At 43.0% G+C, this 70,070-nt stretch overlaps 7 protein-coding genes across 11 annotated transcripts; 4 read left to right on the top strand and 3 right to left on the bottom strand.

The window, feature by feature from the left end:
• LOC8056197 lies at positions 549-1,921 on the bottom strand. Its single transcript, XM_002462267.2, has 2 exons — positions 1,889-1,921; positions 549-1,058 (listed from the first exon to the last, which is right to left on the bottom strand). Exons 1-2 carry the CDS (start codon positions 1,919-1,921, stop codon positions 549-551), a joined length of 543 nt encoding a protein of 180 aa, XP_002462312.2.
• On the bottom strand, positions 9,532-12,100 carry LOC8056198 (putative endo-1,3(4)-beta-glucanase 2). Its single transcript, XM_021454204.1, has one exon. The coding sequence runs from the start codon at positions 11,988-11,990 to the stop codon at positions 9,690-9,692; it is 2,301 nt and encodes a 766-aa protein (XP_021309879.1). The 5' UTR covers positions 11,991-12,100; the 3' UTR covers positions 9,532-9,689.
• Positions 26,486-28,883, top strand: LOC8056199. Its single transcript, XM_002460116.2, has 3 exons — positions 26,486-28,193; positions 28,290-28,408; positions 28,491-28,883. The coding sequence occupies exons 1-3, from the start codon at positions 26,486-26,488 to the stop codon at positions 28,881-28,883; spliced, it is 2,220 nt and encodes a 739-aa protein (XP_002460161.2).
• Positions 33,841-38,393, bottom strand: LOC8055772 (isoflavone 2'-hydroxylase). Of its 2 annotated transcripts, XM_002462269.2 has the most exons (3): positions 37,236-38,352; positions 34,363-34,724; positions 33,841-34,251 (listed from the first exon to the last, which is right to left on the bottom strand). In XM_002462269.2, the coding sequence occupies exons 1-3, from the start codon at positions 38,178-38,180 to the stop codon at positions 33,978-33,980; spliced, it is 1,581 nt and encodes a 526-aa protein (XP_002462314.2). In that variant the 5' UTR covers positions 38,181-38,352; the 3' UTR covers positions 33,841-33,977. The 2 variants fall into 2 exon arrangements, with proteins under 2 accessions (XP_002462314.2, XP_021308484.1); XM_021452809.1 differs by lacking the exons at positions 33,841-34,251; positions 34,363-34,724 and adding an exon at positions 34,731-35,099 and having other exon boundaries at positions 37,236-38,393.
• LOC8056201 (probable acyl-activating enzyme 17, peroxisomal) lies at positions 41,238-46,117 on the top strand. 3 transcript variants are annotated; one of them, XM_021454312.1, is made up of 15 exons: positions 41,238-41,381; positions 41,485-41,768; positions 41,865-41,994; positions 42,097-42,347; positions 42,460-42,664; positions 42,790-42,830; positions 42,913-43,038; positions 43,473-43,546; positions 43,729-43,949; positions 44,331-44,425; positions 44,533-44,749; positions 45,075-45,200; positions 45,270-45,368; positions 45,456-45,665; positions 45,759-46,117. In XM_021454312.1, the coding sequence occupies exons 2-15, from the start codon at positions 41,512-41,514 to the stop codon at positions 45,873-45,875; spliced, it is 2,169 nt and encodes a 722-aa protein (XP_021309987.1). In that variant the 5' UTR covers positions 41,238-41,381; positions 41,485-41,511; the 3' UTR covers positions 45,876-46,117. The 3 variants fall into 3 exon arrangements, with proteins under 3 accessions (XP_021309987.1, XP_021309988.1, XP_021309989.1); XM_021454313.1 differs by having other exon boundaries at positions 41,294-41,381; positions 41,482-41,768; XM_021454314.1 differs by having other exon boundaries at positions 41,349-41,381; positions 41,482-41,768; positions 42,072-42,347.
• On the top strand, positions 50,412-51,309 carry LOC8055773. The gene is made up of 2 exons (XM_002460118.2): positions 50,412-50,556; positions 50,700-51,309. Exon 2 carries the CDS (start codon positions 50,749-50,751, stop codon positions 51,016-51,018), a length of 270 nt encoding a protein of 89 aa, XP_002460163.1. The 5' UTR covers positions 50,412-50,556; positions 50,700-50,748; the 3' UTR covers positions 51,019-51,309.
• Positions 54,198-56,704, top strand: LOC8055774 (protein CHAPERONE-LIKE PROTEIN OF POR1, chloroplastic). Of its 2 annotated transcripts, none has more exons than XM_021452358.1 (5): positions 54,198-54,356; positions 54,478-54,620; positions 55,361-55,746; positions 56,137-56,213; positions 56,294-56,704. In XM_021452358.1, the coding sequence occupies exons 1-5, from the start codon at positions 54,304-54,306 to the stop codon at positions 56,442-56,444; spliced, it is 810 nt and encodes a 269-aa protein (XP_021308033.1). In that variant the 5' UTR covers positions 54,198-54,303; the 3' UTR covers positions 56,445-56,704. The 2 variants fall into 2 exon arrangements, with proteins under 2 accessions (XP_021308033.1, XP_002460164.1); XM_002460119.2 differs by having other exon boundaries at positions 55,364-55,746.

Raw genomic sequence — 70,070 nt, forward strand, 5'->3', positions numbered from 1 at the left:
TTTTACCTGTATGCCATTATAAAAGATTGACCAAACCACCATGCCACTAAAAAGTTGTTTCGCACCGCTGTGCCCAACTTCATCTTCGCCTATACCTGTGTGCCATTCTGTCCATTTTGAAGCCTAACGGCAGGTCTCACAATAGACTTGAATGCCCCTAGGCCACTTGGTCTCCATAATAAATTTTTTTTGTCCCCAGTGCCACTGACGGCCAAATATAAAAAAATAATAATATTACACTTTATACTACATAAACATAAAAAAAATATAGAACATCATAAAGATAATCAGAAAAAAATAAAAGAAAGGTAAAATGTATATAATAATAATAATAATAATAATAATAATAATAATAATAATAATAATAATAATAATAATATAATAATAATAATAATAATAATAATAATAATAATAATAATAATAATAATAATAATAATAATAATAATAATAATAATAATAATAATAATAATAATTATTATTATTATTATTATTATTATTATTATTATTATTATTATTATTATAATCATAATCTCTTTTCCGCCGCCGCACTAGGCTAATGGCGAGCATGCCTGCACTGGTCTGCAAGCAAGACGGAAAAATCTCTCCCTCACGAACACGTCGCTGTCGCTGTCGGAGTTCCAGCTCATCTCCCTCACGAACCCCTGCGTCGGGACGGCCACGACGGACGCCGGCGCCTTGTCGAAGCCCAGCGCTCCTACGCTGCCGGACTCAAGAGCCGAGGCCTTGGCCGCGCAGGAGCCCTGCGCGCCGAGGGCGGGCACAGCGTCGGGCTCGGCGGCGGCTCCGGTGTCGCGGCCGCAGGCGTCGTCGTCGTCGTTAGGGGAGGCGGGCGCCTGGTCGACGAGCTCGGCGGAGAGCTTGGCTCCGACGAGGAGGAAGCGGGTGTGCTTGGCGGTGAGGTCGTTGGCGCTGTGGATGGGGTCGTCGCAGTCGGGGCACAGGATGGCGCGGTCCTCCACGCAGAACACGAGGCGGAGGAGGAGGAGCAGACACGGCGGTGGACAGATGCGGCCTGTCGCTTGCGGGCGCTCCTGTGACTACAAGGGCAAAAGGGACATTTTCCTATCCAGGACCCACGTGCTAGACATCTTTAACGTCACAAAACGAACGGAATGAGGATGGAATGGCACACGGGTATAGTCGAAGATTAAGTTGGGCACAGCGGTGCGAAACAACTTTTTAGTGGCATGGTGGTTTGGTCAATCTTTCATAATGGCATGCAGGTAAAAAGCTCAGTATAAGATAAGGTCTCCGACTCCGATGTGGATGGTGTTGATGGACCCTTGGTGTAGCCCACACACTGCATGATCAGCACCTCGCCTCGCTTGGAAGTTGGTACTCGGGAAAGGCTCTGAGCCGCTAACCGCCTGCTCCGCCATGGCAGCACCGGTTTAACAGAAGGTGCTTGGGAGGCTCACTAATTAGCAGAGAGTCCCTCTTACATGTCACTTTGTTGATGAAGCTATTGAGGTAGTGTTTGACGGAGTCATCATTGTCCATAGTCTCGAAGGTATCCACTAGCGACGAACTGGGAGGGCCAACATCTACCATGGGGTCGACTGATCCGAAGCCTAGCGGGTAGCTGTGCTTCGTGAGTCTTTGGCGAGTCCCCTGCCCACAGAATAGGGCACAAGTGAGGAGAGAGAGAGGACGACTGCGCACGGTGGAACACAGAAAAAAGGCCTTTGGGGAGGATTGGTGGCTCACCATAGGACACGACGCAGGTAGAGGTCGCTCGATGCACGGAGAGTCGCTGTCGTGCAGATAACTCGTGGTGATGCAGTTGATCACTTGTTCCTCAGTTGGTGCGATCGTGAACCTAGAAGGGGAGAGGTTAGGCCTCCAGTGTCCAGTGGTGGTGGCTCACCATCGACGCCGGGCACAGCCTGGGGGCTTCCATTGTCGCCTGGCTGCGGAGATCGTTGCTGATGGGACACGGCGATGGCACAGAGGCGGTAGGTATCGAGAAGGCGACAGGGATCTTGGTCAGTGGAGACGCTTGGGATGGGGTGGATTCGGGAGTTTACTTTTTCACCGATCGCACGAGCGGGGCGGATCGACGTAACCAAACAACTGTCGCACCATTTTGTGGTCTTACTTTTGTTCTTTTTAGTTGTAGGAGATATTTTCATTTTTTAAAATAATGCCCATTTTCTAAAGATTGCAACAAGGAATAAGATAAAAAGTTGAAAGCCAAGTTAGGTTCATGATGTCAGAAAAAGAGTGGAGGTTACATAACTTAACGTAAGGCTTTAATATGTAAATACATATTGAAACCCACATAGGTGAAATGCAAATAATAAAAACATATATGGAGCAATTGGTAAATTTATCACAAATGTGTAGGGATTATATTGTGATAGGAAAGAATAGAGAGATATAGTAAACATACTTAATTTGATTCATTCTATATACTTTATTACTATATTTATCCATCAAATTTTGATATTCATATAATATGAGATTTTTGGTGCAGCTTATTGGAGGCCTAAGCATCAACTAGCTAGAACCTTATAAGAAATAAGCAATAGAAGTTTATGTTTAGTACCAACAACTAATATTAGACTACTTGTATTAATTTGCACACATTTTCTCTTTTGTTGTTTTTTAACAGAATATGCATATAGATATTTTTTAATCTTCATCCACTAAACTTATCATTTACCAATATCTATGATTTTATCTATATCTTTTCGGCTTATATGTAGCACCTTCAATATGCATTTGGTGGAACTTAACTTCAGTTATGATTGTAGCCACCTTTGGTTGCACTGCCGTCCACATTTTCCAAAGTGTTGAATTTTCTAAAGAATTAGGAGGATTCCTTGCGCACGTGTTGCCGCGGGTATGACGAAGGAATATAAAAATGTTAGAATATGTATTGTCTAGTTGGACAGTTTGCATGTCTAGAGAAATATGTGAGGCCTTGTTTAGTTCCCAAAAAATTTCTGGACTCTCCGTCACATTGAATCTTGCGATACATGCATGGAGTATTAAATTTAGACGAAAATAAAAACTAATTACACAGTTTGCCTGTAAATTACAAGATGAATCTTTTGACCCTAATTAGTTTATGATTGGACAATATTTGCCACAAACAAACGAAAGTGCTAAAGTACCCAAAATCCAAAATTTTTGCCAACTAAACAAGGCCTGACTTGCTGACGTGGACATGACAATAGCATGAGCTAATGGATTTTAATTGTATGTGATAGTGATTGCCTAGTCCGATAGCTTATATGTTGAGAAAAATATATAGTGGAGTTTTGCTTTATAAAAGTATAAGATTAGTAGTATTGTCTTATCATGAAAAATAGTGTGGTTACAATTATATACTATTTTTTCTCAAGGTTAAACTGCCGGTCTATATATTAATAAAAAAAGAGTAAACAAGTATATATACAAAAGTAAAACAAAACTTTCTACACCAACACCACCGACAACCAACACTCGGTGAAAGCAAAGGCAGACCACCGCAAATAAAGCTGCCCCCCCCAAACCACAAACCATTGAGCCCAACGCAGTAACAAACCACTAGGGGATTTAAAAAACAATGCCTCCAAGGAGAAAAACGACATCCACAGATGGCATCAACGCCAGCCAAAAAATTAGCACTGGTTTTACAACCAAAAAAGAGCCAAAGGTAGAAGTAGGGAAGAATGAGGGTACATGACAATACCTCCAACAAAATAAACAATGCCCGCAGGCAACGTAATTATCGAGCAAGGATTTCTCCCAATGCCACCATCCCCTAAACGATACACTTCGTCAGCCCTTTTCCTTTCCTGTAACCTCTAGAGTCTAGAGGAAGGCGGCTTTCGTTTTTCCTGTAACCATATATAATTTTTGTTAGGAACGAAGGCACGCTAATTCGTCGTTTTCCACCAATCAATCATTCATTTTCATTCTAATGAAGGATCTAGGAAGCTTAGCTCTGCTGCCGCCTGCCGGGAAAGAGAAGATCCACCAAGTGGAAACCCAGCAGCCACACACCGGTAGCTTTTCGACCTCCGCCCAACCCGTGGTAACCCTTTCCTTTCCTCCCTCCAACCGACTCCCACTACCTACGAACGAAACGAACGAGAGGTCACGCTAGGTCGCTAGCTCATACATGCTCCGCATGAGTGTGACTTTGCCACGCACGCACGCTCGATCTTCTTCTTCCCCTTCCCCCCATGTGAGGAACAAGGCAGAGTGGGGTTGGCGCGTCCTGGTGGTGGACACGCGGCCGATCGATTAAACCCGACATCGATCATTCCCTCGGATGGAGCCGGAGGTTCAGTCATCAATCAGTCATTCTTCAGTTTATTGCAATCAATCAGAGAAGAGAAAACATAGCAAATCAAGATATGCTCCAAAGTCCAAAGTGCTTAGCGTTTATTGCAATCGCCGATGGTCGACGCACAAAGGAACGGCACAGCGTCGTGGTTTCCACTCGCAATGGCAACTCGACAGCAGCGTATGTAAAGGAAAAGGCACATGTATGCAGCGCAACAGCTGCAGTTGAGCTTGTCATCATGAGCAAAGGAGAGAATTGCTTTAGACTAGGAATTGACGCAGAGTTGGGCAGGGATCGAGGCTGAAAAGGAAGATACTCCTAGATAGAAAGAAAGAGCTGTGATTTGGTAGTGCCAAGATCATGATCTGGACGATTGAGTTGAGTACGTAGTGTGCGACGACGACCTGCAGAGAAAAAAGGATGGCACCGCGCTAATGAACATGACATGTGCGTCGGCAGCTCAGCTGTAGTACTAACTGTACATGGGACTGGACAAGACACTAGACAGACAAACCAGCTGAATCTCGCAGGTGCTTATGATTGATTCACTGGGCCCGAGGTCCGGTGTCGGGATCACATAGGAGTTGCTCCAGTTGGGAGCGAGTGGGAGCTTTTGTGATGAGCATCCATGTATGGAGAAGATTAATGGCTGGCCGTTGGTCAGTTGGTGGTACAGGATGCCAATGTATTGGACAATATTTGTTAAATACAAACGAAAGTGCTACAGTGTCGATTTTTAAAAAAAATTAGAACTAAATAAGGCCTTGTTTAGTTCCAAAAAATTATAGGAAATCGACACGGTAGCACTTTCGTTTCTATTTAACAAATATTGTCCAATTATGGACTAAGTGACTAACTAGAGTCAAAAGATTCGTCTCGTCAATTTTGACTAAACTGTGTAATTAATTTTTATTTTTGTCTATATTTAATACTCAATGCATACATCTAAAGATTCGATGGGATGAGGAATCTGAAAAATTTTGCAAAAATTTTTGGAACTAAACAAGGCCTAAGGAAAAGACTTTTCTACAGTAGTTCTTTCAGAGACGAGAATGTCATCAGTCACATCTGATCACGCAGGCAATGCAGTTCTCTCACTCTAACTGTCTAACATCACATGAGTTGTGTATGTTTGTATTGTAGTAGTTTATTACTAGCATTAAAAGATCCTTTCTATGATCTTATGTATATGAAGATTGTGAAACTTGTAGTTGAGGAAGAGCCAAAAGATGAGCAACTCTGAATGATGAGTCGAGCCTCGAGCGAGTGGTAGGGTAGGGCCGTGTTTTAGTGGCATACAAATGCCATAAACTTGCTTGGGTTGATTAAGGACCAATGCGTTCTTGCTTTCACATTTAAGCACTTTTTTCATACAAACTCCAACAGACTTAGCAGAATCCTCCTCCTCACTCCTCACAGCTCGTGCTGCGACTAGTACAGGGAAGGGCTTTAGCCTCGGACCGTAAGCGTCTTTAGTCCCGGCTACGAAACCGGGGCTAAGGTTTCAGGACTAAATGTCCCACCTTTAGTCCCGGTTCCCCAGACCGGGACTAAAGGTCCACCTTTAGTCCCGGTTGGTAACAGCAACCGGGACTAAAAGGTGCGCCAGGGTGTGCCACCTGGCCTCCACTTTTAGTCCCGGTTGTTGGTACCAACCGGGACTAAAGACTTTTTTCTTTTTTCTTTTTTCTTTTTCTTTTCATTTGGTTTTCTATTTAGGGTTTACAATTATGTTATTGTTATTTTCGAATGCGTATTGTTTGCTGGTAGTTTATGGAACGCGCACCTATAATTTATATAATTTAAAGGATTACATATAAATATACTATAAAACACAATATATATATATAAATAATATGTATCTATAGATCCATAATAAAATATTTACACATATGCTTCATGGACAAAATATTTACAACACAATTTATCTCCACCACTTAAGCATCGTACAAATTTAGTCCCGGTTGGTGAGGCCAACCGGGACTAAAGGTCCCCTCTGCAGATGCCTAACACAATAGCCGTTGGGCAGGGACTTTTAGTCCCGGTTAGTCTCACCAACCGGGACTAAATATGTTTTTGTCTCGGACGCTGTTTTGGCCGAGATTATTGTTCATTTTGGACAAGTGACCAAAGGCCTCTCCCAAAAGAGACGAGGGACAGGCCAGGGCGCTGCGCTGCATTACCGAGCTGATTAATGCATGGGATCGACCATCGGAGCCGTCGAAATGGATGACGGAAGATTGAAGATGCGATCGAGGCAGTGAAGAACATCAGTGGACGACGCGAAGAAATTTGCTGGAAGGCGAAAGCGGGGAACCACGCCGCATCGGATGATAGCAACATGGCATGGCCCGACCGGCGTTCTTCCGTGGCGTTCGTGGAGGAGAACTGAAGAAACAACCGTGCCACTGATCCTTATTAATTTAGCATGCAGTGAGTGCTTGGGCATGATGCACGTACAGGTACAGGGGTCAACACTCACAACACAGGAGTTTGCTGGCGCCGCACAGCTAGACCTGGGAGATTTTTAAGTGCATTTCTGTTGCAGAGGGAGAAAGGCTTTTCCTAAAGCACATCTGACTAAAGAGTTCGATGGAATCACATGAATGTGCGTGGTCAGGAACATGCTGGGGCCTCGACTTTTATTTGTGAGTTCAAGTTTCTGCAGTACTGTTAGGTCCATCAATGTTGCCGTCCAGGCAATAGCACAAAAATGTTTCAAATTGTATTAACTTAGTTATAGATTTATTTAGATTTAACAAGCACAAACCCTAAAATAATTCTATAATTAAGTTATACATAATCCAATAAGTATGAAATTTTTATTACAATCAAGCATATAATAATTGAGCCATAATAAAAAAAATTACCATAATTAGACTAAGCAACTGCAGTTATGAATTATTCTAATTAATTACAGAAAATAATAGATCAAAATCTATAGCAAAAAAATTATACTAAAGCATACCATATTATGTATTTATTATATATGTCTACTCATATGGAGTCCAACAACATTGGATTTTTTATTTTAAATTTTTTTTCTATGAGTTACTATGATTTTTAAAAATTCAGCCAAAATAAATTAAAAAGAATTAAAAAACCGCCATCAAAACCGCTTATAGCTGAACCAGTGAGATAAAATGTACGGTTTCAAAAGTTAAAAAAGGTGATTTGTCTAATTTTGGAGTTCATGGAGAAAAACAGACTTTCATAAAAGTTAAGGTAGAAAAAAAAGGTAGTACAAAAGTACTTCATAGCCCAAAACTGCACGAAGCCCTCACGCGCTTGAGTAACTTAGGACGTCGAGCCCATCTCCATCTCGTGGGCAGCCCAGCTCTCCGCAGTCCGCACGCACCCGAGGGCCGAGGCCTCGATAAGCGATAAGGCCGCGTCGGCTTGGCGAAGCCCACGACGAGAACAGCGCCCGCGCCGGTCCGCGGTTCCCGCGTCGCGCTCGCTGGCCGGTCGCTTCGACCCGAAGCCTTTGCTGGCGGGCTTTTTTTTTCTATCGAGTTCGGCGACACGACTGCGTGTACTGCCTGCCACTTGCATGTCAACGATGGGGATGGGCAACCAGCCAACCACTCCTTGGAGTCTTCGGAACGGACCACCACGACACGCTTGCAATGTCATCAGCTACGAGTACATAATTGGCATCCTGTTCTGACGGCTATCACCAGAGCAGTTAGAAATATACAGATATCTCCCTATCGGGCCACCGGGCTCGACTTTGCTGGCCCCGCTCGCTCATGCCACCGTGCGCCGCCCCGCGCTCGACTATGCTTGCGAGGGCTACATAGGGTAGTTGTTTGATGTCGTGGCCTTATTTAGATGCGAAAAGTGGCGGAGGAAAGGGGGGCCTGGCATCCCCCAAGCTTCCCATAACTCCCTTAATACACCTCATATATTAGATGTTTAATTATATAATTAGCTAGTTAATAATATTATCTGTACTAAGATTTTTATTCTTATTTTATATTAATTTCTAATAGTTTCTTATACAAATTGATATTTCTAATATTTTCTTCATATCTTTTATTTTTATTATTGCCTATCAAACATCAGTTTGTCCCCTATCACACACTCTAATTAGCTAGTTAATTGAAAATCAGCGTTTTTCTTGTTTAATCCTTCTGAATTGATCTCCAACAATAGGATCTATATTATTTAGCATTAGTCTTCCTATTATCTTTCTTATCTCCTATGTTTCTATCATTATTCGTCTAAACTCTAAACAATCATTTAGCCAAACACTAACAGTGGTATGGTGTTTCTGTTTAACCTTCTATTTAAATGACCATTTTTACCTGTTTAAGTGATCGTTTTGTCTAAGACTAAACGATATGTAACTGATTGTTTGTCATTTGATGTTAGGATATAGTACTAATTAATTTTGCCCCCATTTAACTACTTGATTTTATTGTGATTCTTTTCCTGGGCAAAGAAATAGAATGATCAAGTGAAGGTTAGAGGCCTGAGACTAGTTAAATTTCTCTTTTATTTTTTTTCTGCTTTTTTTCATCACAACGCAAACGTTTATTTTGGTGCTATGTACACATTTATCATATAATATTTTGATACATATGATTGTTTTTGGTTTGCACGCCCTTCTATGTTTAAATCTTGGCTCCGCCCCTATCGCTACGGTAGCACTTTCGTTTGTTTGTGGCAAATATTGTCCAATTATGGACTAACTATGATCAAAAGATTTGTCTCACGATTTACAGGTAAACTGTGCAATTAGTTTTTATTTTTATCTATATTTAATGCTTCATGCATGTGTCGAAAGATTCGATGTGATAGAGAATCTTGAAAATTTTTTAGTTTTGGGGTGAACTAAACAAGGCCGTAGTTACTATGGAAACCACATCTCATTTCAACTATTGAAATTGCTCTTAAGACACTCACAACGTAGAAACCATTATAATTTCTATATAATTTCTATATGCATTATTTATTCTGTTTGCAAGCATTTTGCCTTTAGGCCGTGGCCGTAACATTACGAATCGGTGTTGTCCTTCGTGCCACCTGCCTCGTTATTCATCGGGACAGCCCCAACAAAAGATGCAAACTAGCTCATACAGATATGGTACTCAGTACTCATATAGCATCGTGATCCATCGACCAGATAGCGTTTTATAAAATAGTAAAACAGTTGTTTTAACACCTCATCCGAGCCAGAATTTTATAATAATCCATGATCCATCTAGTACCAGATAGCGTCATCAAGCTCACGTAAAGAAGTAAACTTTATTCAACTGTATAAAAGTGCGTAGCATGAGACACTCGTAAACATTCACAATCACAACCCAACGAAGAACAACCACTACGACTTTTCAACATATCAACTCCACTCTGATCTCTTCACTGAAAGCCGATCGCCTGCTCAGTGGCAGTACTGGCGGTACCAGCAGCAGCGGGTGAACCCGGCGTCCCCGTCCCCGACGACGACGCTGCCGCGGCTGTGGAGCCACCACAGCAGGTTGGTCAGCGAGTTTCCATCATCGTGGCCATTGAGCGCGCGGGTCTTGGTGAGCGCCGCCTCCTTGTCGTAGATCCCCTCCAGCGCGTACACGAAGCCCTTCCAGCCTTCTCCCACGCCGTCCCTCTCCAGCGCCGGGAGCGTCCACGCCACCAGGTCCTTGACGAACGCCACGTCCGGGAACAGCGCCTCGCTGATGGGCAGCACGGGCAGCAGCTGGATCCCGAGCCGGCACTCCTTCCACTCGGGCGGCGCGAACCACAGCCCGCTGTCGCGCTTGTTCGCCCACAGCACCCCGACGACGCGGTTGTCCCCGCTGAAGTCGTCCTCGTAGATGCTGCCTTCCCCTTGGCCTTCCCGGACGTGCCACCACGTCTGCGCCGCCAGCATCTCCAGCGCCGTCAGCGTGGCGCCCACGGACACCAGGTGCGCGTCCCCGTAGCTGAGCCCCACCAGCGCCGCCGAGTAGTAGGCGTTCACGGCCTCGCTCGTGCTCTCCTGGTTGCGCCCGTCGGCGAACTCCGTCAGCCCGCCCGCCCACGAGTGCAGCTTCCAGAGGTCGAACATCCGCAGCCTGGTGAAGCTGCCGCCGGCCTTGTTCCGCGACAGCGTCATGAAGTCCGCCACCATGGAGTAGGCCTGCGGCATGTACTTGCGGCCCCAGGACGTGTCCAGCTTGGCCAGCACCGCCATGGCGTACAGGAAGTAGCCCAGGTGGTAGTGGTGGTCGTTGTAGATGCCGAACCCGAAGTCGGCGCCGGTGTCCTTGAGCCCCTGCAGCGTCACCAGCCCGCCCCACTTGGCGTCGTAGAAGAAGCCGTTCCCCTGGAAGCTGCCGTCCAGCCACGGCGTCACGGCGGCCTTGAGGAACTGCTGCACCGCCGGGATCACGTCGGGGCACCCGACCTCCTCCGCGATCAGCGCCAGCCGCGCGGCCCGCGCGACGGCCTTCCCGTAGAAGTAGGACGAGGTGGTGGTGATCGCCGCGGACGCGAGGCCGGCCACGTCGGCGCGCAGCGCGGCCACCACCTCGGCGACGCCGTCCTCGCTGACGCCGCGGGTGGAGTGCCACGTCGGGGACACCGGGTCGGTGCGCAGCACCCAGGCGTCTCCGACCACGCCGACCATGTCGCCGTCGATGCTCCGGTAGCGGAAGTCGTCCAGCACCCGCGCCGCGCAGCAGTCGTCGGCGAGCAGGCGGAGGTGGAGCGGGTGCGCGAGCATGAGCAGCTCCCCGGGCCCCTCCTTGCGCCAGGCGTAGTCGACGCAGAAGGGGCGGTTGAGCGCGGCGTGCCCCGCGGTCGGGAAGCAGCGGCTGTAGCGGTCGAGCACGGGCTCCATGGACGCGTCGGGGAGGTAGGCGACTCTGATGGCGCCGGCGAAGGCGGGCGCCGTGAGCTGCGTGGTGGTGGCCTGCGCGAGGCGGATCGGGGCCGACGCGTACAGGAGGAAGGTCTGGCCGCTGTTCATCCGGAGGCGCCACTTGGTTCCCTGGTCGTCGCAGGAGGCGACTTCGAGGAAGGCGTGGACGGAGGCGACGGAGATGTCGACGGGTCCCGCCGTGGTGGTGACAGTGACGTAGGGGCATCCGCGGACGAGGTGCGCGCGGAGGGACGGGGAGACGTCGAGCGTGACGGAGAGGTCGTCGAAGGCCGAGACGTGGTGGCGCTGCGCCGCGGTCCCGGCGGCGTCGGAGACGGTGAGGTCCGGAACGAACGTCTGGATGACGAAGGACGGCGAGTGGTTCCGCGTCGGGTAGCAGACGTCGAGCGCGGCGCCGCCGGGGGAGCGGACGGAGTAGGGGTGCATGTACTCCGGCTGGTCCCCGTTCTTGAGCACGAAGTTCTGGAAGAAGGAGTTGGTGGGGAGCGGCGCGGCGAGGAGCGGCGGCGCGAAGAAGCGGGACGGGTCGGGCACCACCGTGGACGTGGCGCGCGGGAACACGGGGCCACCCGGGGCATGCGCCGGCGGGCGGTGGCTGCCGTGGTGCGGCATGGTGGTGGTGGTGGTGGGGGCGAAGCCGAAGCCGAAGGGGGGAGGAAGCTCCTCCTCCGGCGGCTGCGGCGGGATCGAGACGGGCGGCGGAGGAGGAGGGGGAGGCGGACCGACGGGAGGGGTGGGCCTGGGCCGGGAGAAGGCGAAGGGCGGCTTGGAGGTGATGATGCGGGAGAAGGTGTGGCCCAGCTTCTTGGTCCACTTCCGCATCTCGCCGCCTGCTCGGGCTGGCGCTTTATACTGCTTGCGTGGTTATCGGTTGGGCTGGGCTTTGACTGGGCCAACGCGGTGAGATGATATCTGACAACAAACAACCCTCGGGATCCGACGCGACAGGTCGGCGTGTTCCTGCAATCCTGCGTGTCACACGGTGCAAACAAATTATTAAAACGTTGGAAATGGTATGAAGTTGGATGGACGGATATGATTAGAGTCACTGGATTTTGTAACATAAGCAGCGGAACCACGAGGACCACGAGAGTGAGTGAGAGCGACGGCAACATCAATCAAAGCAAGTAATAAGCACGACGATTTACATACAGAGTGTAGTATGTATGATATATGGTGTTTAGCTTTGATTATTGGGTGGGCAGAGATGATTAGCGGCTAAGCATTGAAAACGTGAAAACACATTTGAAGCGAAGGATTGTTTTTATTTTTACTATAGTATAGTATATTTTCTTAGCACGCGAGGGCGAGGATGATGATTGTATGTACTGGCATTAGTGGTTGAGTTAAAGCAAAGCGGCCGCGAGGAAACGACGACGATGAACAGAAACCACGGATCTGAAAAGGGGGAGAAAAAAAGAAAAGACACGGCCGGAGCGCTTCCGGCTGCCTACCTCGTTGACGAGATGAGATCAGGGACGTCGCCGGCCGGCCTTCTTGGGTTGGAGTGGTTGCGAATTGCGATGGAGCTGGGGGTGATTAGCTAGGAAGAAGAGACGCATGCAGCGAAGCAGCCCAGACGAGCTGAGAGAGCGGGCAGGGACTACTAGCTAGGAAGGAAGCCGCCGGCCGGGCGGGCGCGTGTGTGTCCCACTGTCCCGCGTCGTAAGATTTTGCTTAGCACAGGCACCGGCGGGCGGGCGAGGGAAGCAAGGGATGATGGGCTTGCCGTGCCGGCGAATGCTTGCCCGCGAAGCCAGCCAAGACGGCCGGCAACGGCAACCGCAACCGGAAAGGGTTGTTTCCTTGGTCGTTGCTTCCTTGGTTCCGGGGCGACACGACGACGTTTTTTTTTGTCTCAGGTTGGAGAGTTGGACGCGCGCGGCGGCAAGGCAAGGAAGAAACCCGTCACGTACCCAATCCAAGTACGTTGCTTGCTGCTTGCTCGTTTCAGCAGACACGCGCGCCTGTGTGTTCCAACTTCCAACCCCTGCTGTCCAGTGTGCACGACTTTCGCGGGTTTGCGACTTGCGAGTTTGCTGCGACTTGTAGTCAAGTAATGTATCACTACGGGAAACTGCTGATTTGCCGGGTGTAAAATAATTTGCCGGGAGCTTTTTATCGGGCACCCGGCAAAGGCATTCTTTGCCGGGAGCCGGACAGAGAGGCTCCCGGCAAATAGAAACACCCGGCAAAGCAGCCTTTGCCGGGAGCCAGGCACCCGGCAAAGTTCAGCCGTCGGCAAAATTAATTCTTTACCGGGAGCCGGCACCCGGCAAAATATGACCGTCGGCAGAGCCGACCGACGGGAAGGCAGCCACCTGCCGTCAGCCTTTGCCGGGTGCCACGCCGTTAGGCACCCGGCAAAGATTTTCTATTTTTTTTAAAAAAGAGTCTTTGCCGGGTGCCATCTTGGCACCCGGCAAATTAATTTGGGTTTTTTTAGTTTTTTGGCCCCATTTTTTTGGGGGGGGGCCTTGATACAGTAATTGAATCCAAATTTCAAAATTTGGGACAATTTTGAATTTTTTAACTATATTTCCTTAATTATATTCCTTTGGTTAAATTTTTCCTACTACTCCAAATTTAAACTGTAGGTACATAAAATATTAGAATTCAGTCTTTCCAAAAATGATATTCATGATTGTTATCGTATGTTGATACCATATCGTGGACCTAGCATAAAATTTCGTGCATCATGATGTTGTAACATGAGAAGGTAATCATAGAAAAAGTGTATTTTAATTATATAAAATCCAAACGAAGTCCAAAAATCACGAAACTTGTTAATATATCTTGTTATGGTGTGTGGAGGCCATGGTAAAAAATTGAGAAAGTTTCGAGCAAGTTGTGACGTCACATGTCTGAAACCCAGGCATCTCCACATGTGATGACTTAAAGATCACATTTGGAGATGTTCAGGTTTTAGACATCCAACGTCAAAACTTGCTCGAAACTTTCTCAATTTTTTATCAAGACCTCGACACATGATAACAAGACACTCCAACAAGTTTTCTGATTTTCGAACTTCGTTTGGATTTTTTATAATTTAAATACACTTTCCACGCAAATACTCCGTCATCTTACGTCAACAAGATGCGCAAAATTTCATGCTAGTTCATGGATACGGTTTCAACATAGGCTAAAGATCATGAATACTATTTTTTGAATGACCAAATACTATTATTTTATATACCTACTGTTTAAATTTGAAATATTCAAAAAAATTGAATAAAATAAAAATAATTAAAGAAATTTAGTAAAAGAACTCCAAATTATCCCAAATTTTGAAATGGAGTTTTAATTACTGTTGAAAAGCTCCAGAAAAAAAATGAGGCCAAAAATAAGAAAGAAAAGAAATTAATTTGCCGGGTGCCATATGTGGCTCGCGGCAAAGAAGCCTTTGCCGGCGGTCTTTCCACTGTGCGCTCGACAAATCTGATTTTTATTAAAAAAATAAAAAAATCTTTGCCGGGTGTCTTTTCTGGAGCACTCGGCAAAGGCGGCCTAGCCGACCAGGCCTAATTAGGCCCAGCCAGCCCATCTGCCCCCACCCCGAACCCTATTCCTCTGCGTGCGCCCAACCCCGCCCCCGCCCAGCTGCGCTGCCGCCGCCGCCAAGCACCGCCCGCGCCAGGCCGCCCGCTCGCGCGCCTGTGGCAGCGCCCCGCCGTGCCGGCCCCGCTCGCCCGCCCGCGCACCGTGGTCTGCGCACGCCGCTGCCCGCGCCACGCCACCCGCTCGCGCGCCTGCGACAGCGCTCCGCCGCGTCGGCCCCGCTCTCCCGCCCGCGTGCACCGCCGTCTGCGCGCCGCTGCCCGCGCGGCCCGCCGCCGTCCGCGCTGCCCTTCCCTCCCCCTCTCAACAGCAGCAACCCGGCCACAGCTCTCGACAGCGAGGTCACCACTGCCCCACCTCCGCCCCTCTTCCCTCTCCTCCCTAGCCTCCACACAGCGGACACTCGAGCATGGAAGTCGCATGACCTCTGCAGCACGGGGGAGCACATGGATCTATGAGATTCGGTGGCGCGTGGATTGGTCGGGATCTTATCGGTCCCCACAGCAGCCATGGTCGGTGGAGGCGGAAGCGATAGCGCTCCGTGCCCTCTCTCCATGCATCGCTTCTATGCCGGCACGAGTGCCATTGTAGCAGGGCATGGGAAGACGCATGGACTTTGCAGCGCGAGGGAATATGTGGAGCCGGGCGGGATTCGGCGATGCAGATCCGGCATCGTACGAGATCTGGTGGAGAAAGTTGTGGAAGTTTTGGCACACGTCTGCATCACCATCCTCCTTGCATCCCTGAAGAGCCTCATAGTGAGATATTAGCATTTGATTGATCTCATGTCCTTGCTTAGGCCTTCTGTGCGTCACTGTCCTCCTTGCATCCCCGAAGATACTCAAGGTGAGCAATTCACATTTGACTGATCTCATGTCCTTGTTTAGACCTTCTGCTTTCGTGTATGTCAATTTTCACTGCTATATTTTGGTATACAAAATTTGATTAGGGTTGCGACTGGTGTGGAATTGTGTTCTCAACCTGCGCACCACTAAGAGCTGGGATTTAATGTGAGTGAACATGTCACTCTCAAAAGGAATACTCTTGGAGAGTAGTTGTTGAGAATATTTCTGATCAACTTCACCTATCTGAATTACATGTCATCTAAGCTCTTTGGTTGTAGAATATTGCATTATGTTGGGTTAATCTTTGGACTACTGACTACCATTAAACATTGCGTTTTTACAGTGGCTCTGTTGGGGAAACTTTGCATCTTTCTAATGGTTCTGGTCCAAATATGAATGCTGGTTTTACCTCTTTAGTGGTCAGATGCTTCTACTGATAATTTTTTCATATGCATATGCATGTATAGCTTTGTCTAGGTAATATTTGATCTCGAACGTGTACCATGTTGCCACCATAGACTAAAATCATTCTTCTTCATTTGTTACAATAGAGATGGACTTATTGAAGGGCCGGGCGGTGCTGCGGATGGTCAGTCTGCCTTGTCGAAACAGAAGCTGAGCCCCTCTCTCACTGCTTGCATCTGGTGCCCCCCACATTTTTGTATGTCTTGTCCATTTTTTGATTGATGTGCTCATGTCCTGCGCTTGTGAGTTATTACCACTCCAGCATGTGTCGATGCTTGAAGTGATCTCCATGAGCTGAGCGCAAGAAAATTGTCAGGCTATTTGATTGCTCTTGCTACTGAATCCAGTATTTGTGGTTTGTGATAAATCTGAATTCTTACAATTATAAAACATAGTTTCCGTTTTTTTGTGCCGGGAGATTGATTAGTAGCTTACTGAATATGGACATATTTTGTTTAGGGGCAGCAAATAGTATTTTATATGAACGTATTGTTTGGTTAGTAGCTTACTGAGTATGTTGGTTGTCAAAAAAGGTATAGCTGTAGGTTCTCAAAAGTATAGCTTACGGACCCAAATATGCTAGAAAATTAAGCAAGCTGATACCCAAAGGTATCCCCTCTTTGTATGTATGCGCATGGATCCTGTTGATCTTTTTCTTGTCCTGCTGTACAGTTTGTTGAGTTGTAGTTTGCTGGCCCATCTTGGACCCCCCCCCCCGCGCGCTTTGTATAGTTGTGGAGTTTCTCATTGGGGCCTTTCTCTGCTGTATTTATGGTTTAAAAAAATGTATGCACATAAATCATGTGTTTACATAAATGCCCTGTCACACCCGGTTTTAAAGAACAAAACCAGGCTAGTCATATGTGTGCCCAGGAAGTCCACACATATAACAACAGAAGCAATAATATCAAAAACAGTGTTATATGCGGAAACATACTTATAATTAACACTTACATAAGAGAATCGTAACACAATAACTAATCTTCAGGCTCAATCTTCACAGGGACGGCTGACTGGGGGTAACATATGCCTAGCACTTCTTGTATTCTGAGAACATCCTTCATGATTCCATCGCTGTCCTCATCAACTCTTACTAGTAAACTGGAGTGGTGGGAAATAGCAAGAGTGAGCACATATCGTACTCAACAAGTATAACCAGGGGTTCATGAGGCTCAAATGACTGACACTGGTTTAACTGCATTTCGCTTTTAATAGTGGAGAGCATGTTCATAATTTAATAGCAATTGTCAAGGTAGCAGTAATAATCCATTAATCACATGATCAAGTGTAAGCATAATTAATTCTTAGCATAAACGATAATCAAATGAACACAACAACTTAACAAGCTCATCGTCGTCGCAGCAAGAACCCCCAAGGCCGCTCTTAACCGTGAGCACGGCTAGTATACTAGTTTTAACACTCTGCAGAGGTTGTACATCTTTACCCATGAGTCATGATTTACCCTTTCGCCCGAGGTGATCAGCCTCTTAACCCACTCCCAAGGAAGGTCGGCAGGGATCACTATGAAGCCTTTCAAAAGTTCGTCTAACATGTTAGGGCCACAAGGTTTCCTTTGCGAGCAGATATAGATACCCCCCTTCCGAATGGCACAATGACGCGCAGCCTATACACATAGGGACAGGGGCTCGCACTATACCCATGTCTGTTCAGCCCCTCCGCCCTTTCGGGTAACCTCTAACAAGCTAGAAAAGGTCTTCATACTGAGCTAAAGCCAGAGCCATTATAGCCCTCATGGTTGCACTGTTGTCCCGGTGATCACTTACAGACAAGATCTCATATAGTTATTTGTCATCTTTTAACGTTCATTGCATAGCTATTAATCATCTTACAAGATCATAGATTATATCAAGCACTAGCACATCTACACCAAATGCATAACAAGTAGGTAGCAAGGAATCCAGGTAACAATCATCTATGATTTTGCTAAGGTCGACAAGGTGATAGCATGCATATGACATATATGTGTAGTTATAAGTGAATAGGTAACAAGGATGATCCCAAGTTATACTTGCCTTAAACACTTGCTCAATTCTCACATCATCAGCTTTTGGTCATCACCCTCACAAGCGGTTCTCGTCTACTCGTAGCAAGCACCACACATAGGCAAACATACAAGCAACAACAAAAGCAACTAAGAACAGTACACCACACAAGATTACGCAACATACTAGAAGAGAACAAATTACTATTGTGACGAGAATACATGAAACGATGTAGATGGATCTACCGTCAACTTTATGGGATTTTATATATTATAATAGAAAAGAAAAGTCTACAAACTTAGTGTATTTCAGTTCAATAAAACCATATGGAAATTATTAACCTAGATTAAGCAAATCATATTTAAACATAAACCTGAGTTAGAACTATTCATATTTTATTTTCTAAATGTGCTCTCATAATTTATTCTACAAGTCAAGCTTTATCTTGCAAAAGAAATAAATGTGTATACGTTTATGCAAGGATCACATTTAATTGTGATAATTATAAATATATGTATTAGCATTAATTTATAAAAGACCGAAGTATAAACCTATATTGCTTTTAATTAGAATTGTCATAAACATATTAATTAAATTAATATTTAATTTATTTATCACAAGAAAGTATAGAATGAAAGTGCAAGCAAAGAACGCGAACGTGCAGGTCCTCACCAGCTACAAATCGAAAGCCGACTCAAGATAAGGCAGCAGCATGCTATAGGCAACCACGAAGAATGGTGTCGATCCAATCGCATCTCCATAGTCTGGATAATAATAAATTTTCTGGTAGCCTGACTCGATTGCACGTAGTAGAAAAAGGATGAAATATAATTTTCTCCACAACTGTTGAATAGCAGCAATACGTAAATCTTGATTACCTTCTCGATTAGCGTGTAGCATCAACAACCTATTTTCTACATGGGAGAGCTGTCCACCTCGATCTGCTGGCGCAAGAGAGACTTCCACGGCAGCAACAGATTGAAGCCAATAAACTTTCTCCGCCTTCAATAAATAATGGAAGCAAGGTATAGCTTTATGGACGGAACGCCGAACCGAGATGAATCCAACAGCAACGCTAATTTTTGGCCCGGCGGCGGCAGCACAGAAGACGATATGATCTAGCGGCGGCGTGGATCATGATGCTTATTTTCAAGGGTTTGGAAAGAAAACGATGGATGCTATTTATAGTCGGATACACTAGATGGATATAGAGTTTCTAGGCGTGTGCAATTCGTAGAGATTGATGATTCTGTCTATATATATATATATATATATATATATATATATATATATATATATATATATGATTGATTACTTTATGAGGAAGGGCATGATGTCATCTTTAACCATGAAGGACGTGGCCTGGTCGATTGCTTCTTTTGAATGTAAATATGTGTCGTCACGTCAACCAAAAGGCCATCAAATTAATTTAGAAAATTTAGAAACCACTTTTTCATTTAAATTTACATATACTTAAACTAAACTTGGTAAATTTTATACAAATATTAAATCCATTTATTTTGTTTAGTGTTTTCAATGCACAACCCAAAATTAAAAGTTTTAGGGTGTGACATGCCCGCCACAAGTTTGATGGTTGACTGATGATGCTTTACATTTCTCTACCAGACACCGGGCATTATAGCGAAATATGAGAAGCTCTCTGATTCCTTTGCAGGTCTGTTGTTTGATTGGCTTGGTTTCTTTGGGTTGCAAGTACATGACTCTTGGATGAAAGAACTACCACTTCATGTCTAGGAGCTTGGTAAGTGGTAGGAGATCCTTATGATCATGGGGTGTTTTTATATGTCCATTCCTGTTACATGGTTTGTTCATGTTAAGGGTTAATCACTCCTGTTTGTTCTTTTCAGATAATACCAATTGGCCTAAGATAACTCCAGTTATGTTATTTGTTAATATCTATTAGTATATGGCTAGTGACATTATTTATTAATATCTACTTTAGAGGATGCTTCGATTCATGCTTTCGATTCATGCTTTCAGTAGATGACTCCAGTTATTTTAGAGGATGCTTCGATTCATGCTTTCAGTAGATGATCGCTCTAACACATGCAATATCTTGTCCTTTATGCAGCCTCCGTCGGCGGGTTCGAATAACCCATCTCAGGCGCAAGCAAGCGACGGTGCTTTTCCTTCACCAGGCACTCAGTTTCCACCCTAGTTCTAGTTTGTTTATCTTTTTCACCACTTGATGGACATGTGATGGACTGTGAACGACTATCGACTTGTGAAGATGGATATTGAACCTATTATGTTTATGTCGTCGTGTATGTGAGATATTGTGTGCTTGTGATGTGATATATATGTGGATTTGAGTTTGTGATGAGATGGATGCAATATATATGGGCTATATTGTGTTTGTGATATCAGAGATGTGATATATATCTATTATATGTTGTGTTTGTGATTATAGAATCAAAAAATAAAAATAAAAAAAATAATTTTAGATCCTTTGTCGGGTGCCCTAGCTCTGGCACCCGGCAAAGCTGGGAAATTCCCAGCTTTGCCGGGTGTCAGGGCCAGGACACCCGGCAAAGAATTATTTTTAAAAAAGTTGGAAAACCCTTTGCCGGGTGCTGGCCGCCGGCAAAAAATTCCAAAAAAAAAATCTAAATTCTTTGCCGGGAGCCTCTGACATGGCACCCGGCAAAGAATCGGCTGACGGCATCTCGCCGTGACGATCACTTTTCTTTGCCGGGAGCCTGGCCCAGCTCCCGGCAAAGACTTTGCCGGGTGTCCGACAAAAAGCTCCCGGCAAAGACTCCTTTGCCGGGTCGTTTTTTGCCGGAGGCTCTTTGCCGGGTGCTGCACCCGGCAAAGGCTTTGCCGGGTGCTGCACCCGGCAAAGGCTTTGCCGGGTGCTTTTGGTATTTTGCTGGGTGCTATTTGCTCCCGGCAAAGCGCCTAAATCCTGTAGTGTATCTCGTCTCAAAAATTATTTTTTGTTTAATTCTAGGTTTAAATAATCACGAGTCAGATTTACTTAACCTTATCAAAAACCTATGTTTCTATCATATTATAAGTCAAGTCACAACTTTTTGTAGTAATGTATCCCGTCTCAAAAATTATCTTTGTAATTCTATATTTAAATCGAGTCAGATTTTCTTACCGTACCCTTATCAAAAACTATGTTTCTATTATATTATAAGTGAAGTACAAATCTTTTTTGAACTACATTTATATAAAATAATATCAACATTTATGTCTCTAAATATAATTACTCTAAATAATATATTCAATCATTAATTAAATTATAGTTACGTTCGTAAAAAAAATAAAATTATAGTTATTTGGTATCCTCTCCGTGCAAAAAAAAATTGTAATTCTCGTATTTCAAGAAGTCAAAAGATCTAAACTTTGATTAAAATTATATAACATATACTAACTCTCGAAAAAATAAATAAGTATCATTAGATTAGTTATAGAATATATTTTTTTAATAAATTTATTCTAATACTCTTACTAGAAACTTGATCAAACTCTTAATCTGGTTTGCCCGGCATGTTTCCCATAACTGTAACTTTTTATGGACTGAGAGAGTATTATGTACTAGTGGTTTTTTATATATATATGGGTTTCATCAAACTTAAAATTGTTTGACTCTTTAAAAATCAAAATTGCACTATAATGCAGGGAATATTTTCTTCCTTGCTAAGCTGGGCGACCACGACGAGCTGTTTTATTTTGTTGTTGCTTTGTTCGCGGGTCCGAACAGTTGGCTTAGTTGGGGCAACCACAAGCAAGTACTAAGCTTTAAGTTTTTTTAATCAGTTGGTAAACCAATGATTATACCAAGCACACATAATGAATAGAGTGGTGTATTTTTGCTTTTCTTCAACTCAAAATCCATGTGGGAGGAGGACAAGCTATGTGCGAGGGGGGAAATTGATCAAACTTGTACTAGTTGGCTAAATATAGATCTAAATTATGTTTTGGAGTCAACTTTCCCAAGTGCTAACAAGTGGAGTTGGAGCTTCCAAAAAAAAATATATGAACAGATACCATCTACCTAACTAGGAACATGCTAAAAATCCTTTTCCACGACCTTGATAGGTGACTGGATATCTGGAAGGAATTGAGACTGGGAATAGCAGGATTTGGGGAGGATTTAGCAAGAACAGCACGAGGTTGGGGAGGAACACGGCCGGATTCCATGAGATACTCGGATTATTCGGAGACAGTTACAGAATAGTGTTCCTCGTTACCTACTCGGTTACCACGGCACAGCTTATATACCCGCTGGCCTCAAGCCACCTACGACACCCACACCTACCAGCCTATTACAGAGATGGGCCACGGCCCATGGGTTGTAACACTCCTCCCTGCTAACCAACAGCTTGTCCTCAAGCTGTAGCAACTGACGAACGATACTCCTCCATAGTCATCAAATGTTCAGACATCATCCCAGCATCTTCCTAGGTGGCCATCTCCGATGGAAGACCAGTCCATTGGATCAGAAGCTGAGGAACCACCGTATCTCCTCGTAACACCGAACGTTTGTCCACAACACGGCGAGGCCAGTAAATATGTGTAGGATCATAGCAGACAGAGGACAAGTCTGAACTTACTGACACCGTAGCTGGCACATGTTGCTTTAGCTGCGACACATGTACGACTGGATGTATCTTCGCATCGACGGGAAGATCCAGCCTGTAAGCCACCTGCCCCACTCGTTGTAGTATCTTGTACGGACCATAGAACCGGAAGGATAGCTTCTGATTGGACCGTGAAGCTACCGTTGACTGAACATAAGGCTGCAGTTTTAGAAATACGGAATCGCCCACTGCAAACTGTCTTTCAATCCGGTGTTTATCAGCTTGTGATTTCATACGCTGCTGTGCTCTGAGCAATTGTTGCTTGATCAATTGAGATAACAGTTCACGATCAGTCAGCCACTGCTCCAAATCTGGTATACTACACAGCTGCAAGTTTGAGATGCCCAACTGTCTTGGTGTATAGCCATACAGAACTTCAAATGGTGATTTGCCAATAGCTGAGTGAACTGTAGTGTTGTACCAGAACTCCGCGACTGAAATCCACTTGTGCCATTGGCGAGGACAAGAATGCACTATGCATTACGAGGCGGAAGCGCTTCGAGGAGGCTTCTGCCCGCGCCGTGCCCCATGGGCGAATCAACACGCGGTGGCGCCATACTTGATGAGGCGCCTGGCGCGGTGTTGAGGTCGATCCCCGCCATCAGTAGAGGATGAAGCGGTGGAGGTGGTTCACGAGCTTGCCACTGCACTGGTGGCGGTGGAGGCGGAGGCGGAGGAGATCGGAACTCCAATCGCTGGATCCGCGCCGCCGTGTCGTCGATCCGTGCCGCGGAGTCCGTGTCCTCTTGAGCAGCGTCTCCATGGACTCTTGCGCGGTGGTGCGCCAGGCTTCCAACGAACTCAACTTGTCCAGGGAGGTGGACATTGTTGACGGTCCTTAAGCACCAAATATAATCATCAAATAAATAAAGAAAAGGATCCAAATGCAACCAACACCTAGACTTAGGGTTTTATCTCACAGAATTCCACGAGTTTTGGTGTTTGTCTATTTCTGCAGGGGGTTATCAGGAAATACGAAAGAAAGGCCCACATGTCGGGATTACATAGAGATATCAACGCACCGTGCAATTTTCTACCATCTAGAAGACTCCAGAAGCCACGGGAAGAAAGCAGAGGCCGGAAGGGGCCAGGCCCAGGGCGCCCGCCCTCTTTCCCTGGGCGCCCGCCCTGTCCTGGACTCCGTTCGGGACTCTCTTCGCACACGATGTTCCACCGACCTAAAGTATCAAGGATAACGTAGTACCACATCGCCTACCGACCCAAAAACGCATAGAGGAGGAGGACTATATAAGGAGACCCCCCTGGCCCCTGGAGAAGACAAGAAATTATCATAGAGTTGAGGGATGCCCTCGAAGGAAAACCTCTTCTCTAAATAATATTTCTTTTTAGGCTTAGCATCCAATGTAAAGTAGAAATAGATCTTCTAGTTTCTACTAGATTGAGAGAGATAGAGTGGAGGTGTAGATCGGAGGAAGGCCGGCCTCTCGGTGTCTACTCCGAGTTGTACCTGCGGGATCAAGTCTTCTAACCCGAGGCTTGCTCCTAAGATTCTTCAGTAATTCGACTTCTAATTCTAGTAAGTTTTTGTTTTATTGTTCTTTGGTTTATGAGTTTACTTTAATTCTCTTCCGGTTGAGTATTAGAGTAATCACTGCTAGCGTAAACGTGGTGTTTAGGCTAGGGTACTCATAGATATCCCCTGACTAGCTGGACCGTGGTAGTAGCGAGGAACATGACATTTCCGAGTTACCTTTGTATCCCATATCTTGTTAGCAGGACGGGTAGGGTTTATAGGTGCGGGTCGAACATTCTTTTGGGTGTCTAGATTCTGTAAGCTTCCCAAATAGAACAGTAGATCATCCTTACCAAGGTTAGAACGAGACTACGGTTGCAGTCTTCTCTATACATCACTCACATCGAGAAACATTCTTTGTAGCCTAAAGGGGTAGTAGCAATAGATTTGGTTAGTCAGATGCACCCTTTCTCCCAGTGGTAAAAATATAAATACGATAACTCTGGATAACCTTCCGGGTGAAATGTTCACCGATATCCGTGCGTTTGCGGATCATTTCCTTATTGCGTTACCAAATATCAACAGACATCATCTCTTGAAAGCTGGCGAACTGCTTCGCCATCTCTTGCATCGTCGTCTTCAGGTCATCGACCGAAGCCGCCATCTCGACCTAGTACTTCGGGGGATTACGCTTCTTCGGCGCCAGGGAATCGATTTGGGAAAAAAAATTTCCCCAAATCAATCGGCTCCGATTACCAAATGTTAGGTGACTGGATATCTGGAAGGAATTGAGACTGGGAATAGCAGGATTTGGGGAGGATTTAGCAAGAACAGCACAAGGTTGGGGAGGAACATGGCCGGATTCCGTGAGATACTCGGATTATTCGGGAGACAGTTACAGAATAGTGTTCCTCGTTACCTGCTCGGTTACCACGACACAGCTTATATACCCGCTGGCCTCAAGCCACCTACGGCACCCACAACTACCAGCCTATTACAGAGATGGGCCACGGCCCATGGGTTGTAACAGAACTCCAACTGAATATCTCTTGGTTTAAAAATCCAACTTCTAAATAGGTCAACTTTGACGGCAGCTTTTAATTTAGGCAAATGAATGAAGGTTCAAGTGTGAGTTCCCAATACTTCCACTTAGGCCAGTCTCAATGCATAGTTTCATGACACAGTTACCAAGACTATAAACTAGGTAACCGAGCTATAAGAGTTTCATGGGGATGAAACTCCTCTCTCATCTAATGAAACTCCTTCATTTAATGACCCTACCAAGTCAGCAATTTTGCTTATGTGGCACCCTATTTAATGTGCATGACACTCTCATGAAACATGCATTGAGACTGGCCTTACAAATTCTTCTGGATCCCAGTAGAGTACAAGTTTACCTTATTACTCCATCCGTCTTAAAGATATAAGGCGCGATTTGACTTGGTGTGGTCTTCAAGATCATACTTTAACCGTTAATTTATATCACCGAAAAAAATAGCGGGCTATTTTTCCGCTATAGCGCCGCTATAGCGGGATATTTAAAACGCCGCGACGATATCAGTCATTTTCCCGCTATCAGCGCTATTTCCGCTATTTTCCGCTATAGCGCCGCTAAACCGCTATATCGGCTTAGCGCCCCTATTTTCCGCTAAGCCTGAAGTGGCATTTGGGCCGAAATTGAGCCCGAACTTTAGCCCAAACTGGAGCCCAAAACATAACCCTAACTCAGTCACTCTGCTCCCCAGCCACTCTGCTCCCCAACTCCTCCCCCGACTCCACCCGCGGCGGCGCCCGCCCCCCCCCCCAGCGCGACCGCCCGCAACCCGACTCCACCCCACCGCGGCGTCCGCCCAGCGCGACCGCGAGCAGCCTCCGCCCAGCGCGACCCGACTCCACCCCATCGCGCTCGCACCCCGCGGCCTCCGCCCAGCGCTTCCGCGAGCGGGATCGCCCCAGCGCGACCGCCAGCCGGCTCTGCCTCGGCTCTAGCGCGACCGCGGGTCCAGCGCGACCAGCCGGATTGCCCCAGCGCGAGCGCCCTTCGCCACCCAGCCGGATCGAGGAAGGATCGCCAATTCGCCACCCAGCGCGACCGAGGATGCAGGGACATACTGACTCCGCCATGAATACCCCAGGTGCAAACGATCGAAGCCCTGAGCGAAGTGCACCGCCAGCGCTAGCGCCAGCGCCAACAGTAGGCAAGTTCCCGAATCTCCCCTGTTCTACTGCAGTTCAGTTAGTCCTACAATGAGCAAGCATTTATTATCCCTGTTATGTCCACTTTGTAGGCTTATCTAGCACTGCATCCACGGGCATTGAATCAAATGAACCAACTGACCCAGCTTGGAAGTACTGCACAATGCCAGATGTGAACAAGAAAGGTTCTCTCCAGTGCACCTTCTGTAGCGGCATCTATCATGGTGGAATAACAAGAATCAAGTACCATCTTGGTAAAGTTCCTAAATCCAATGTTGCAAAGTGTAAAAAAGTTCCATCTGATGTGCAACAAGAAATCCTTGAAGTGCTGGCCATAAAGTCAGATAACAAGCAAAAGAAGGCTGAGGAGAAAGAAGAAGATAGAGCTGTAGTTGATTTGAGTCATTCTGAAGGAGAGGAACACAGTGATGCAGAAGGAAATTCAGTTATTGTGGTGAAGAAGATGAGTAGCAAAGGTCATTCAGGTCCTATTGATAAATTCTGTAGACTAACAACAGAAGAAATAGTGGCTGCAAGGAAGGGCAAAGGTGTTCTTTCTGAGAAGGTTCAATCCAAGATATCAACTGAAAAAAGAGAAGAGAAGAGGGACAGAGCATGTGAGTACATCTGTAATTTTTTTTATGATGCTAGCATCCCACACAATGTGACGACACTTCCAAGCTTTGAGCTCATGCTTGAGGCTATTGGAGACTTTGGCAGGGGCTTGAGAGGTCCAACTCCATATGAGATGAGTGGGAAATTCTTGCAAAAAAGGAAGAGGAAAGTGCAAGAATTAGTAAAGGCTCACAAAGAGTCTTGGGAGCTACATGGATGCTCAGTTATGACTGATGCTTGGACAGATAAGAGAGGTAGAGGTGTGATGAACTTGGTAGTTCACAGTGCATATGGTGCTTATTTTCTTGATTCTGTGGATTGCTCAGCTGTGAAGAAAGATGGCAGATACATTTTTGAGTTGGTTGATAAGTGTATTGAGGAAATAGGGGTGCAAAATGTAGTTCAAGTTGTGACTGACAATGCAAGACCAAATGAGGCAGCGGCTAGTTTGTTGAGAGCAAAGCACCCCTCTATTTTCTGGAATGGTTGTGCAGCCCATACCATTGATTTAATGTTGGAAGATATAGGAAAGATGCCCAGAGTTGCTGCAACAATTAGCAAAGCAAAGTGCTTGACTGTTTTTCTTTATGCCCATACTAGAGTTTTGGACCTGATGAGGAAGTACCTTTCTAGAGATTTGGTGAGGTGTGGTGTTACAAGGTTTGCTACAGCTTATCTCAACTTGAAAAGCATGCTAGAAAACAAGAAGCAATTGCAAAGGCTTTTTAGGGAGGATGAGCTCCATGAACTAGGCTACCTAAAGAGTGCCAAAGGGAAGAAAGCAGAGAAGGTTGCCAAATCTGAAACTTTCTGGAGAGATGTTGAGACTGCTGTTATTTACTTTGAGCCATTAGCTCATGTCTTGAGGAGAATGGACAGTGATGTGCCAGCAATGGGTTTCTTATATGGGTATCTACAGGAGGCTAAGAATGAGATCTCTAAGAGGTTCAATAATGACAGGAGAAAGTTAGAGGAAGTTTTTCAGTTCATTGACAAGAGGTGGGACAGTAAGCTGAAAACTCCTTTGCATAGGGCTGGTTACTACCTCAACCCTTTCTACTATTATCAAAACAAGGTGGCTATAGAGGACAATGAAACATTTAGAGATGGTGTCATAACTTGCATTACAAAGCTTGTTCCAGATATAGAGACTCAGGACAAGATTATTGAAGAGCTTCAAAAGTTCCAAGATGCTGAAGGATCCTTTGGCAAAGAAATTGCTAAAAGGCAGTGCAAAAATATTCATTTTAATCCTGGTATGAAAAATTGTCCTCTACCTCTAGCAAATAAATTTCTTTGTTGGCAAATAATTTACATTGTCCTCTATTTTCCACTTCTTTGTTGTATTGTAGCTAAGTGGTGGCTGAATCATGGAAGTAGTGCACCAACCCTCAGAAAGCTAGCTGCTAGAATTCTCAGTTTGACTTGCAGTTCATCAGCTTGTGAGAGATGCTGGAGTTCATTTGAACAAGTAAGAATTGGTCTTGCACTCTTACTCTTACATTCTTAGTCTCTTAGACTCTTAGTCTCTTACTGATTCCAATTGTATGTAGGTCCACACCAAGAGACGCAATAGGCTGCTGCATGACAGAATGAGGGATCTTGTGTTTGTCAAATTCAACTCAAAACTGAGACAAAAGAAGGACAATAAGGATAGAGATCCACTTGAGAAACCTGTTAGTGATGTCTTAGAAGATGAAGACAATGAGTGGATCACTGGTGTTGAGCAAACAGAAATGGAAGAGGATGAGGAAGAAGGAATTGGAGGTACCTTACAAGAGGTTGTAGCTGCACCACCACCAAGGAAGAGAGGTAACCAGAGCAGGAAGAGAAAGAGACTGATTCCTACTGGTGATGATGAGTTATCTGCTTCATCTTCTGATGGAGAAAATGACACTATGATGCATTCTGATTCCATTTCTGTTTCTGATGAAGAGATGCAGTAACTTGTGTGCTTAGTGCTTGTCATTTCATTTATGTTTCATACTTTTAGTTGCTTATTGATTATTGAACTATGGCACTTGTGGCTTTATGCCTTTTGCTTTTGAATTTGGAATTTTGGATTGTAATAAATAGACTATTAGATCATGAGTTGTGACTTGTGAGTTACTTGTCACTTGTGAGATTTTAGTTTTAAACTTTTCATCTGGTGCGTGCTGTATTTAAATAGCGGGCTATAGCGGCGACACAGCGCGACCGCTACGTCGTATAGCGGTCGCTATAGCGGCGCTATAGCGGAAAATAGCGGCCAGAATCAGCCAGCGCTATTTTTGATAGCCCGCAATTTTTTTCTTTGATTTATATTATTATATATAATTTGTGGCAACAATAAAAGTATCATTAGAAAATATTTATAAAGACAAATCTAATGTTACTATGATTGTACTATAATATTTTTTGTATTATTAGAATAATTATTGGTCAAAGATAATGAAGTTTAAATTTTGAAATACATGCATGTCTTATATCCTAACACGGTACCTCAATGGGATAGGACAATTTTGCATGACTAGCTAATGAGGAGCTTTGACTCTCTATAGCTCGGCCAAATGGGCCTTATAAATATAAGCATGTTAAGTGATGGGCTCACAAATACAACAGACATGAATAACAATCACTTAGTCTCATATCGTCTACGAATTAACTCCTTTGTGTAGTATTCACTATGAATCTTATATCTAATCATGTTTCGGGGATCAACTTGAGTATTGACAAGTGAAAGCCCAAGTTTGGTTTTGGTAATTAATGACACCAAGTTGCTAATGCTTTGTGTTTAAGTGATTTGAGTTAGGCATAGCAACACATGTGATGAAAGGTGCTTGGTGGCATGGAAAGGTGGCCACATGATCACAAAGGGATGAAGCATGAAGTGAAGATCATGGTGATAGACGAGGAGCAAAGTTATCAAGGCAAAGGTATAAACATAGGGTTTTACTTTTGCCGGTCTAAGATGAGTAGAGAAGTGATTGACCGGGTTTAGGATAGATAGCCGACTATCAAGAGGAGAAATCACGGTCATCTCTCGAATCAAGTGCTACTAGATCCACATCTTGAGCATATGCATTAGGATCTAGTAAAGTGCTAACTTAACTCCTTTGGTAAAAATGTTTGTGAAAAGCTAACACACTTGCACTTTGGTGGTGGACACTTGTTGATGTTAGCACATTTGCAAAGGAGGTGGACACCGGCGCTTTTGAGAAAAATAAGAGTATATTTTCTATTGCGCCGATGGGAAATTTGGTGAAGTCGCGGGAGTGTTTTCTCACTGAGAAACACTCACCGGACGCTGGCCTCAGAGTCCGGTGTGCTGTCAGAGCTTGACTCTGCTAGGGTTGAGCACCGGACGCACTCTGGTAGCGTCCGGTGGTTAGCGTCCGGTGTGAGGGGTTTTTGTAACCCTCTCTGCGCACGAGTCCGGTGAGCACCGGACCGTCCGGTGCCTAGCGTCCGGTGAGGTCGCGAGTTTGACAAACTCTCTGCGCATGAGTCCGGTGTGCACCGGACACGTCCGGTGTGGACTTGCAGAGCGTCCGGTGTGTTGCAGGTAGCCGTTAGAAACTGACGCGCGAGATTCAAGATCGACACGTGGCCAACTCCAGTGCACCGGACGCAGGGGGTCGAGCGTCCGGTGCTCACTTAGTAGCGTCCGGTGCCCCCGATTTCAGCCCAGTGAAAACAGCCAACGGCTAGTTTCTTTGAGGGGCTTATAAATAGAAGGTGGCCGGCTTTGGGAGGCTGGCTCTTGCACTTTTGAATGCTTGAGGCATACTTTGAGCTAGAGAACACTCCCTCCACTCATCTCCTTGCTTGATTGCTAATTCTAGTGAGATTGAGTGAGATTCAAGTGCATTGCTTTGAGAGTTGCATTTAGTGGCACTTGATTCTTGAGTTTGCTACGGATTTCTTGTTACTCTTGGGTGTTTCCCGACGCCCTAGACGGCTTGGAGCAGCGGTGGTGTTGAGCTCGTGATTGGAGATTGTTTCGAGCCTCACCAAGTGATTTGTGAGGGGTTCTTGAGCCTTCCCCGCGGGAGATCGCAATTGGCTACTCTAGTGGATTGCTCGTGGCTTGGAGGATCCCCATCTTGTGAGTGGATGTGCGGCACCCGCTGAGGGTTTGGCTTTGGATTGCCAATTAGCTCGTGATCCATCAAGTGGGTGTATCGCCACAACGAGGAGTAGCTTGCCGGGAAGCAAGTGAACCTCGGTAAAAAATCTTGTGTCATCTCTTGCCGAGGATTCTCTTGTGATTGTGAGTGATTGATTGGATATATCTCTACTCTACAATGTTGGTATAACAATCACTCTCCACTCCTTTACTTACTTGTATACCTTGCTAGTTGTTTAGCTTGTTTAGTTTAGTCTTCTTGTTTAGGAGTGTAACTAGCCTTCTCTTGTTGTTGTGCTTTAGTGTTTAGCCTTGTACTAGTTTGTATAGGTGGCTTGCATAGCTTAGTTGAGCTAGTGCTACATTTGCTTCGCCATTTGTTTTACTAACTCGCTTGCTTAGTGAAGTTTGTAGAAATTTTAATTAGGCTATTCATCTCCCTCTAGCCATTTGGACCTTTCAACAAGTGATTTCTGGAGCTTGAGTATTAACAAGAGAAGAGCTCTACCTAACGAGGAATGTGCAAGCATGATTTCTCTCCTCTCCAACTTGTCCTTGGGTTTGCAAACATGTCAACTCTCCACACAGCTTTAGTTTATTATACGGTCCTAAGCACTTATCCTAAAGTAGATAATCATTCGATCCTCCCGTTCAGTGGTAAAGCTAAAGCAAATCCAAGGGGGTGCGATTGACTTGTAGATGTATAGATTTGAGTCGTAACAATGGTGAGAAATTAACCATATTCACTGGTACTCAAAAATTTTGTGGGTGCATCCACATCCACCACGTTACATATAGCTTCGCCACTGCTCCCGTTCCAGTCTAGAATATATAGTGACGAGTAAGAAAAGTGTTACTATGTCCTTTATTATTTATCAAAATTATCTAAGCCTGGACGAAAAACTCGATGTTCATTAACTCACTTGCCTCGTGATTGGCTCGGCTCAGTTCGGCTCGGCTAGTTATGATAACGAGCCGAGCCAAGCCAAAATTTTAGCTCGTTATTTATAACGAGCCAACTCGCGAGCCAAACGAGCTATAATTTCAGAGAAAAAGTCATCATAACGTATATTAGTTTTGTATTACTTCATATCTTATACTTTGCAAATGAATGATATATTAGCTCATATGAATATTTTGTTCGATTTAAGACTACTATTGAATATATTATTTTTATATTACTACTGTTTTTAAGTTTTAGATAAATATAAGTATTATATTTTGTGTACTTTTTATATCTAGCTCACGAGCTTAACGAGCCAGTTCGAGCTCGTAACGAGCCGAGCCGAACTAGCTTTTTGACTCATTAAAATAATGAGCCGAGCTGATCGTCATCATAACAAGCCAGAACGAGCCGAGCTAGCTTGGCTCGTTATCCAACCCTAAAATTATCTATGCATGTGCTTGTGGTCTTCCAATTCACTTTGCGAGAACTCAATGTTTTCAATTTTAATCAAATATATACATAAATTATTAATATTTATACCGTACATAATAATGAAAATATGCATGCTACCAGAGGCGGACCGGCTGTCCCAGCTAGCCGCTGGTGGGAACCTATTACACGCCTTGCCTTCTCCGCAGCGCTAGGTCACCATTGCTGCACGCTGGAGTTTGCCTCTGCACGACCGTGTGTCAAAGCGAGGAAAAAACGTTTGGTTTCGCATTCACTCGTGGGCCTTTATGAAGGGGTATTAGGCCAGGCGACAGCCCAAATTGAAGTCCAAGCCAAGCCCATGAACCACAGTCCTTTCTACCAGTTCCGCGCACATGTGAAGTCTTGCCGCCTATCCATTCGACGTCTAACTGAGCACGAATGAAATCTAACTGAGCCTATACAGAGACGCCTATCCATTCTACCAGTTCATGATCGCGAGAGAGAGAGAGTTGACTGAGTTCATTGGTAGAAATTATCTGCCTAAGTTTAAATTCTCGACTTGCATGAGTGTTCGTATTTCCAAATTTATTTACTAGAGGTGTATGACATTTATTTACTAGAGGTATATGACAAACTGTAGCACAAGCAAGTATTTTTTCCTTAATTTCTTGTCATATAAAATTTTAAACTTTTCGTATGTGTATGATATATTTATTGTTGTTGTTAGATAAGTTTGCTGTGTTGGTCCCACCTAAAATTTTGATTGAGGTCCATCACCTGCATGTAATGTACCATTTATTTCCACTAACCATGCACATAAAAATAAATAGTACTGTATTAGTATGGAGATGGGCTACAAAGACCTTGTTTAGATGTGAATTTTTTTTAAATTTCGCTACTGTAGCACTTTCGTTTGTTTGTGGTAAATATTGTCCAATCATAGACTACAATTAGGATCAAAAGATTCGTCTCGCGATTTACATGCAAACTGTGTAATTATATTTTGTTTTTGTCTATATTTAATGCTTCATGCATGTGCCACAAGATTCGATATGACGGAGAATCTTGAACTTTTTGGTTTTTGGGTGAACTAAACAAGGCCAAAGTACGGTGAAACTGGTTGCTAAGAGCATCTCCAACAGCAAAGTGTCATGCTCGGTTGTTGGTTACGTCTCTGTAGGCCCTATTGTCCCAACTCACAACTAGAAAACCTCTAAAACGACCTGTGATAGATGAAATCTCTTTGTCAGTTTTTAATAGGGATCGACAATTCGACAATTATACTAGATGTGAACCTAAAAATAAGGTTAAATCGACTTAAGTCACATGTAGTAAAGTCAGGCCTGATCTCTCTCTCCCCAACCACCACCAATGTGTATTGACAACAGCACGAATGAAATCTAACTGAGCATATACAGAACAATTCAAGTTGTTTGTTTAGGTTCTTGTTGAAAAACATGTGGATGCATATGAGTTTAATTCACAAGATCCACATAAACATGCCATCTGCGATTAACCACTGATCTCTAGCAATAAAACTTATTATGAAACTCATCACAACACTTCTAACTCAATCTCCGAAAGCAGATTAACCATGGAAGCGCGGGGTTCATAGAAGGCCTCCAGTGGCACCTCTTTGGGCAATGTTAAACCAGATCCCTCGGTCATGTCCACAAGATCCTCTCCCACTCTTTCCCAATTGAAGCACTGGATCATAGTCCCTAGAGCAAGGCCTACCATCTGCATGCCCAAGTTCTCCGCTGGGCATCGTCTCCTTCCCATACCAAATGGGATGAACATCTTGCCTTCACTATTCCCACCCTCAAACCTATGAACAAAACATATAATAATTGATATTCATCATCAATCTACACACACGATGGTACTAACCAAAAGAATCTGGTAGTAAAAGTTTGATGCGCCATGCATGCATGCATACCTTTCTGGGATGAAGCTTGCAGGTCTATCCCATAGTTCAGGATCCCTGTGGATTGCAAACGTATTCACCAGGAGCATTGTCCCCATGGGTATGTGAAACCCGCTTACCGTGCAGTCAGCTGAGGATTCATGAGGAACGAGAAGCGGCGCCGGCGGGTATAGACGGAATGTCTCCATGATGATGCACCAAAGGTAGTGCAGCTTTGGGAGATCGGTCGCCTCGAGTAGGCGCACCGCCGGTTGCCCTATGCATGCATCGATTTCTTCTTGAGCTCTTGTCAGCGCGGCAGGGTGGTTCAGCAGGAGGGACATCGCCCACTCCACTGTATCCACTGAAGTACTTGTTCCAGCTTCAAGGGAACTCTTCATCAAAAAGGGATAATTACGTCTTAAATAATAACTCAGTTTATTACTTTCCATTTGCTGAAACTAGAGTCTAGAGATACACATTATTAAACTTGGGAGGAATGAATGAAGGGTGTAAAGGTCAACGAACTGCAGGAATATTTCTCGATGATGCCCTTTTGTAAAAAGACAGGCTTTAAAATATCGCAAGAGAGATGTACAGTGACACTGATATCTCAAGCAGAGCAGAGGCAAATGCAGCTCATGATGCAAGGTGAGGTTGGCTTCTTCGTCTCATTTTATTTCCTCCATTCTTTTCTTCCTTGTCAGTCTTTTTCTTCCCTCTTCCACAGAAATGGAGAGAGGCTAAGGGGGCTCCACCCGCTGCTAGATCTGCCCATATTCTCAAGTAACTGTTTCAAAATTCTCAGCGGAGCAGCAAAATAGCTGTGAATTTCAACATTTATGGTCCCACCCTTAGCTTTGCATTACTCCCAGTTATTACGTTTCAATGCAAAGTTAAGATTTACTGCATCCAACTAATGAAGCTGCAACACTAGATATAGAAGAAAGATTTTTTAAGTCTAGAGCAAAAATTATTTCCTTTATCCTACTTTCTAACAAAAGAAATATATAAACACATATCTGATGAACTATACTACCTCTCCGTACGTAGAAGTCAAGAGGTGATCATAAACGTCGGATTCTAATACATAGTTAATAGATTATTTCCTTTTTTGTCATTGTCTGACTATACAAAAAAATTGTCATTTCTTTTTTTTCTTTCTTTTGTGTGTCGATACACATCAAGGTTTCGTGTGTTGGCGAAAGAGGTAAATACATAGTTAATAATTTAGTTTATTTCTAAATTTAAGATATTTTAACTCTTCAAAATTTTTAAAATGAGATGGGGGAATTGCTCCGGTACTCCTTGTTCCAAAAATAGCACAAATCTCAAAGCATCCAATTAAAAAAATTAATTATTTCCTAATTGACTTGTTGCCTGGGTCACGGTTGGGCTTAGCCTGTCCAACCCAGTTCCCAGCCCAGCCCATCCTCTGCTTCGTTAATTCGTTGGAGACGGCGTTGCGAGCAGCAGCAGCTGGTGGATGCTCTCTACTCCTCTCAGTCCTCCCTGACTTTACCGATCCCATTTCGTCGTGCTGAGGCAAGAAGCTTCGGTGGCGCCCGCCATCGTCGTTAAGAAAGAAGACCCCAGGCCACCAGCCGGTTCCAAAACACGACACCTGACATCGACACGACAACCTCGATCGCAATCCATCGCAAGAACGAACTCTCACTCGCCATGGCTGTGGCCTCCCGCCGCACATCATGGCGTTGTACGTTGTGCTGTGGCAAGAAGCTTTGGCGGCGCCCGCCGTGGTCGTTGAAAAAGAAGACACCAGGCCACCAATCGGTTCTAGAGTGCGACACCCGCAATCCATCACAAGAACTCACTCACCATGGCCGTGGCGTTCCCGTCGCACATCATGGCAGTGGCGCTGGAGGTAGCCGACGTCGAGATCGACGAGTGCGAGAGCCCCATCAAGAGCGGCCCACCTCCTGCATGCCGGTGCCGGCGTTCATGCACAGATCCTACGTGCACATACACCAGCACCAGTGCCACGATTTCTCGGTAAGCAAGGCTGCTGTTTAGCCAGAGCTTTATGGTCGGTTGTGTTGTGCTTGTACTTATCCTGTCCCAGAGCATGTGTTGCCTTGCCTTCTGTTCCTGCTCATCACCCAGATTAGCGTCTTCTGCTTCACGGCCGGCGCGACACTGCCACTGCACAACCACCCGATGGTGGTAGCTTTGAGCTCACAGTCGATATGGATGATGACTACGACAGCTACGACGACCGGTGGCGGTGCGTGGCCAGGCGCCTCCCTTGGCCGGTGGTCCCGACGTCTTCTTCCTCAACGGAGACTGCAGCGCCACTGAAGCTCCTTGTTGCAGCACGGCGATATGGGATCGGGGGAGGACGGGGAGGAGTAGAGACCATCCGTTAGCCGCTGCTGCTCGCGATGCCGTCTCCAACGAATTAACAGGTTGGATAGGCTAAGACCAATCGTGACCCATAAATAAAATCAAATAGAAATAATTAATTTTTTAATTGACTGCTTTGAGATTCGTATCATTTTTAGAAAAGGGAGTACTGGAGCAGTTCTCGTGAGATGGAGGCGTAGTTTTTAGATCGAAGTGCTATACGACACTGCCTGCAGCCGCATCAGCCCAGGTATAATACGACAAATATTCTGATAAACGACGGGGTCATGAAACTCCAAATTCAGACATTGGATCCAGAGCATGATTCAGCGGTCCCTTTCAGCTGCTATGTTGGGGTGGGGGGGGGGGGGGGGGGGGGGGGCTATATGCCGTGAGCATGGTCAGACAGAGATGTGATTACTGGAGATTGGACGATTTAGTTCAAATGGCAACTAAACCAACTAGTTTTTTCTTCAGAAGATTCATAAAAGAAGCAAATTCCCAGTAGGAAAAGAAGACAAGGAGACGACGTGATTACTCACAATGCACAAGGTGCGGATGAGGTGGTCCGGGCAGGCCTCGGGGTCCTCGTTCTGCAGCGTGAGCAGCACTCCGATCATGGTCCTCCTCGCCGGCGCGCCCTTCTCCATCTCCTTCCTCTGCTCCTCGATCAGCCCCTGCAAGAACTTGGTCCGGCCTTCCCGCAGCCGCCACAGCCGGCGCCCCACCCCGCCCACGTCCAGCCACCGTGCCCACGCCGGCAGGAAGTCCCACGCCGTCGACGCGCCGCTCAGCTCCATCGTCTCCTCCACCATCTCCCTGAACCACCGCGCCTCCTCGCTCACCCCCGCCGCTGTCGTCTCCTCCTCGTCGTCCTCCTTACCGTCGCCGCCGTAGTACCTCCTCGCGCACATCATCCCCATCATGGCGTTCATGAGCAGCTCGAACAGCCGCGACTTGAGCTCCACCCGCGCGCGGCCGCCCCGGGTCGTCGAGGCCGCGGCGCGGTAGAGGCCCCGCGCCATGGCCCGCGTCTCGCGCTCGTGCACGTCGGCGAACTGCTGCACCCGGAGCACGGAGAGGATCTCGGTGACGGCGATGCGGCGGACGTGCCGCCAGTAGGGCCCGTAGCTGGCCGTGCCCATGGTGGTCCAGTCGTAGGAGAGGATCCCGCCCGACGGAAGCCGCGGCCGGTTGGCGAACGTGACGTCGCGCGCGCCCAGGCACTCCTCGGCGGCCTCGGCAGACGACACGACTGCGACGCGGCGGGAACCGAACCGGAGCTGGAAGACGGCGCCGTGGCGAGCAGCGAGGCGCGCCAGGGTGCGGTGGAGGGGCTTCCTGAACAGGTGCAGGTGGCCGATGACGGGGAGAGCCGTCGGCCCCGGCGGGTTCCGGTGACGCCGACGTCGTACGTCTTGCGCTAGGGCGAGAAGCAGTGGGAGTAGGAGGAGAGTGATGACGGCGAAGGTGTTCAAGGTATCCATGGTGGACTCACAATGGAGTGAGTCTGAGTGTGAGACAGAGGAAACGAAGTGCCATGGATATGCTGCTTGATCTCAGAGGCGAACATGGGCCTAAAGGTCTCCAGGGCCGTGGCCCACTAGTCCAGGTAATGTTGGCCCACAAACTAAGGCCCAAGTGCCTAAGATTAGGGCATCTGCTTTGCTGTTCGTAACATGGTAGAATTAGCGTTTCGCTTCCTCTCACTCACGTGCGATGCCTCCTGTTCAATCTCGCTGCTCTGACAAAGGTATGCTTTTGGCAGTCTAGTACAGTAAAGGGCTTGGCCTTGTTTAGTTTTAAAAAAAAATTAGCAAAATTTTTTAGATTCTCCGTCACATCGAATCTTTAGACGTATGTATAAAGTATTAAATATAGACAAAAATAAAACTAATTGCACAATTTGGTCGAAATTGAGAAGACAAATCTTTTGAGCCTAGTTAGTCCATGATTGGACAATACTCCCTTCTTCCCTAAATACTGTTATTTCTAAGAGAAAATTTTGTCCGCAAATATTGCTATTTCTACTAGCATACTCAGTCCACCAGCCCATTTAATTCTCCTCGGAACTTCCGTGGTCCACCAGCCCATTTAATTTCTTCTATGGAGTAGTACTTTGGCGCATGGTAATTGTTTGAGTCTGTTTAGTTGGCATTAAATGCAGCTCGTTGGAACCAGAGAACCATGGCTTAACGTGTATGACTAAATGGTGGAACCCAAATTAATTGAGGATAGAATGGTCTTTTGTTTGCCATACTAATTTGTCTGAAATCTGCTAGAAATAGCAGTATTTGGAGACTGAGGGAGTATTTGTCAAATACAAACGAAAATGCTACGGTGTCGATTTTCTAAAATTTTTTGGAACTAAATAAGGCTAGCTGGAGTACTACTTGGTACAAAATCATCAATTCAAGGAATAGAACATTATTAAGCTGTGAATAAGGGTCCCCTCAATTCAAGGAATAGTTCAACTTAATAACATCCGTCAAAATATATCAAACGACAATAAAAAGAGAGCATTTATTCTGTGTCTTAGATTTTTGGTGGAAATTGTTAGATCTAATTAGGCTTGGCTCATTTTTATATTAAACATACTGTTCCATGACATTTGTGGGACGGCACATCGTACCTCGTTGCCTCGTATTGCATGGACGATGATTCACGAGCCAAGACATCAACAAGTTCATTGTGTCAGCTGATGAGAACGGCGCCACGTATCGGTGCAATTGTTATGCCTTTTTGTTTAATTAGGTCTTGTGTAGTTCACTCTAAAATTAAAAAAATATAAAATTTCCTATCATATGGCACATATATAAAGCACTAAATTTAGATAAAATAAATAACTAATTATACGGTTTGTCTGTAATTTACGAGATAAATATTTTAAGCCTAGTTAATCTATAGTTAAACAATAATTGTCAAAAATAAATGAAAGTGTTATAGTGCCTAAAAATTTTTCACATGAGAAACTAAACAAGGCCTTAGTCAGCATGTTGCTTAGTAGCATGGTAGGATCATTAGTCATTTAGTACTTCCTCCATACCTATAAAGAAAGTAATTTTGGACAAGGTTTGGGTTAAACATTGAGAATATAAATCATGAATAACTTTTAAGTTGTTGAGTTGAAAAATATGAAAACCATATGAATAGATTTATCTTGAAAAATACTTTCATAAAAATATACATATACCAAATTTTGATAAATATTTTTATAAAAATAAAAAAGTCAAAGTTGGGCTTTGGAGACCTTGTCGCTGTCCTAAACGACTTTATTTATGGATATAGAGGGAGTATAACACATGATCACACGTGCATATATTTATCTTGGTTATTAAATTCTAGATCGAAATACATGGAATAGTGCCCAACACTAAAGGCCTATTTGGTTTCCCTTGCTAAATTTTAGCCAACTGAACTTTAATCATTTTAATACTAACTAAAAACAAATTAAATAGTTTAGTCTCTTTTAGTTGGCTAAAATTTAACAAGGAGAACTAAATGAGCCTAAATTAAGCGTGTCACCGTCCATAATTTTCTTCAAGCTCCACTAGCCTTTTGGTAAATCACCGGATACGGAAACTGACATAAAGCGCTAGGCCATGGTACAGACAGCCGACAAATAAACACCACAAAGTGGTGAGACAATGGTACAGGGCGATATATCTTATCTATCTTATATACTTCCTCAGTACTCAAAAAAATCATTTTGAACAAGATTTAAATTAAATATTGAAAATATAAATTATGAATAATTTTTAAGCAACTAAGTGTAGAAATATGAAAATTATATAAATAAATTTATCTTGAAAAAATACTTTTATAAATATATATACCACTTACTAATAATTTTTTAAAAAATAAAAAGTTTAAATTAGATTTTGGAAACCACTATCCTCAACTACTTTTGTTTGTCGACAGGGAGTACGGCCTTGTTTAGTTCATCCCGAAAACCGAAAAGTTTTCAAGATTCTCCGTCACATCGAATTTTTCGCACATGCATGAAGCATTAAATATAGACGAAAATAAAAACTAATTGCACAGTTTAGCTGTAAATCGCGAGACGAATCTTTTGATCCTAGATAGTCCATAATTAAATAATATTTGTCACAAACAAACGAAAGTGCTACAGTAGCGAAATCTAAAATTTTTTCACATCTAAACAAGGCCGTAAGTCGCAGCCTCTTTGTTACAGTGCTAGGCTCCTCGTACAATCTTACTTCCAAATTTTTTTTGCAAAATATAAATAGTAACGTTTACGTTTGTATTTGATAAATATTGTTCAATTATAGACTAACTAGGCTTAAAAGATTCGTCTCGTAAATTACAGTTAAACTAGATAATTAGTTATTTCTTTTATATATATTTAGTGTTCCATGCATGTACCGTAAGATTCAATATGACAGGGAATATGAAAATCTTTTGTAAAATATTTTAGAAACTAAACAAGGGATATGAATGAAGACGTTAACGGAACAAATTATTTGTCGCAAAGCTCATGCCTCGTGCCACGCAAAGACTGCGGGATATCATATTTTTTCTCGGCCACTTGCCCTACTGGTATGCCTGTCTGTATACCCCCAACTATACTGGTATATAGTTGCCTTTAGTTGGTGTAGGAGTACATCTCTATCTGAGCTTTCCCTCCGTCTCAATCGTGAGCCGATCGCTGTGAGGTTGCTCCCCAGGTTGGTACACCGGTCCGACAATTCTATCTTCTTCTTCTCCTACAACTATTCCGCAAAGGAATTCTGCCTTGCATCTCATCTTCTTGCTGAACATCGTCAGCAGCAGCTGTAGCTGTAGCAGCGGCACGGCATGGCCGCCGAGTTGCACAAGCCCCTGGGCGCGATCACCGCCGACGACCTCGCGGCGGCGGCGCCTGGGTGCGACGCCACCGCGCTCCACTCGGCGCTCCGGCGCGCGCTCGACTCGCACGGCCCCGCCGCGGTGTGGGCGGAGCTCTGCCGGTCCGTGCTCCGTCCGTCCGTCCCCTTCGCCGTCCACCGGATGCTCTACTACGGCTGCTTCGCCGGGTTCCCGTCCCCCACGCCGCCGGCCTGGACCCCCGACCCGTAAAGCCCCGATCTTTCCCTTCAACCAGCTCGCCTGAAAGTTTTCTTTTTCCCCTTTTGAGTCCTGCTGATTTTTGCGGGGGGTAACTTTTTCAGCAAGGAGGCTGCCTTGACCAATGTCGGCCGTGTCCTGGAGGCGCGCGGGAGGGACTTCATCGGCGACGCGTACAAGGATCCCATCACCAGCTTCCCAGACCTCCACAAGTTCTCCAACGAGAACCCAGAGGTGATATATATACTACTACTGCTGTTTGATTCCGTTCGCTGCTTGTTACTGTTGCAAAAGTGAGCTTACTGTCTCAGATCGATCCGTGGGTTCCAAGGACAGACGTACTGGAAGATGGTATTTGAGGAGATGGGTGTCCAATTCAGTGTAGAGCCATCCTGCATCTGGAGAGAGAACGCTGCGTATCCCGGTGGTGAGTGGCTACCGGGCGCCGAGCTGAATGCTGCTGCGAATTGCTTGACCGCTAAACCTGGGAGGAGCTCTGACAGTCCAGCCATTGTATGGAGAGATGAGGGGAAGGATTCTGAGCCTCTTAACTTTATGTCTCTGGAGGAATTGAGGAAGAAAGTTTGGTGGGTAACCATATCCTGCTCTAAGAAGTTTTACTAGTTTTGATCATGGCCCATGCTTTCGATACATCATAATCCATCTCATAACCAATTTGTCTTCCTATGTCTAGAGCAGCCTCGTGGCGAATGCACTCGATGCCCTGGAACTGCCAAAGGGATCTGCAATTGCTATTGACATGCCTATGGATGTCAATGCTGTTGTGATCTACCTTGCTATCGTATTGGCAGGATATGTGGTTGTCTCAATTGCAGACAGTTTTGCTGCACCTGCGATATCGATGAGGTTAAAGATATCAGAAGCAAAGGCAATTTTTACTCAGGTATCTCGCTAACCCTGTTGCTACTGGTTGATTTCTTCTTCATTTAATTAGCTGATACTTTTTTTTTCTGAAAGAGTTTATGCTTAAATAAAGCTTGGGAATACTGACAGTCCTTTTCTTTCTAGGATTACATCCTTCGTGATGACAAAGAACTGCCATTGTACAGGTGTTGTTTAAGTACAAAAGCTAAACATGAAGATTCTGTATTATTAGAATATACTTCTCACACCATATTTTGGGTTCTACAGTAGAGTTGTGGAGGTTAAGGCCCCTATGGCAATTGTGATTCCTGTAAGGGGGTCTTTGCCAATAAAGGGACTACGTGTTGATGACCTTTCCTGGCAAGACTTCCTTGGAAGAGTTAATAATACCGAGTGAGTTGTTTTCTTATCATATCTTGAGAAACCGAAGTTCTAACAGTGTTTCCTGTGTTATCTGAACACTGAACAATTTCTAGTGTGAATTGTACTGACTGCTGAGCTGCCTCTAGAACACACGTCAGTTTACAGAGCAGTTCTAGATTATTTTCACAATTTGCGATGTTTAATAAGCTTACTAATTGTTTGGTTAAGTCGTATGGAAAGAAATTAGTTAACTCATGAAATCCAATTAGTTTCCTTGGAATAACTTAATGCTATTGGGCATTCACTTTGTTTTGCTAGGGAGGGCTGATCTTCAATGTAATTCTCTTCCCCCCTAGTGCACCTAAGGGCACGTTGTGTAAACTCTATTTCTCCTTAATACAAATGATACATTCGAGAAAAAGAAAAGGTATTGGGCATTCACTGATAGAACAAAAAAACTGCAGGGCGGAAAATTACATTGCTGTTAAGCAACCGGCCGACGCGTTCACAAATATCCTATTTTCATCAGGGACCACAGGTAAGATAACGTTTGATAATTTTGTCAGTTCTGGCATGTCCTCGTCCATATGCAATTATTAGGTATACAGCTGCATACTGCAAACCTGTCGATGGCAGATCCAAATTTATGATAATGAGTTGATCAAATAGTGCATCTAAAAACATACTGTAAATAAATTTCTAACACTTCTCCATATTCAGGGGAGCCCAAGGCAATTCCATGGACACATATAACACCCCTAAAGGCAGCTGCTGATGGATGGTGCCACATGGATATTCGTAAAGGAGATGTTGTTGCATGGCCAACTAATCTTGGTTGGATGATGGGCCCTTGGCTTGTTTATGCCTCTTTACTGAATGGAGCTTCCATGGCTCTGTATAATGGCTCCCCAAATAGTTCAGGCTTTGCAAAGTTTGTACAGGTACAGAAAATAGACAGCTCAATTCACAAAATTAGTGTCAGAATGACGGAAATTATGGGCCATTTCACAATTGTGTTCATATACATTATACTGTCTAAATATCAATCCCAAATAGCTAGAACATAAACTGAATGCATGGTTTGCTATTCCAGTTAAGCTATTTTAGGTACTCATCATGAACCTCAATCATTTAACTTGGTTGGCTCATACGTTTGTGGATCCTTACGAAAACTGAATAGTGCAAGCATGAAACTGTCCAGTTTGCATTGTTCCTATGTATATTGCTCCACAATGTCTCTGTTTTTATTAAAATTTAGTTTAATGGTATTCTATTTTCATTCATTGCAATCTTGTTCCTACTTATAGTTACCTAATTTCCAGGATGCTAAGGTGACAATGCTTGGACTGGTACCCAGCATCGCTCGTACATGGAAGAATACAGACTGTACAGCTGGACTAGACTGGTCCTCCATCCGGTAATTTTTTTAATTGCTCAACTCTCCAGACCTTTTCTGTCTTAACTTGCATACTACACATCTTGTACGGTATGCAGTTTTTTATTGACCATATTCATTATATACAGATGCTTTAGCTCATCTGGGGAGGCATCCAGTGTGGATGATTATTTATGGCTGATGGGAAGAGCTGGCTACAAGCCAGTAATCGAGTACTGTGGAGGCACAGAGATTGGTGGTGGATTTGTTACTGGATCCTTGCTGCAACCTCAAGCGTTGTCTGCATTCAGCACACCTGCCATGGGTTGTAACCTGTTCATTCTTGATAGCAACGGGAATCCTTTGGTAAGCTCATGGAATGATGGAATAGGATTTTTCCTGAATTCACCTTTTGTCTTCCTTTTTTCAAAAATCAATCTATCTTATTTTCGTACCAATGCATAGCATGGCTTCCTGGGTGTGGAATGTTAGCACAATTTTGACATCATAGACATGTCTACATTTATGTCAGCTTTAGCCTAACATTATGTCCTACTGTGTTAACATACTGCTTGCAAATTCTGATACACATTATACCTGGATTCTTCTTTGCTAGTCTGTTAACTTCCACAAGTCTCATAAGAAAATATCTGTCAGAACTGATGTTGGCGCTTCTCTTCAATCTTTATAGCCACAAGACTCTGTGGGTATCGGTGAACTTGCACTTGATCCAACTTTATTTGGATCATCAACAACACTTCTAAATGCTGATCATCAGGAGGTTTATTTCAACGGAATGCCAGAATGGCACGGGAAAGTATGTATGTGTGTTCTTTGCTCCTTGCTAATGTGTAAAGGTCGAGCCCCTAAACATTGTAAAATGCAGATCCTCCGCAGGCATGGAGATGAATTTGAGCGTACTTCTGACGGGTATTACAGGGCTCATGGGCGTGCAGATGATACAATGAACCTCGGTGGAATTAAGGTATGCAATGCATTGTGGAAATACGCAATCACACATTGCAATGCAACATTTGCTGATCCACGCATGGAATTTCGTGATCACTTTCAGGTTAGTTCCATTGAGATTGAGAGGATCTGCAACAGAGTACATGATGCCATCGTTGAAACAGCAGCTATCGGGGTTCCACCTGTAGGGGGTGGCCCCGAACAACTAACCATAGCCGTCGTGTTGAAAGACCAGAGCTCACAATTAGAGGACTGGAACCAACTGAAACTAGCGTTCAACGTTGCTCTGAAGAAACTGAACCCTCTCTTCAAGGTGTGTGCATTGTTCCTGTAAAAACTGTTCAGGTTTTGATTTGGCAAGCCGCAGAAATCCCTAAAAACTCCATTGCTCCCCCTGTGTTTGCAGGTATCCTCGGTCGTCGTGGTCCCGTCTCTCCCTAGAACCGCCTCTAACAAGGTCATGAGGAGGGTCCTGCGCAAGGAGTTCAGCCAGGCAGCCCAGGCAAAGCATTCGAAAATATAGATAGTTAGAAATAATTAATGCTTCTGCTGCAAATGCACCTGCAGAAAAGAGTTAAACAGCAAACTGTGCATATCGTCACTCATAGGCCCTTCAAAATCCTGTTGTCTACCTCGATCCAAAGAGGAGAAATGAGATGTACTTATAGATTTCGGGAAACAAACGAGCTGTATTTCCTGCCAACGTGCAGCACTCACATGATGTGAGCTCACATATGAGGAGGCACTAATAAAACATGAATGCAATCACTTACGTATGCATTCTCCAATGCAGGCCATTATCGAGAATCAAGGCTTTAGGATGGTGTGCCTTGCAGGCCCGGACGCCCGGTCCTGTTTTGGTGGCACATGGCCTAAAGAGGTCCTATAAACATTATCTTGAAATTTTCTTCTAACATTTTATTGATGTTGACATCAATATCAATCTCATCTAATAATTTCCTCTTGATGCATAAAGTCATCAAACCATTTAATCTTTATGAAGATATTACGGGCCTCAAACACTTCATCAATAATTCCAAACAATCAATACTAAGAAATTTACCCAAAATATGTTGTGTTAGATTCAATATTAAAATAAAAAGAGTATAGATTTAGGTCACACTAGATTCCAAAATCCCATATCAGAATAGTCTCAAAGTGAGGACAAATAAAAATCAAAATATTGATGATTAAACATATTCAATGCTCGATGTAGATGGAACGGTTGAAGGCAAATTGACTAGCCTGTACATATGTTTGCTAGGGAACAAAGGAATACAAAATAGAGAAAAAAAATACATAAATAGAATGAGTGTGTAGTAGTAAAATAGAGGGAAGGAAAAACACAGGAAATTGCTAGAAAGGGGTGTTTGGAACACAGGAATCCATAACATGGGAAATACAAGACATGGTTATATGAAAATTAAGAAAGTCATTATTAATGCTTAATGATAAATCTGTAAGTTGTACATTTTATCCATGACTCTCTTACAAGTGGGACCATTGGCCCATAGAATGGACCTATCCACCGTTGCATGCATACATATATTTCTGAGTGGAGCCCAGCCACCCTTTTGTCTACTTGTTATCTCCCCATTGCTTCTCTCTCTCCTGCCTAATCCTCTCTAGAAGCATGCTTAGGTAGTTAGGCACGCTCGGACAGAGCCACAGAGAGCGCCTCGGGCTTTCACACAAACTTTGGATTTGAGTGGATGTAAAAATTCCTGTGTTTTGTTCAGCAAAGGAAACCTTTCCACAGGAATGGTGAGCTCCAATCCTTTATTCCAAACGGTACATGATGTCAGCAAAATACAAGATTCCTAGTCCTTTGAAATTCCTTTCAAAAACCTCCAATCCAAACATACCCTTGCTGGGCCAGAGACCTTCCAAAATCAACCGATCTAGAACAGGACCTGCACCCTGCGGTCCCACGTGCCAATCAGTAAGGGCTTGTTTAGATCCAAAAACTTTTTGGATTCTGACACTGTAGCACTTTCGTTTTTATTTGACAAACATTGTCCAATTATGGTGTAACTAGGCTTAAAAGATTTGTCTCGTGATTTACATGTACAGTTAATTATCTTTTTTATCTATATTTAATGTTTCATGTATGTGACACAAGATTCGATGTGATATGGAATCTTGTAAACTTTTGAGTTTTTGGATGCATCTAAACAAGGCCTAAGTAAGGCCATTTTGAGTACATTGTTTTATTACGTGGAGATTTATATTGACAAATGAAACTCTAAAGCGTTTCTATTGATAAATATTTTTTTGTGTGTGTACAATTTCATCTCACGGTTTCATAAACTAACCAAAAACATTTGTAGCATGTGTTGGCTACTTGTATAAAGCCAGGCTATAGGCTTATGGGATATAACTCAGTACAGGATATAAAAGACTCCCATCAGCCTGGCTCTCGAGAAACGAGTTTCATTTCTGTTTCCCGTGGGCATATCTCACTTGATGCAGGTGGCTCATAGCTAACGATATGATTAGGCCATCCTCAATGGAAGTTTCATGACACAGTTTCCAACACATACATATTTTTGGAAACAGTGCATAGGAGTTTCATGAGGATGAAACTCTCTCTACTCCCATGAAACTCTTATCATCTCTCTCTTCATTAATATAGCGCCACATCAGCATATTTAATGTGCATGAAACTCTAATAAAACCCCCATTGAGACAAGCCTTAGTATAGCCTGGAGTGAGCCAAGCTCATTTAAACCAACTGGCCGTTTTATTTGGTTGCTTGTATTTGTTCATCCTAGCTGAGCAGGTTTACTGATACGATGTTTGGCTGTTTAGCACGAGAATATGCCGCATGCTATAAAATATGTAAGACAAAAAAATAATTGTTATATTTATTGAGTATAAGGATATTTTAGTAATCTTAGTTTTCCTTATTAAGATTTAATTAGCTATATTTAAACACTAATATGACATAATATTTATACTAATTATATGATATAAGTAACCAAACAGATACATAATTGTTTCAGGACAAGTTTGGAGATGAAAGAAACTAGGTGAATTCCCCGCGCGTTGCTGCGGGATTTTTTTAAAAATAAATCATTATATACATAACATTACTATATGGTATTCAGTCTATTATGTATGTATACATATGAATTTGACTTGCATGTATTTTATTGTATTAGATCTAGTAAAAGATAATAGAACAAAAACTAATATTTGGTTACATTATAGAGGAATTAATTGGTGATGAAACAAATAGTGTAGTACATGACTTGTATGTTAATAGATTAAAGATTTAAAGTATTTCACATGATATAGGTGACATGGTCATTTTTTGTAATTAATATGGGATGACATGGACTTAGTGGAGAATGATGTGGACACCTTGCATGAAGAGATAGAATATTTAGTGGGTCACTTAGTGGAAAATGATGTGGACACCTTGCATGAAGAGAGAATTCATCTAGTGGGGTTTAGCTTTATAAGAGTTATAGATTACTTTTAGTGGGTTTCCATTCTAGTTTCACAACCTTGATAATTGTGTACAGCATGTCAATTGTGATAAACTTATTTTGTTTTCATAAATTTCATATCATGTCACCAGTTTGAACATTGCTTCATAATTTGTAGAAATGGTTTCTTGCTAATCTGATAACTATGAAACCCACTTCTCGTAGTTTGAAAAAAAAAGATGGAGACAAACCTTAAGGGCGGTCCGAGTGGTGCATTCAAATCCCCAACTTAAGGTGGCGCTCAAATAAAATAAAGGAACTGAAAATTTGAACGTCGTTGAAACATGTGAGGATTAGAGACACAGAGTTCATCAATTTAAGTGCGAGATTAATGTTTGCTTCATCACTAGCGAGTCATTTTTCCACACACTCTCTTCACCAGGTCGGATGGATTCGGATAGCTATTAGCGACTTCGACAGTTACATGCCCTAAGAGCAACCTCAATGTATATGGACCAAGTAGTCCATATATATGGGGCCTACATAAGTAGTCCATAGCTATTATTATTTGCTCACAATGTTGAGTCAACAAAGTAGTCCATAAGGTAGGGTCCACTAGAGATAAAAATTATTCTTTCCAACCATCTCATGTATCATGACACAAGAGAGAGCATGGAGAGAGAAAATAACATTTATTTATTGCTATATGGACTACCTCCACAATATTTCAGCTAGCTGATAGAGAATATTTTATTCCTTATGGACTACTTTGCTGCTACATTGTGGTTGCTCTAAGGGGCTAATTGGTAGGCAGCAGGAGTTGGTCCTAGCACGGTTTAACTGGTAGGTTTCGTTTCACCTCTTTGTTTGGTTCCTGACTTCAATTAAATCGATGCATGCGACCATGCATAAGAGGCTGTCGTGATACAGGTTTTTCATCCGCAGAAATCGAGCTTCCCTCTCCATATAGGACGACTTGATTCATGCAGGATGCAGAGGCCCACATGTCAAACATCCAGCACTTTGATTCATACATATAACCAAACACGATTTCGTCTAGTACCGGATTAATATGAAAGACAACCAAACACGACCACACGTGCGAGCTCAACTCAACTCCTTTGGTCCTACATAGCGTGACCATCCTGAATAAAAGCTTCTTGTGCAACCAACCACGCCCTAAGGGTATGTTTGGCTTGCGCCTATGCGCGCTAAGCCACGGTAGGGGTGGCGCCAAAAGTGCGGCGTACGATTTCGTCGTAGGACTTTTGGCAAGTTGAAGCGGAATTCGTTTGGCTCATGACAGTTGTGAGAGAAAACTACGACACTCCTCGGCAGGCCACAAGTGCGGATGCGAGCAAAACATGTGTCAAAGCTGCGGCGCTGTGCAACCAAACACGCTCGGTCATGTTCCGTGGCCGTGCTCTGTTCACGGTTCACCTTTGCTGGCATTGGCAATGGCATTGACCTGGCACTGTGGCTGGCCGCTGGCACCTGACCGCGAGCCAGGCCTGCAGCCTTGTACTAGCTATCGCTATCGGTTCCCGCGGGAGATGGATGCCCTGCCACTTGCTGCCTTGGCTTCCCTTGCCTGCGCTGCGTGCGCGTCGTGATGAGATGCATGAGAGCCTTTGGCTGGCTCTTCCCGAACCCCAACCGCATCTGCATTTAAATGCCGGCCGGCGCGTTTGACCAGCGGGCGCCGCCGAAGCTTTCGCCAACCACGCACATCGATCGATCACTTGCCCGCGGCGGCGGCATCCCCATCCCGTACGCAGATGAGCTAGCTCCTCACCGTCGTTTCCTTTCCACCGCCAGTCTCTCTCTCTCTCGCGCGCGTCGTGCATCAGGAATGCTCATGATCAAAGCACCGGCGCGGTTGTGCCGTGTGCCCGGTCTTCAATTTGGTGCAGGGATATAATCTCAAGGAGCAGCTCGATCGGCGGCGGCAGGCGGTGATCGATGGGGAAGCTGGCGAGGCTGGTGGACGGCATCAAGGAGAAGCTGGGCGGCGGGGCCGGGAACGGGAAGAAGATGACGGCGGCGGCGTGCTACGACTACGACAAGGTGGACAAGACGGAGAGCATGAGGGTGGAGATCAGGAGCCGCCGGGCGCGGCAGCTCATCGCCAAGAACCTCGCCGCCGCCGATTCCATCGCCGGGAGCGGCAGCCCCCGTGGCGGCGGTTGCGGCGGAGGCAAGAAGACGAAGAAGCGCTTCTTGGTCTTCTGATCCGATCCACGGGGTGGACGATTCATCTTCTCCCTTGCATTGCCGCCGCTCCTCGTCGATCTTGTCATGATCATAATGCCGCTCGTCAGTTGCTCATCCTCATCAATCCTGTAGAAACCGTGCATGCGTGTGCACCTTGAGCATTTTATTACTATTATTCTCTAGCTAGCTAGATTTGTGATCTTCTAAGAAAGAACTAAAAAAAATTAGTAGTGGATTCCTGATTTGCGAGCATTTAAACGTCTGAATCCGAATGGATTGTGTACTGGAGAGATAGGCGGTTTTGTTTTTTGTTTTTTTTTGTCAAGGTTTAATTGTGTAACCAGTTGAGCTTGATCGATCAGCCTGTGGGCTTTTGTTTAACAAGACTGTGATAATCTCTCGTAACCTCGTATCGTATCTTCTCATAACGCCGCCACTGTGACTCCGTTAAAGACTCGACAGAACATGCCGAGAACGGAAGCTAAAAACTCATCATCTGGCCATCTTGGGGATATTTATTTTGGAGAAGCACCGTACAGCATACGGCACAACAAAGTAGAGCACACCATTCATGTGATGGTGTCCATTGCGTCTATAGACTTACAAGGAAATTCTAGTTTCAGTGAGTGCTTCATGTTCTATTCTCGAAGATTATCGTACGCTTGAAAACAGTTTTATATCCGTAGAACTCATCACATCTTTTTCCTCATCATTTATATTGTGACATATCAATACATTTGTTAAGTTGGTAGCTTATTTAATGCCTATGAGACTCTCATCGAGATTGGCCTAAAGAGACAAAAGAACACTAGGAGACAATGCTTAGCCCCTAAGTAATACTCTCTCTCCACTTCAACTTATAAGATGTTTTGGCTTTTTAGTTGCATAGTTTTTGTTATGGGTTCAGATATACACCATGTCTAGATACAGTGATACTCCCTCTGTTTCAAAGAAAATGTAAATTTTATTTCACGAGGAGTCAAAGAATTTTAAGTTTGACGAACTTTATAGAAGATATTATCTAGATTTAGATCTCTAATTAGGTTTATTATGAAAATATATTTCATAATTAGTCTAATGATACTTATTATACATCATAAGTATTAATACCTTATATATATATATATCATTAAAATTAAGAATCTTCATTTTAGGATAGAAGGAGTACATAGTAAAAATAATTAGAAAAGCCAAAATATCTTATAATTCGGAACGTCAAGAGTATATACTTAGTCGTAATGCCTCTAGTCACAAATAGATGCATTCAAAATGTACTAATACTTAAAACTACTATACTAAGAAGAAGAAAAATGGTCGCACCATTTATTATAAAAAGAAAAAAGAAAAACAGATTTTTGCAAAAGAATATGCTGGCCACAAACTCAAAGACGATACTTATTGTCGACTAGAGGGAGTAACACGAACACGAGCCATCATACGCCGCCAAGGCGAAGGCGCGCTAGCTAGCAATGCTTTGCCGTTATTTGTAACTCGCAGCCACACGGAAAAAGTTTTGGGCTACACGTTTCATTTAGGCCTTGTTTAGATCCAAATTTTTTTGATTTTGACACTGCAGCACTTTCGTTTTTATTTGACAAACATTATCAAATCATGAAACAACTAGGCTTAAAAAATTCGTCTCGTGATTTATAAGTAAACTGTGTAATTAATTATCTTTTTTATTTATATTTAATGTTTTATGCATGTGCCGCAAGATTTGATGTGATGAGAAATATTGTAACGTTTTGGATTTTTAGGTGTCTCTAAATAAGGCCTTAGACATCCATTATGAGATAGCTAGCTCTTGCTTTATCAGCCCAGTTGTGCTTGTTGGCTCCAATGTCTAAGTTCTCACATGGATAAGCATGTACCTTCAAAAGCCATTAGGCAGCCCTACTTGGACATGTAGTTTGTTTTTCTTTTTGAAGAAAATCAGCGGGAGCACTAGTCTATCATTTATATTTAAGGAGAGGAACAACAAGCCAAGCTTTTGAGACCTAAACTAGTATACTCCCTCCATACTGGTAAAAAATAACGTTTAAGACGACATTTAGCATACCAAGGAGTAATTAGTTAAGGTAGAGTTTTTCTTGTCTACCCCAATATATTAAATAAGGCTGCTGCTAGATTCTATACAAGAAAGTTACACATGATTACTAGCTATGGGTTTGGAGCTGAGATGGTGCGAGTTCGACCCCTGTCATTGTGGTTTTTTTTAGTTTTGGTGCATTTTGAAAGGCATTATGCGACGGGGCGTGTGGTGGCCTGCTTAAATACGTGGTGTGGGGATCAAAGAGCCAAGGACATTTGCGTCTAGAACAGTTGCCAAATGAGGGGACGAGCCAGGATGACATTTTTTCCAATACGGAGGGAGTATATTGGATTGATGTCAAGGTAACGGATCGCGGATAGTGGTTGCTATTGCGGACGCTAACTTTCTTGTATGATAATTATATATAAATTTAAGCATATATACAATGAATAACAGGTATGAATAGACATTTAACTGTACTCAAAGAACTGAGGTTTCACATACTTAATACTTAAATTAAGAAAAACATGGTCTATGCTCTAAAAACTTTCATTCAATTTGATTAGTTGTTCATCAAAATTTGTAAAGTTTGTTTTTTTCCTCTAGTCAAATACGACTATCATTTTCTGAACAGAGGGTGTATCATGTTACAGTGAAATTATTTTATAAATAATGAAACTTATAGCGTTTAGGCTCTCTTCTCACGATTCTTTTGGAGAAATCCCTTCAAAAGTTGCAATACAATCTTGTAAGTATATCTTACTTCAAACAAATACTACATTGTTGATTCCATATTGATGAAAACGAACGGAATTAGCTAAGCATGTGCACAGTGAGTACTTTTTTCTTTGAGAATCACATAGTACAACGCAGATACTCACAACGCACATATGCTCGGCCCTATGAACACATCACCACCAAATCAAAATCTCAAGCAACACATCAGCACCAAATCAAATCTCAAGTGGCATATGTGAATGTGATGGATTTGTAATTTATTTGTGAAAAAAAAGAGAAAAGGATTGAGCATAGCCCGTTCCAGAGAGTGTAAAACCAACCCAACAAAGCCCAGCCCATAAAAAGCCCAGAGGGGGCCCGACAGGCCGGCCTCACGACCCACCAACCTGCCTCCTCGTCCCTGCCTCCGTCTCCGTCGCTCCCTATCCAATCCTCCCCTCCCTCACCTTGGGTCTTTCCCTGCCCCGCGTCGCGGGCAAGACGGACCTCGCCGCTGCCCCCCCACCTCCCTCTCCCCGCGGCTGGCGCCGGAGATGCAGGCTACGGCCGCCGCCTTCCTCGCCCGCCCGCTCCCGCGGCTCCGCCGGTGCGCGCGCCTGCCTTAAACCCCCTCCCTCTCGCTTCCCCCTCCGCCCCCTCGTCGTGTTATGTTAGTTATTCCATGTTTGTGGCGTGCTCACAAGGTGATGTGGTTTTGTTCGATTCAGCATTGGCGGCTGGGGTCCGGATGTGCCGGCGGTGCGCGGCGGCGTCATAGCGCTCCCGCCGCGGCTGCGGGGGTCGCGGTGCTCCATCAGCCTCTCCATCGGCGCCGGCGCTGGCGCCGGAGGTGACCGCGAGTTCAGCTACGGTAAGAGGCGTTGAATTCGTAGCCTTCGTTCTTTTGAAGCCTCTCTGGGTTGACTTTGGTAGGGTAACATATGTGTCTTTTGGGTTGCCGATGCATGAAGTAAGGAATAGTTGTACTGGCCTTTAGTTAGCAAACTGATTCTATTTTTTTTTTAAGTTTTATTAGTAGGTAGCCAATCCTGCAATGCACACTGCTCAATGTGATCGTGAATTCGTGATGAGGAAATTGGGTCACACTGGATATACAGAATGTATTCAGGAGAACCCTGCATTTTGGCAGGTAACCAGATTGAAGGACGCCAGTTTATGCTTTAGGAGTAATTTGCCAAAGCATATGAGGAAAAAAAAACAGCATTGTGTTCCTTCAGATTGAAAATTATGTATGGTAGCATTTTCTCTCTTGTATAAACACATGGTGTTGCTCTAAATCTTCATAATTCTTTGTGCAGCTCCTGTAATCATAGGGAATTTGTGGACCTAGAAGTCATGCTTTTGTACCAACACTATCCTGCTACAGTCCTGCTTAAAAAGCAAACGTATATAGAAATTAAATATCCCATTCAACTAAATTTTATAGGTGTGAATTTAGTTGTTTGTAATGGCCTGTTTTCTTGCAAGTCTCAGATTCTATCTTGGTTTATAATATTTTTAGACCGCACAATTTGTTGCTTTGTTGAGGTATTTCTGTACAAACAATTGGTTTACATGAGGTCACATATCCATCCCTCTATTGGTTATCAGCAGAGCATGTTCCGGTGTTCCCTAGATACCGAATACGAGATCCCTACAAGCTTCTTGGTGTTGATCGTGACGCGTCTGAAGAAGAGATCCGGAGTGCAAGGAATTTCCTTATTCAACAGTATGCTGGGCATGAACCGAGTGAAGAAGCTATTGAAGGTGCTTATGAGAAGATAATTATGAAGAGCTACCAGCAGCGGAAGAAGACAAAAATTAATCTTAAAACCAAGTTAAAGAAGAGAGTAGAGGAATCCCCTTCATGGGTCAAAGCACTTATTGGTTACTTTGAGGTGCCATCGATGGATATTATTTCCAGACGATTGTTTTTCTTTGCTTTCATTGCTGGATGGAGCATAGCAACTTCTGCAGAAAACGGACCTGCATTTCAGGTATTTGCTTTGATTTATCCTGAGATTCTAAGGTCTGTCTTTTCTTGTTTGAGGACATGCTTGCCTATGTAGCTTGTTCAATCTAGGAAGCTGGCCTATGTAGCTTGTAACTTTTACAGTATCCATTAGGTTTAACTAACTTGTCACTAAGCACCTTAATGCTAAATAAAGTTGCTCCCTGTGGCCTGTGCATATGTTTGTTCATGCTAATGTCTAGCATCTGCACAACTTAGTGATCTGATGGTTTTATCTCTTCCATATGATGATTTCGACAATCAGCATGTTGGCATCTACTATCTAATATACTATGGCAATACAGGACCTGATAAAATCTAGATCTGGTTTACTATTTGATCTTGGGCATCACTGAACTGTGGTTTGCATGTGCAGCTCGCGATATCGCTATTCTCGTGCATATATTTCCTCAACGAAAAGATGAAGAACCTCCTCAGGGCATCAAGCACTGGGTACTGAAACTTTCTTCTATCATCAAGGCCTTAATTTGTCATCAACAACAGCATGTTTACTCACTGCCTTGTTCTTCTAGGTTTGGAATACTTGTGGGCGGTTGGATTATTGGTTCTCTACTGGTTCCACTGGTCCCAACATTCATCATCCCGCCTTCATGGTCCCTAGAGCTCCTCACCTCGCTGGTTGCTTACATTTTCTTGTTCCTGGGATCCACTTTCCTGAAATGAATCTGTTTCGATCTTGTAAGTGGAACTGTAGGATTTTTTGAAGGAGGGATTACGATGACTGACATATCTGGATTTGAGTTTCAGAAAAATTTTGCTTGGACTGACCGCTTGAGATTGGAATATCGGCATTGTTGTGGCTTAGGCTTCCCTTTTCGTTCTTTTTCTCAGCTAATGTACACACTTTTTTTTTCTGTCTATCTGGTGACGGTGCAGAGACAAATGTGGCATCAGTCCTGGCAGTACATTTTGTGTGTTCGTGAGTTCGTGTGCAAGCACTGAAGCGAGCCTGGATCGCAAATCTAACGCATGGTTAGGGCTTGATGGACACAGCCTGTTCGCTTGAGCTTATAATAAATCAGCGAATAGTGCTTTCAACCATGACTTTTCAGCCAAGCGAATAGGCTATCGCAAATCTAGCGCTTACACGAATACCTGCCCCTGCTGTCCCTTTCCATGCTTCTTCTCGTTCGTCTTGTTTGATTTTGGAAATCAACTTACGTATGGTTTTCCTTACTTCGTTATGGCTTTTTTCGCTTTGACGACGTAGTTTTTAGTAAAAAAAAAGCATCAAATATCTATGATTGTGATATCAAATTAGTTTCATTATATTATCCACAAAATATGTTTTGACCTTATAAATGTTAATGTGGTTTTTTTATAAAAAAAAATACATCTTGACCAAAGTCAGAGAAATTTGATTTAGGACAACACTAAACTGTGCTATATTTTTGAAAGTACGGTAAGGGCTTGTTTGGATGGGCATGTATTTACCTCAATCCACATGTGTTGAAGTGGATTGGAGGGGATTTAAACTAAGCTCCACTCTAATCCACTCCAATACAGATGGTTTGAGGTAGATACATGCGCATCCAAACAAGGCCTAAATGTTTTGTGCTCATGTATGGATTGGCTTCTACGTTGTCATAACTCTTTGCAACAGAACAACAGTCAACAGCTCAAGGGGTGTTGTCGGTACTTGAAAAAAAAACACCGGAATTCAGAAGCTCAGTACTCATATCTGGGCCGTATTTTTGTCAGAGGAGATAAAAAAACTGGGCTAGAATGCCTCGGTCGGCTTGATTACTCTGTTTATTTCGCTGAGAATAGAAGGCTTAAATCCACGGTTGATTCTCTCTTATTGGATCGTCATGGCTGATGTTGAACCGTTTCCGTTGGATTTTAATTTGATTTCTGTATTTAGATTGGGACCCTAATTAATCCATTACCACGTCTAGCATTCGACTAGTGAACTGATTTTTCGAAAATCAAAGCATTACTAGGGCCTTTTTTTAGTTCCGAAAAGATTCCGGATTTTGTTACTGTAGCATTTTTGTTTGTTTGTGGTAAATATTGTCCAATCATAAATTAACTAGGCTTAAAAGATTCGTCTCGTAAATTACAGATAAACTGTGCAATTAGTTTTTATTTTCTTCTATATTTAGTGCTTCATACATGTGCTAAAAGATTTGATATGACGAAGAACCTTATAAAGTTTTTTAAATTTCGGGGTGAACTAAACAAGCCGGTCATTGTGAGGTGGTACAGAACACAACCGAGAGCACGCAGGATGCAGTCGTCAAATAAAACTTAAAAACCGGCGGGTCCTGTTTGTTTGAGCTTTTTTAACTAAAAAATATTTTTCTTTCAGAACTAGAGCTTGTTTAGTTTCTAAAAGAATTTACAAAATTTTTCAGATTCTCCGTCACATCGAATCTTTATACGCACGTATGGAGAATTAAATATAAATAAAAATTAAAACTAATTACACAGTTCACCTATAATTTGTGAGATAAATTTTTTAGGCATAGTTAATCTATAATTAAACAATATTTATCAAATACAAATGCAAGTACTATATTGTCCATTAAAAAAAATGAAACTAAACAAAGCCTAGTCGCAGAAAAAATTCTGAACATGGAACTCCTCGTCTAGAGTACTAGGACATGTGTTCAAGTCTGGTAAAGTTTGCCACGACTCGAGCAGTTGTTTGCAGCTTTTATTTCGCCGCTGGAATGCACAAGACCGGTGGCTTGTTTAAATTCAAAAAGTTTTTTAATTTTGACAATATAGCATTTTTATTTTTATTTGACAATTATTGTCTAATTAAGAAGTAATTAGATTTAAAAGGTTTGTCTTACAATTTATTGATAAACTATATAATTAGTTTTTGTTTTTATCTATATTTAATACTCTGTGTATATACTGTAAGATTTGATGTGAAGAAAAATATTGAATGAAAAAACAGGCCCTAGGCTGCAAGTCAGCAAGTGCGAGCAGTTGGAAAGGAGAAGGAACTCCTGTGGCTTCAGCAGGCATGTGAGTCGTTCTTTGATGGAACGAACGGTCGAATCCAGTCGGCTATGCATTCGAGAAGACACGTTTTGGTTTTTTGCCTTGTTTTAACTTTTCAAGTTTTTTACTCCCTCCTCCTCCGTAAATAAATACAGATATATATAAAAATATACTAATATTTATCATATATAATATATATCATTAGATTGAGTATGAAATATATTTTTATAATATACTTATTTATAGATACAAATATTAATATTATTTGATATATTTTTGATCCCTCGAGAAGCGAATTTAATTTGTAATTAGTCAATAATTACTAAATACAAATACAAGTGTTACGGTGTTTAAATTAAAAAAAATAGATGTAAACAAGGACTTTATAGAAGAACATGATTTTGGGTTGAGGCAGCAGCAGCAGCAGCGCATTGTACATACACGATGTCACGGTGACGATGAAAAATGACGCACCGAAACGCCACGGCATGTGCATTCTTTGTGTCGCAAGTAGGGCCTTGTTTAGTTGTAAATTTTTTTAAAAAAATAGATACATTAAAATTTTTATTTATATTTGATAAATATTGTTTAATAGTCTTAAAAATTTATCTTATGAATTACATGTAAATTATATAATTTATTTTATATTTATATATATATATCATTTGATGTGATGGAAAATAAAAAGTTTTATAAATTTGCCTCGAGTGAAGGCGTGCAACGAAACGACGTGTGTGGTGGAAGCTGTAGCCCCTGTTTTGGCGCTGGAGAGCAGGTAACTGACGCACACGGAGCAGTTGGACTGTTGGAGTGATGGCGCATGCTGCATGCATGTGGAGAAACAGTTATCCCAGGCCTCTGGCTCCTTCTGCCAATCCCCATGATGAATCGTCTGCGGTCTGCTCCTGCGTGAACGATGGATAGATGACGGAATCCGCAGCAGTTTATGAAGCATCACATCACATTATCGGTGAGCCGGCAGCACTAGGGTCCTTTAATCGAAAGATTCCTCTCACAAATTATAGATAACTGAAATATTATTTAATTATAAACTAACTGGGTTCAAAAAATTATCTCACAAATTATAACTAAACTACATAATTAATTATTTCTTTTATTTTTATTTAATATTTGCAGAATTTTCAGATTCTCCGTCACACCAAATCAAATCTTTAGACGCATGTATGGAGTATTAAATATAAACGAAAATAAAAACTAATTACACAGTTTGGTTGAAATTGATGAGACAAAATTTTTGAGCCTAGTTAGTTCATGATTGGACAATATTTGTCAAATACAAACGAAAATAGTACTATTCCTATTTTGTAAAATTTTTTGGAACTAAACAAGGTCTTAGATCCGAAAAGATTTTGGATTTTGATACTGTAGCACTTTTGTTTTATTTGACAAACATTATCCTATCTTAGAGTAACTAGGCTTAAAAGATTCATCTCGTGATTTACAGATAAACTGTGTAATTAGCTTTTGTTTTCATCTATATTTAATGCTCCATGCATGTCCTACAATATTTGATGTGATGGGGAATCTTGAAAAAGTTTTTGTTTTTTTTGGGTGAACTAAGGCATTGTTCAAAAATTTTTGGGCCTGGCCTTGTTTAGTTCCCAAAAATTTTGCAAAATTTTTCAGATTCCTCATCACATCAAATCTTAATACGTATGCATGGAGTATTAAATATAGATGAAAATAAAAACTAATTGCACAGTTTGGTCGGAATTGACGAGACAAATTTTTTGAGCCTAGTTAGTCTATAATTGGACAATATTTATCAAATACAAACGAAAGTGCTACAATTTCTATTTTGCAAAACTTTTTGGAAGTAAACAAGGTCAATTTCCAAAAATTTTTAAGATTCCCCGTCACATCGAATCTTGCGGCACATGCATGAAACATTAAATATAGATAAAAAAGATAACTAATTACACGGTTTACCTATAATTTGCAAGATAAATCTTTTGATCCTAGTTAGTCTATAATTAAATAATAATTGCCAAAAGTGCTACAGTTGGGAAATCTAAAAAATTTCAAGAACCAAACCAGGCCTGGTCTTTCTCTTCATGGTGGCTGTTGTATCCTTGAGCTTTGTTTAGTTCCAAATTTTTTTTTGTAAAATGGACACTATAATACTTTCATTTGTATTTGACAAATATTATCTAATTACGGACTAACACCTCGCACATTACAGGTAATCTGTATAATTAGTTATTTTTTACAGGATCCAAATATATCTATTTTTTATCTATATTTAATGCTCCATGCGTGTATCCCAAGATTCGATGTGACGGAAAATCTAAAAAAAAATTGTAAAATTTTTTAGAAACTAAACAAGGCTTTGCGAGATGAATTATTGAGTGTAGTTAATCCATAATTAGATAATACTTGTCAAATACAAATGAAAGTGTTACGGTGGGCAAATTATTTGAACCAAACTAGGCGCGAGTATACTAGCACAGTAGAGCATCAGTCGAAATTGTCCATCACCGGGTTGGTGGCGCTCAGTCGGAGGAGTAATCTGGTAGCATAGCAGGTGTCGCGGTAGCTTTCGATGGCCCAGGAGCATGTGATGAGGTACCGAAGCACCGCACCTGCAAGCAGCAAGGCGGTGCTGTGCTCGTAAACCACCGAATCGGACGGTAGCAACCGTGCGGAAGACGACGCGAGTAGGACTAGGACCGCCCCTCCGACCTCCGACGCGTCTCGTCTGCTGCCGACTTGCCGGGGAGCGGACGATCCAACGGGCAACGGGAGCCAACGACCGTGGGCGTGGGCGTGGGCGTGGGTGGTGGATGATTCCCGCCTTTCCCGGCGATTTTGACCGTGCTCGCTTCTGCTTGCGTTGCGGCCGAGGGCAGGGCCAGGCGGATCCGAGTCCGACCACGCTTTTCGTCGTGTCGCGGCAGAATTCCCGCCTCAAAAGGGAAGCCAGCCAGCCAGCCAGGTGGTCTCGCGGCTCGTGCGCCGCGCCGCCCTGCCCTGCTGGCCGCATACCACCGTTGCCACGACCAACGACGCCACTAGAGTACTATAGGTCCTGACGATCGACTTTCCAACGCATAAATAAACTCGGTACGAATTGCTCTTTTATCCAGTCACATACATACATTAAGTGCATGTTCAACCCATAGACAGTGGTCTGTCTTTATGTTCTTGAAATCTACAACATAGACACCTTGTACAACCCATACACATGTGTTGTCTTTTTTTATTGTCTAGAAGTGATTTAATGCTTATGAATAGCTACGATTAATTATGAATATTATTTCTATATATCATTGTGTTGCTAGTTGATTAAAATAGATCAAACATACGTTAAAATTATGATTGCAGATTTCTATTGTCGTTCAAATATAAACACAAACAACAAAATTATGAGAGCCTCTCTCTCAAATCAGCAAAGCACGTGGGCAAGCTTCTCCGTTTCTCTTGAGTAGCATCAGGAAAGCAGTATCAAAAACACCAGATCACTTTTGATGGAGTGGGACAGACCAACGGTGGATCGTGTGCAGTGGCAATCTGGCTGCAGCTCCTGCAGGACTCCCAGCCCAGCGGCGGCTCCTGCAGGGCGCTCGGCAGCTCGCGAGCGGCGGTTAGTGGCGGCTCACGCAGCACAACCCGACGACAGCTTGTGCAGTGTTCTCTTCGGTGATTCGCATGCGGCAGCTCCCCACAGGGGCACTCGACGGCCCGCCTGTCTTGCAGTGCGGCCCCGAAGAAGAAAGGTTAAACTACCAGGACCGGCGTGACGAAGGCGAAGGCGAAGGTTCATGTCCGCGCGTGCACGACATTGGCTATCGAGGAGAGAGATCAAATAGCTAGCGACTTCCTAATAGCTAGCGACTCATAAATAGCTAATCTAGCATGATCTTCTAGAAATATCCTCTCACAATAGTCTCCACAATAGCTAGTGACTTTCTAATAGCTAGCGACTTTTTAAGCTAGCTATTTGCAAATTGTCATTGAGAGCCAATAACATGTATAGGCAGCCCACCAGCACATGTGTAAAAAGATTTCGCGACCAGAGTTTAAAGGCGCCGATCGACCGGCCAACGGGGACGGAGCTTTCTCACCTGACCATGGATCGCCGGACGGCGGGCGGACGACGCACGTACGACGGCGAAAGCCGATCGAGCGGTGGACGAGGCCTCGCGTCGGCGAGGCGAAGCAAGGAACGCGACGTGTCCCGCAACAGACATGCAGCCCCCCGGCGGATGGATGATCGATCGATCGACGCGTGGACGTGGACGTGGACGTGTTACTACTACGTGCTGCCAGCTGCCCCTGGCTGGCTCACGCCGGCCGAGACGAGACACAACAGCAACGCAAGGCGCGCGAGTACGTGACGGACACGCCGCGCGGCGCGTTGGTTGATACTACTAGTAGCACAGTAATATGGACGTATCGAGAAGGCGCTTCCAGTGGCACACGGCCCACGGGTATGAGCTAGCGAGAGGGTGGTTGGTTTGAAGGTTTGGTGGTGATGCAACGTAGCATGCAGCAGCGACAGACTGATACTACTACTAGTAGAAGAAGAAGGCGACGACAACGACGGCCTCGTGTTGGTCGGTTAATCCATTTTTTTTTCTATAAAATCCTTGTTCGTCTGTCACCGTCGACCATCGGTGGATCAAGCTTGTGCGTGACACTTGGAATCAATGCGGGGCACGACATGTTGGCAGGGTCGCTCGGATTCGGATAAGCAAGCATAGTCTTTTCTCTTTCCTCTTTCTCCCTTCAGATAAACATCTTATAGGTCATGGCTGTCACTAGTATAGTGAGTAGACTACTATTATTTCCCGCCGTCGGTCTGCCTTTTTTCCATCGTCAACAAACCGGTGGATGCATATATAAAACCTCGGCGTTCGATCGCTTCCTCTCCAAATTTTCTCCGAGTAATCCCATTCATTTACCCGTCATACGTGATCTCGTTGCCATTTATTTTTGCCCGGTGAACCACGGAATTCGTACTTACGTAGGAGTACGTTGAAGCATTGATGGCACGACACGACCGGAAACCTCCATGATTTTTCGCTTCTTATCCGGCGATGTCTCCGCCCAGGCCCGAGCCGGCCGGTTGAGGCATGGATTACACGTCCCGGCCGGGTCCCTGATTGATGCAGATGCTAGCGTCGACGACCACCGCCATCATCAATCCAGAAAGGGATGGATGGGATTAAGCATTGCTGCGCCATACCGTTTTCTATCCTGGAATTTAATATGCTATAATCTTTTTGTTCTCACTATTTTCTCATCATGGCAGGGAAAAGTGACTCTTGGAAATTGGAATTGGTTGGTTGCAGGTTCAAGGCAAATGATGGCCTCCACTCCTACTCCGTGTAGAGAAAAAAAAATACAATAATTCAAACATAGTCTCAAGTTTAAGTATCTCAACTCTAATAAACTTTTATATAAAAAAATTCTAAATATTTATAGCATCAAAAATATATTATTATACTTGTCATTAGATATATGTTTATAATATATTTATTTGGTGCTAAAAATATTAATATTTTTATTTATATATTTCTTCAAACTTTGGACATTTTAACTAAGAATGTTGCGTTCTTTACATGACAGGTGTGTATAATTTGTTTTAAGAAGCTTGGTTCATTGACATAACTATGGTGCTCTATATTATTTACTATTCTACCCCGCATGTCATTTACTTTTTTTTTTTTGCTAAATTTTCTTACAAGTGTGGCTTCAATTTTACTCAACACGCTTTGTGTAGCGGACACAGTTTGCCTAATATTAGGCATTAGCAAACGATGGCACCAACCAAATAGGCACTTAGACACAGCTTGTTTGAATCACCTAGAGCGAAAGTTTACATGGACTAAATCTAGATCCTATTTACCATAGCTCTAAATGGCGAAGCCGATGAAACAAAAAAAATATAATTTGGATTTGTTGGCGAAAAAGCAAAGAAATAGGTTGGTCGTTCCAAAATAGTAGTTTGAGTGGCTCCTTGTTTATTTTGAGAAGAGGCAAAGAAAGAAACAACTTTCTACCTTCTTGTGCACGAAGGAGCGTTGTTGTCCAGACCTCTACCTAATCATAGTTTAGATAACTAAAATTTAGTTCAATGCTATTCGGATACATAACTAAAGAAAGTAGCTTTTCTCGATGGTGTCAAGTATACCTTTTATTGCACTTATGTATACCTTTAAGAATGAACTAATTGATAGTTAGGTTGAAAAAATAAAAATTAGTTCACTTATCCATTTGTTTGGATAACTAGGACTTAAGCTTAGTCCACGATATCTCCAAGTATATCCTTAGACTATCTAAACAGGTGGATAAACCAATTGTAGTTCATTTTTCTAGTTCATGTATACAAACAATAATAGACTAAACTTTAGTCATGTAAACTTTAGTTAGACTAACAAGTAATCCAAACATACCCTTACCAAGACCGACAACCATCTACTAGGTTTGCTACTAATACCAAAGGTCCAATGGACCCACTCAGACTCAGGCACTATGCCCCTATTTGGATTCCTCTAGTTTTTGCAAGTTTTTATGAATATGGTTGTTGAAAACTAGGTGGGATCCAAACAAACAGCTTTTGCTAGTTTCTTGTAAACCATAATACAATAAATAAAGTCTGAGAGATCTAAACACCTCATCAATTTTTGCTCAGGATATATATTTTAGAAACTAGAGCTAAAAACTAGTTTTAAAAAATCTGAAACTAATCAAACAGTGCCTGACTAGAAACTATCACTTGATGAGCACTACCATGTGTCCTCTTGCCAAAGTTGATTGAAAGTTGGCCGATAAAGCTCCTTGTGGGACCATGGCTGTATAGGTTTTCTTTTTTTTTTTTTGACAACTTTGGTTGTACAGGCCTTGTTTGTTTAGTTCACGAATTTTTTTGAATTTGACTATTATAGTTCTTTATTGTATTTGATAATTATTGTTTAACTATGGACTAACTAAGTTCAAAAGATTCGTCTCGCAAAATACAGGTGAAGTTTAGTTCACCCCAAAAAACCAAAATCTTTTCAAAATTTTCCGTCACATCAAATCTTGCGGCACATGCATGGAGCATTAAATATAGATAAAAACAAAAACAAATTGCACAGTTTGCCTTGTAAATCGCGAGATGAATCTTTTGAGCTTAATTACTCCAAGATTGGATAATGTTTGTCAAATAAAAAAGTGCTACAGTACCCCCAACCCAAAATTTTTTGGGAATTAAACAAGGCCATAATCACTTATTTTTTTATCTATGTTTAATGCTCTATACATATGTTCAAAGATTCGATGTAAACGGGGAACCTTGAAAATTTTTTAGATCTAAACAAGACCATACTCCATTCGTCTTTTTTAATTATCTTTTGCGCTTTCAAAAAACAATTATCGATAATTATATATTAAAATATTAATATTTATAATATATAACAACAACGACAATTAAAAAAGGAGAGAGAGTAGTCACTAGAGGTAAGCCTGGGTAAATTGCTGACCCAGCAATTTATTTCGAGTTCTCACAGACAGGAATAAAAACTCACAGGAATGGCCCATTCCTTGGTCTTGACTCTTGACCCAAAGACGACTATACTCGTACTGAAGAGGTACTGTACGTCTCTGTGCCAGACGTGAGGACCGACTGGCACCTCCTGTGTCCTGTCTTTGGGTGTCATGCATTGCTGCAGTGCTATGTTTTCCCTGTCCTTCCACATGCGTCTGGTCCAATAATCCAGCATAACTCGATGACAACAAACAGACTGAAGATGAGGCGACAAAAATATTATACTAGGGCCTCGTGGCCTTGTTTACTTCTCAGAAAATTTTATAAAATTTTTCACATTCGCCGTCAAATCGAATCTTTAGACACATATATGAAGTATTAAATATAGACAAAAATAAAAACCAATTGCACAGTTTGGTCGAAATTGACGAGACGAATCTTTTGAGCCTAGTTAGTGCATGATTGGACAATATTTGTCAAATACAAACGAAAATGCTACAGTGCCTGTTTTGCAAAATTTTTTGGAACTAAACAAGAACGGAAAATGAAAAGTTTCGGTACTGTAGCACTTTCGTTTGTTTGTGACAAATATTATCTAATCATGGATTAACTAGGATCAAAAGATTCGTCTCGTGATTTACAGCTAAACTGTGTAATTAGTTTTTGTTTTCGTCTATATTTAATGTTTCATGCATATGCCACAAGATTCGATGTGACGGGAAATCTTGAAAACTTTTTGGTTTTCGGAGTGAACTAAACAAGGCCCTAGTATTTGTAGAGTAGTATACTGCTAATCTGTCGAATCTGCGAACATGCTCAAAACCGTAATGTACCTACCGTTGAACAGCAGGGGAGAATGTCTGCCCACCTATTGTAATCGTACCAACTCTCTCATCACAGCAGTATACTTGTCACTACTCACTACTCTAGACAGTACTTAAGTACTTTATACGTATATTAAATGGAAACACTAATCAACAGTATTCGTGGTCAACTGAAAGTTAGCGCTGGTTGCAGTTGCACCCTACTGACCACAATTCATCGCATGCAGCTTAGATTCAGGCAAGATTTCAGGCAGGTATAAACTTCTTGTGTTTGGCATGATCCTAAGTGCCAAAAAAAAGGGAGGGGTGGGGGGTACAGGTACAATTTTAGGGCTGCTTTCAGTAATTAGACTATCATGAGTCATGGCCTTTATCTAGGTAGAGAATAAATTCCCTCAACCCCACCTATCTAAATCTGTTCTCTGCTTTGCACTAGACCCATATTCCCCTGTCCAAAGAAAACAAAAAAAGGCAGTAGGACACTTGAAATGCTTGGCTTTATTTTGCTCAAAGACACAGGAAAAGGTTGACATTTGCTGCAGGAGCTGGACACACTATTAACCGTGTTCTCTTTCCTTCGTTGCAGGACGCAGTTAGTGTTTTCTTTAGCAAGAACCAATTTTCCTTCAAAAGTGAGGCCTTTTACGGTGTTTGTGAGGTACCACGAGGTACTTCTCAAAAGTCAATATGGATCCTTGATCAATAAATTATCACTAGTAGAATAGGAATCTATATCTCTTATAAAGATAATTTCCGCTATAGTTATATTAATAGTAACTAACACGTTATTTAAGCATTAAAAGTTTTGCTAACCAAAATTAATTATTTTTACTCTCTCTCTCTCTCTCTCTCTCTCTCTCTCTCTTGTTTCCTAACACAGTACTCATTTGGATGATCTATAATGTCTATGACTCTATCTGCTTATGATAAATTTACCAATTGCTTTATGCATTTTCATCATTTTGCATTTCATCACCTATGTGCAATTTTAATACATATTTAGTTCTAGCATAAGTTACCTTCTTGTTGCATCTCTTCCTGTGACATCATGAATCTTTATCTTGATTTTTCAACTTTTAATATTATTAGTTATTGTACTTTTGTTATCTGCTTTCTTCGTTCCAAATTATAAGATGTTTTAGCTTTTCTAGATACATTACTTTTGTTATGTATCCATACATAGTCTATATCTAAGTGCATAACAAAAGTTACGTTTCTAGAAAAGCCAAAAATATCATAAATTTAAAATAGAGGAAGTACCCTAATAAAACCAATGAAAGCTCTAGTATTTCTCATATCATTTATTAAAATTTTCCTTTTTATATTTTATTGAGAAATATCCTAGCTCATTGACTCCAATCTTATTTACAAAAATAGCATAAAAATAATAAGTATTTGATTTTAGCCTACAACACGTTATTCTAAGGTGGGTAATTTAGATACAAATTAATGGGGCCGCTATATTATGCTTCACAATGGTACATGTGGGTAATTTAGATGTAATTTTAAGTGTTACTTTGTATTATAGTATCTTTTATAATGACATAGTTGGGCAATTTATATGTAAATTTATAGGTATAAACTATGGTAAAAAATTCATCTAAATTCATCAAAAAAACTACACATGTAGATGATATGATGATACACAACCTTATAAAATTTCTTATCCAAACTCGAATTCATTTGTGAGATATAAAAATAACAAACTTCTAGCAAATCCTGTGGACACCTTTCTGGCTTGAAATTTGTTATTTTTATATCTCACAAACAAAGTTGAGTTTGGATAAGATATTTTACAATGTTGTGTATCATCAAACCATCTACATGTGTGATTTTTTTAATGAATTTAGACAACTTTTTTGCTATGGTTTGCATAGGTTTTCACGGAGGTTGTGGTTTGCACTAGATATGTTCCCATTTTAATTTGCCTTATGTAATAGTAAACAAGCAATTTAGATGCAAATTCAGTGTGTTACTTTATATTGTTTTTATAATAAATAATGTGGGCAAAATTTCTAGAAAATCTAATAGACTCAATAGCTATTTATTAATGATGAGGATTAGAATATGCCAAAGTAAAGGCCACATATTTTTTATTATGAAATTAGAATTTATCTTCTTTTTCTAGCATGTTTCGTGAGAATAAATTTGGAATCCTCCCATTGAAAGGATCTAATTGGCCTAGAGGGGGGGTGAATAGGCGTATCTTAAAAACCTGAAACTCAAAAGCTCAAGTTGCGGAAGTTAAATGCCTGCCGGTACTACCGACAGTTTGGGCCGGTACTACCGGTGTAAGACAGCCAGTATTACCGACGCAACTGTTGGTACTACCGACGCCCTATGAGAGCTACGAAATCAGAGTATATTGAGTTTTGATTTCAGATCTGAGAGTTACCCCACTCTCCTAGATGTAGTAGAGGATGATGTTGAAGTTCCCTTGGCTCGGTTCTTCTCCAAAACGTAGATCGGCCCTTGTTCACTTATGAAAGGGAGTAGAGAGGAAGAACACGAAGAACACAAGAACAAGGGTAGTCGATGCTACCTCCATAGCAAGACAAGATATTTTTCCCGAGGTTCGGCAATCCCCACGAAGGAGTTCCTACGTCCTCGTTGTTGAGGTGACCACAAAGGTCCGACCACTTAGGTCTCCTCCCTCAAGCAACCACATAGGTTAGCTCAAGATTTCCACTAAGAATCAAGTTGTTATACAAACACTTCGGGGTGCCCTCACAAATGAATCAACACGGGCAACCACGAAGAACGCCTAGCCGGCTAGGGTTCCAAGAACCCAAGAGTAACAAATGCAAACCAAACCGGCAAGACGAAGAATCCAAGTGCTCAAGTCACAAATCGAAGCTCCCAACTCTCTAATCTCACTTCTCTAGCTCGAATCTCTCACGGAGTGAAGTCTAGGAGCAAAGAGGGAGAGAGAGTGGGTGAGACAAAGCTTGGAGACTGATTTCTCAGATGTAGAGTTGAAGGAATGGGAGAGCTAACGGTCAGAAATGAGGGAAGAGC

Source organism: Sorghum bicolor, chromosome 2 (genome assembly GCF_000003195.3).
Source record: "Sorghum bicolor cultivar BTx623 chromosome 2, Sorghum_bicolor_NCBIv3, whole genome shotgun sequence".
Classification (NCBI taxonomy): Eukaryota; Viridiplantae; Streptophyta; class Magnoliopsida; order Poales; family Poaceae; genus Sorghum; species Sorghum bicolor.

Bases quoted from the DNA above. Each gene is read 5' to 3' on its own strand.
- LOC8056197 (XM_002462267.2), bottom strand. From the start codon at position 1,921: ATGGAAGCCCCCAGGCTGTGCCCGGCGTCGATG. The intron at 1,059-1,888 runs GTGAGCCACCAC...TTGCCCTTGTAG, and splicing joins GGCTGTGCCCGGCGTCGATG to TCACAGGAGCGCCCGCAAGC.
- LOC8056198 (XM_021454204.1), bottom strand. From the start codon at position 11,990: ATGCGGAAGTGGACCAAGAAGCTGGGCCACACCTTCTCCCGCATCATC.
- LOC8056199 (XM_002460116.2), top strand. From the start codon at position 26,486: ATGCCAGATGTGAACAAGAAAGGTTCTCTCCAGTGCACCTTCTGTAGC. The intron at 28,194-28,289 runs GTATGAAAAATT...GTTGTATTGTAG, and splicing joins AAATATTCATTTTAATCCTG to CTAAGTGGTGGCTGAATCAT. The intron at 28,409-28,490 runs GTAAGAATTGGT...AATTGTATGTAG, and splicing joins GCTGGAGTTCATTTGAACAA to GTCCACACCAAGAGACGCAA.
- LOC8055772 (XM_002462269.2), bottom strand. From the start codon at position 38,180: ATGGATACCTTGAACACCTTCGCCGTCATCACTCTCCTCCTACTCCCA. The intron at 34,725-37,235 runs GTGAGTAATCAC...TTTTTGATGAAG, and splicing joins TCATCCGCACCTTGTGCATT to AGTTCCCTTGAAGCTGGAAC. The intron at 34,252-34,362 runs GTATGCATGCAT...TTTTGTTCATAG, and splicing joins GCAAGCTTCATCCCAGAAAG to GTTTGAGGGTGGGAATAGTG.
- LOC8056201 (XM_021454312.1), top strand. From the start codon at position 41,512: ATGGCCGCCGAGTTGCACAAGCCCCTGGGCGCGATCACCGCCGACGAC. The intron at 42,665-42,789 runs GTATCTCGCTAA...TTTTCTTTCTAG, and splicing joins CAAAGGCAATTTTTACTCAG to GATTACATCCTTCGTGATGA. The intron at 45,369-45,455 runs GTATGCAATGCA...GATCACTTTCAG, and splicing joins TGAACCTCGGTGGAATTAAG to GTTAGTTCCATTGAGATTGA.
- LOC8055773 (XM_002460118.2), top strand. From the start codon at position 50,749: ATGGGGAAGCTGGCGAGGCTGGTGGACGGCATCAAGGAGAAGCTGGGC.
- LOC8055774 (XM_021452358.1), top strand. From the start codon at position 54,304: ATGCAGGCTACGGCCGCCGCCTTCCTCGCCCGCCCGCTCCCGCGGCTC. The intron at 54,621-55,360 runs GTAAGAGGCGTT...ATTGGTTATCAG, and splicing joins TGACCGCGAGTTCAGCTACG to CAGAGCATGTTCCGGTGTTC. The intron at 55,747-56,136 runs GTATTTGCTTTG...TTGCATGTGCAG, and splicing joins AAAACGGACCTGCATTTCAG to CTCGCGATATCGCTATTCTC.